A 66,563-nucleotide genomic window follows, 5' to 3' on the forward strand; every position below is an offset into this window, starting at 1 on the left:
TTTTTTAACCTTCAAAACCTCGTGTGGTTGGCTGCCTTTGACTATATATAAAAATTTCGAAATTTTCGCAGCAGAATGGCCGAATGGTAAAAGACCTCGCGTGGTGATCAGGCGAACCGAGCTGGTAAGAAGTCTCATTTCAACAAGCCTCATTTCATTATTCAGAGTTGAAGGAAGATTGTTCTTGGGTCCTCCGTGCCACAAGAGGGAGTAACTTGCTCATCGCCAGAGTCCACCTACGAGCACAGACCACGTTTTGCTCTTCTTCCTGTTATTCGCAAGGTGCTGAAGTCAAACTTTGGGCCAGCCTGAAAAGTAGGAGACATTTACACTCGTTCAATGCACCATCATGACTACTTTTTTTTTCTCCCCCAGGCAGCAGTAAACATGATCGGCTTCCTGCTCTCAAAAGACCCAACACAGAGTCTATCTGCCTGGTTAGTTTCATGCCCAACACATCTTTGTCTGCACAAGAAATTGACTTGCGTGTAACTCACGGATGTCTCAACTTCATTTTTAAACACATCACCACAATCTAAAAAAAAAAAAAAAAAATTCTACAAAATTATTCTGTTTTTTTCTAAACTTTTTTTCTGAATTTTTTTCAAAATTTTTTTTCCAATTTTTTTTTCCAGGCAGAAAAAAAAAATCCAGGAAAGTGGGTGTGGCCTGGCTGGAATGATGGCTGATGATTCGCTGATAGCTGTGAAAGTGGGTGGTGCATGACCATAACATGCTGTGATTGGTGGAAAGAGGGATGGTCATGCAAATTAGGCACTCTCTGATTGGTGGGCTCTTGAGGCATGATTATGCAAATTTTGAGCAATCTGATTGGTCAGAACTTGGAAAGTGGGCATTGTTATGCAAATTAAGATTAGGGTTATGCAAATGAGGGCCCTCACCGCGATTGGTGGATGTCAAATTGGGTGTGGTTTGGGGCGGGCATTGCAGCACTTTTTCAAAGTCCCCCTTGAGTCACATCAGACAGTCTTTTCACTGTTCCCGTCGGTTTCACATGACCCAAAAGCTCGGTTCCTGGAGTTTCAAGTCATGTGGAGACCAACGGGAACAGTGAAAAGAATGTCTGATGTGACTGAAGCGCAAGTCTGAGCTCAAGACATCAGTCTTTGAAAAGGCTTCGAGTGAGTTGAGGATGGATTTAGTCTTTGCATTTATGAAAGGCAAAGACTCAGATTCAAGTTGAACAATTTATTGGACAGAAAAGCGAACATGACAATGTGAAAGCATTTGACCAGTCAATCTTTGTGTGGGCCAGTTCAAGTTGCACGCACACAAACACTGACGACAGGCCTGAGATGGGAGCATGTGCTTGACCAGCTCATGCGTGATGTCACTCACATCTCATGACACAGCAAGGGGGACATGAGCACGTCCGACTTCTCTCACTGAGACAAAAATTAACTGCCATGTACTCCACAACAACATGATCACACTCTTCTGGTCAAGTTTTTAAATTACATTTAAGTGGGCCAAGATAGTCATATGTATGTACACCTGTGTGTATATATATATACACATATACATAATGATGCTCAGGTTGTCGATGTGGAGGTGACACTGTTGTGCAGTACACGAAGCAGAAGTTTAAGTTGAGTGAGAGACAGACAGTCGGGCACACTCACTTCCACCTTGTGGTGCAACGTGACATCAGACATCAGCTCTTCAAGCACACCACACAGCTCAGTACTGACGCGTGTCCAAAGGCAGGTTGGCGTCCCTTCCGCATGTCCTCCGAGTCTGGCGGCTGCGCCTTCCGCCCAGTCATCTGACTAATCTGGTCAGGCAGAAAAACAAAACAAAAGTGGAAAGTCACACACTGTAGTCCATAAAAAGGTGTTTTTTTTTCTTTTTAATTTGAGTCATTATTCGTAAAGTGGCAGACTTTTACTTTCAACCCGTCCATTTCCCAACGTGCCCGCACTCGCAATGCATCTGTTTGAGCGATCCACTCGCGGCTCCTTCCCCACACCTAAAGTACAATGAGCAACCTCCTTTCGAAAAACAAATGACCAAAGTCACGGGTGCATTTGTGGGAATACTTTTGAGACAAATCTGCCCCCCTTGATGTGAAGCCATCACACTTCCACTGCTGATAGCAGCTTTGGTGTGGAAAACATACAGAATAGTATTCAAGTCAAACGCTGTTCGCGGTTGCTTTTTGATTGACAGCTGAGGTTTACTTGGGGCGTGCTCGCTCACTGCCCCCTTTGCTGACGTTGTTTTTTACGTTGAGTCACAACAACAAAATTAAAGGAGCAATGTGTCGTAATAACTCTCCCCATTGTCTACATCTATACGCTGAGAGATGAACTGAGGAGTCAGTTTAAAATGTTAAAATTACTCACTGAGAACAGGGCTTGTGGACAGCGGAAAAACTTGCTCATTGAACCGGTTGTGGTACCGTTCTTGTGATTGTACTTATTCTTCTTGGTGAATTGGATGTCTTTAGTTCATATCGCCCCCTACTGTCCGGGAAACCACAAAGGCGTTTGGCAAGCAATCTGAATCTAATTGACAGTATTAGCCAAGCGTGCAAAAACACAAAACACTAAATTAGGGCATATCTTGAAGAACCACAGATTTCAAGGGCAGCTGATCCACTGAGCTGGTGGAAATACCGAGCTTCCGTCTACACCTGTTTGATCAAAGTAATGGAGAGTAGATTGTGCATTGTAGCAACATCTGTCCCGTCAGAGAGGGTGTTCTCAAAGACTGGACAAATTAAAGTATTCCAAGTTGAAGTATTTAGTTTTGTTGACTGCAAATTTAAAATAAAGCAAGGAGTAGCTTATGTTTGTTAAAATAAAGCAAGGAGTAGCTTATGTTTGTTTTGTTCACTGCTGCTGTTGCAGTTAATACTCACTATTTTTGGTATGATGCAGTATGTTTGATTGTTGTTGGTTGAAGTTTAATTTTGTTGCTTGTTTATTGTTTGGAGCCTTTTTAATGTTCAATAAAATAAGTAAAAAGCCATTTCTTTGCTTGATAATTGTTGCTATTTGCAGTCAGTAGAGTGCAACATTTAGTTCGCCAAGTCATTTTTCAAAATGTATGCTAAATTTGTCATAAATATTTAAAAGAAAAGCTCAAGTTAAAAGAGCCGTTTGAGAGCCAAAAAGAGCCGGCTCTTTCCACTGAGCCGATCCAAATGAACCGGATCACCGAAAAGAGCCGAAAATCCCGTCACTAATAGGAATCACGCAATATTAACTTGTTTCCTTTTTGTTCCGCCCGTGGTTGAAAACTGGCCAATAAGACCATGTCAGGCTTCACAGTCACATGTCTATGAAATTTCTCATTGGAAAACATTTGAACGGTGGCTCACGTTACTAATGTCAATATACATTTGCTTGATATATTATAACAGCATCTCTTCTGATATCTGTGAACTGTTGACAACTGCACCATGGTTTTCTTGCAAATGAAAATAAATAAATCAATAAATAATGTTTGAGGACGACAAATGAAACAGCAACAGTTCTTCGCAACATATGATTTATTTTCAACAATAGCAAAGTCATCTCACAGAGACTACTTTGAATTACACAGAATACAAATAAATATAGATGTATATATATATTGGGCCATAGTATAATTTAGGACTTAACAATTGTGACAAAGTTTACACTGAATAGTGCAAAAACCACAGAAACGCTGCCCTCTGTAGGATGTTTACATGGAGTACGCTTACGGACGGTGGTTGTGTGCGTGTGCTACCCCCTGGTGGAAGACTGACAGTACTGCGCGTGTCTTATGCAGCAAACTGAAACTTCAGATGCAGTTTTAAGCTCCTTGTTGGGGAAGGAAAGTTTCCACAACAGAGTGTGAGCTGTGCTGCGGATGTATGCATCATCAGACAGATGGGAGAGGCTCTTACGGAGAAATTATCAAGTCAAGCAAGAAAAACAAGTCAAATTAAACAAAGTGGTGATCTCTCTGAAAGGGACCGCAAGAGACGCACCCAAGCCAAGACATACAGCCCAATGACAAGCGCTAGACTTTGAAATGACAAAGGAATATCTACCAGGTGGGTCGTGCCCACCGGCCCTGAGTGAATAGACTTTGAAATAAACAAATTCAGGTCTTAGCACCGTCAGACAAACACCCGAAATGACAACTTTCTGCCATTTCTACTCAATCCAAACACAGCGTCTTGGATTGTGACAGGCACAACATATTTGGTAAAGTGCACTCGCTCCTTTCACTCATCTTCAATACCACGTCACACATTTTTTTTCGCACAAAAAGTTAGGTTTAAAAAAAAACAACACACAGGAATAAAAGACGTTTCGCGAAGCATAATCTAAATTTGTTGCATTTTGAAATGTTGTGGAGCCATTTTCTTTCTTGTTATTGAAACTTGGACCTTAACGAGTACGGTTTTGAGTTGCCCTACACTGAGGGGAGGGACAACTTGTAGTCAGTCGATTCTCCTTAATGCAGACATATACAGTATATGACCATTAGCAATACATCATTGGTGCAAAAAAAAAAAAAGACTATGAACACAGAAATGCTACTTGGTCCCAACAACACAATGAGGCACGTTGTCCTACTTTGCTGTCAACTATGGATGCATTGATCATGGAGGTCAATCTCTGAGTATTGATCATTAAACCTGTTAAATCACATCAAAGAGGAAGAGATCAAGAAAGAGGATGAGAGGAGACCATTGTGGGCTGATCATCATTATCATAATCATCATCATCATCATTTCAGCCCACAGCAGGTCAGAAAGAAAAGACATTCAAAAGAGAGGTACCCAAGTTTCCAAAAAGACAGACGCGTTCCTACTGCTGCAAAGACGGAAGGAAGGGTGAGAGTGAACGTCATGCAGAAAGACGTGCACATCTTTGGCTAGCGGCAGCGCGACGTCTGCGGTGCCGAGGTGTGCCGGTGAGCACTACAGCTGGCTAATGCTGATGGGTATAGATAGCCCTGTTAAGACTGCATGCTGAAGGAGTGGAAGAAGATGTGGAACAGTGGCTCCCGCGTCCTCCAAGCTTGGCTTTGGTCCACACAGCAAGACACGCTGCAACCAGGCAGGATGTACATGCGTTTTGGCTCGGCTCTGTGTGAGTAAGTGGTGGTGTTTCTCTCTCTTTTTTTTTTTTTAAACTACTGTAAGCTTATAGCCCTTCAAGTTAAAAAGTTGTCTCTGAAATTGCACAGATTGGCCACTTTTCTCTTGGCGTCACGCTACAGTGTCTTGGGCGCACCGTCCGAGCATGTGAAAAGTCTTCCGGTGCAAGCGATCCTCCAAGTCACCAATCAGCCGTTGCAGCTCTCCTTCTCTTGCTGAATGTTATGTGTCTTGGCGGTACCTGAAAAAGAAGGAATGGCGTGAGTGAAGCACAGCGAAAGGTCAGCGAACAAGCAACACTCCAAAAGTGTGGGGCACACAAATAAAAGTCAAAAAACATAAAGGATATAGCATAAAGTTGAGTGGATTTAGTCTCTATGCGAGTACCGCCCATGCCGTAATCTACATTTTCATCATTATTGTTCTAACTACAGCTAGCTCCTTTTTTTTTTTTTTAAATAATTGAGTGCTACGGTGAACAAATGAAAGCCATGAGGTTGTTCTGCAAGGTGACTTGCCTTCTAGGCAGGAAATCACCCAGTCCATGCCGTCAAAATCACTATTCATCACAAGGCTCGAACTATTTTTTTTCCCCCTTTGGGGAACAGTTTTGCATTTTACACAAGGCTGACGACTGTATGGAGATGAAAGGAAGGTCAACCAGCTTGCCAAAAAAAGTTGGCGTTTGGTCTTCGATATTTGACTGTAGTCCTTAATTGTGTTGTGCACGGCCTTTTTGCTCAGAGAGACAATCTCTGAGCGTTTACAATTTCATCTTATTTTGACTAGCCTGGGCCAAACTCTTCACTACATTTGGTTTGTGCCTGGCTTGGACAACAACTTACCCGCTCTGTAGGGTGAACTCAGGCAAAGCACCAAGTGACGTCAGCTGTTCTTCCAGAGCCACGATTCGTAACCCAATGTAGCCCGAAGACAGCAGCAGCACCACCACCCTGAGGAGCAGAGACAAGCTGAAACAAACACTCACACTCGACGATGTGGGCCATAATAATTTCTTCAAGTGTTGTGTGGAAAACATAACTTTTGAATAACCGTTTGCTATGAGTTTACAAGATCATACAAACATCCGACCTTGAACGAACAAAGTTCCTCAAATGAAAACATTTTGCATGAGGGGTGTGGTGCAATTGTATCTTATCGCAAGAAGACAGTGTCAATGTGAGGAGTGAAGACAAAGCGACTTACAGTATCAAGTAGATGAAGAGCAGCGTGTTGAGGGTGCTGGCCTCTCTCTGAACCAGCAGAGACTTGGCCTTCTCCATCACATTCCAAACCCACCAGCCACCTGCAGCTGGGAGAGGAAGCAGACATGCAAGGACAGCGTTATTCTCAAAGTCATGTTGGCAGGCTGCATTTAAATTTGGCTTTCATGCATCATTTATTTGAGAGCATTCAAACCGACGCATGATCCCACGGGCACCAGGAACATGCGCAATTTTGTGTCTTTTACTATTTGAATGGAACATGAACCTTCTCAAATATTTTCAATGAATTGGCAGTTAACCAGGCATATTGTGGGACTGTTTTTGATACCTGAAACTGACTGATCGTCCTCTGAAGATGAGCTCTCACTCTGCAGCTCATGCAGGCTCTTGAAAGTGGATCCTGTTCCATTAGGTAGTGCAGCCTCTGCAGACAAAGGAGACATCAATGATTACGTTTACAATACACGCCCAAAGCAATCCGGTTTCGGATTGTTGGTTGTCCCAAATTTTTCACACTTCTGTCTAGCATCTTCTGCTAAACTTTCAGGTGTCAAACGCCGGTCCTCGATCCTGCATTATTTAGATGTGTTTCTCCTCTGACACTTGATTCAAATATCGGGATCGTTATCAGGCTACTGCAGAGCTTGCCAAAGAAATGATTTTTTTTTTTTAAATCAGGTTCAGCATAGTGACCCTCGAGGACCAGAGATTGACACCTGTGCGCGCAACTACTGTCTGTGTGCCTTGGCTAGACTAGGCCGCAATGATGCTCCGTTCAGTTAGCTCAACAAAGAAGAGTCGCTACAATTTTTTTTTTTTTTTAATTTGCTCATTTCACTATCAAAAGGTGTTCACATAATTATTCTTCCCTCATCAAAAGTCAACAGTAGTGTGATAAGTGTGGAGTGAGTAGATCCTAATGAATAAATTTGATTTAGCGCTTGGAAACTTAATTTTTATTGTCACGGTGAAGGAACAAAATAAAGACACACTACCGTCAATCCATTTTTATCCAAATGAGAATAGAAAAACTAACGCACAGTGTTGGCCTCTCACCTTTGTGCGTGTTGTGCAGAGGTTTGTCCTGTAACGACTGCGACTCAGAACCATCGAACAGGTCAAAGCTGCCATCTAGACTCGACTGGCTGGAGTTCTGTTATGATGGGACACGGAGAGACAATAATGAGTTCATTCAGTTGCTGACATGGAGACTGTGGTCGCAACGGAGGAGGAAATGTGAAGTGACTGAATTAAAATCATCTCCAGTAATTTCAAAAGTAGTAGAAAACAAAATCGACAGTACAACAAAACCTCCTTACCACAAGTTTGCTCTTGTCAAAGCTTTGCTCAGCAGAGGAGATGACCGGACTACTGTTGGTGCTGCGGTCCTGCAAACAAAAATGCACACTTATTTTTTTTATACTGGTACAGTTTTCTGAAACATTTATTTTGTGCATGCAAAATTTTGCTGCTGTAGACTGCAAATTTCCCCAATGTGGGACAAATAAAGGTTATCTTATCTCATCTTATAATGCTGGTGCTGAACATACTTGTCAGTCTGACAATTTTAATGGAAAAAGTCAATCACCAGTGTTACAGATGAGACTTTTGCAAATGTTTAGTATGTAGAATTTTGATGACATTTGAGTTCTTTGTATATTGACAGTACTTCTATCACTTGCATTCCAACATATCTGCAGTCGGAGTAACTCGTGATTAAGAGCGTAGTGGCGTCCGGGACCTCTCACCTCAAGCTGAGGACAGACGGAGCGCAGCAGCTGATAACACGCATCTCGGTTCCGCAGCGAGACAAACAGGAACTGAATATCAACGGGGAACAGGACAGACAGAACATTAGCTACTCATTCGGCTGACAAACACGATGACAAGCTCTCATGGCCTGCACAAAAGAACAAACCTTTTCTCCCTCGGTGGTTCGAATTGACAAGGCATTTGGTACCAGCAAAGCAGTGTTCTGCTTTTTGACAATGTGGATAGAGGAGACGGGGATCACGACCTGGAAGCAAGAGGAAGCAAAATTTGATTTCATGGAAACTGGGACAGGAGGGGGGAAAAAAAAATTAAATGGTGGGATATAATAAGGGGAAAAAAAATGTCCCAAGGTTTCGGACAGCTAGCGTAGTTTAAATCCTGCAACAGACTGTCCGCCTACCTTAGTGTCCTTGAGCAGAACAGAGGAGTGGAAACAGGCATTACTGTTAGTGATGTACAGTCGACCGTGGTAGGGCACTTCCTTTTGTAGGGCACAGATGTATGCTGGGAAAAGAAGGGGGTAAATTTCATCAACTTTGATATTGGGTTAAGTCACTCAAGAAGCTGTCGTTGGTCATGTTTACCTACCATGTATCAAATCTTCGCTTTCTGGAATGTCTGGAAACAACTTGTGGAATGTTGCGTTGTGCTTTATGAAACTCTACAAGGTAGAAGAAACAGTTTGCAGTCAGATCATTTATTTATTTATTTATTTTTTGGTGGGGGGGGGGCAACTACACTTTCTTTTGGCGATGTTTAGCCATGAAGATACCTATTTCCCTCTCACAGCTCTGAAATCATTAGAAAGAGACAATGTTTACTACTCACTTGAAGTTTAATGAGGTCTAGAGACTACAGTGTACATTTTTTTTTTTTTTTAAAGCGTGGCGGTTAGTGTATAACAGGACCTAACACGAATGAATTATGCAAGAAATGTTTTCCGGTTCATTTAAGGTAGCTGATCACGGAGTGGACTGTAGGCCTCAGCTTGCTGATTTTGTGCTGCATTCCAAGTGCGACTGTTGTATTTGCACATGCTTCCCAACGAGAGAAAAGCACAGCTCCTCTCCAAATGACAAGGTCATACTTCAAAAGGTAAGGTGGACTTACGCTTTGTGCGCTGCTGGCCCGATTCCTTTCGAAGCTTCTGCAGTCAACGTCGAAGGTCTGCGACCTAAGTATACATGACATACTTAGTTGTGTATAAACCAAACATTGCCAGATTCGAATCCAGTTGAGTTTTTCTGTCAATGTTGTTTCATCATGAAATCGCACGACTCGGACATGTTTACTCAATTGAGGCTTTCATGTAGCTTTCAAGATGCGGTCATTTCAACTGAAGATGAACTGAATTACACAGATTACAATATTTGGCACTGTTGGAGTGCCATGGTGTTCACATGACTGCATAGACAACCTCATTGTGCGTCCCCGACATCATGAGGGCATTTCACACACATTAAAATCACGTGAGCCCGAACAGCGCAATCATGTGTGTTACGACTTGGCTCAACAGCTTCAAGTCTTGTGATACAGATTCAAGTTATTGTGACGCCACCTCACGCCAAGCACGTCACCGTGTACATGTGATTGAACCCATTCTACTTTTTCCAAAAAATAAAAACTGATTGGCTATCGCTCCAATGGAAATCCTTTGATAGGGGATCTTACCTGATTGACAACTGTCTGGTGAGGGTTTTGTGTTGCTCCTCGATCTGCAGCTGAGCGGCCTCCAGACTCAACGTCTTCCTGGCCTCCACTTTTTTGACCCCATCTTTACTTAAAGTGCTTCTGCTCTTCTTCACTTTGGTTGGCACTCCACCACCACTGCTCTCTACTGGGTAGCTGCTGGACATCGGAAAAAGAAAAAAAAATTGTCCCATGAGAATCCGGTTTATGTGCATGCATAGGATGGCACCAACACATAATTTTGCATGAGAAATAAGTCACTTTGTAACAGCAACCATTGGATATACAATCTCGAGCGGTCTGAAGTATTATTGCACAACAGTTGTTGTTACTTTCCTCTTCCGAGACGTCATTTTTGTTACAACATCAAGTTAGCGGGCTGTTTATTGAGAAAGGCGAAGCGTAAAAGGCTGGCAATATTTAATCTGCGGAAAATGACTGCGGAAATGTGGATTATTACAGCACAGTTGTTCACAGCTCCAGTAAGGACTTGGAAACAACAGGTGAGAACACCTTGAGGTCAGGAGCTCATAAATCCCACTGAGGCTCTCAAAATCCTGCAATTAATTGTAATTTATGAACCTGTTATTCTCTAGACTGAGAGTCTATCCTTAAAACAGAAAACTATCACTGTTTACAATTCAATTTGACACAAACGTCCTGATTTGAATAGCCTTGAGGGGGAGGGAAAAAAAAAAAAAAAAAAAGCAACTGTGATAACTGACTGACACAGTCTAAGGCTAAAAATATGGTCCCGATTACAACTGACAAAGATGGCACACAATCTAAAGGAAAAGAGGGAAAAAATCAAATCAAATGATTCACCTTACCTGGAAAATTTAAACCTCTTTGATGAACGGAAACTCATATACCTACTAACTGTTGGCATTTCCTTTTCTAAGAAAAAAACAAAAACCTAAAAATCGGTATTAAAATATTTCTGGCTTCATGCCGTTACTACAAAATAGAAAAACAAGATTTACAATCCATCTACTGATCGTCCAATCGGGTGAAAACCAGTCTTCATGGTGCTATGTTTTGTATGAATGCCCTGAAAGAGGAAGCCACTACCGTATGTGCTTGTGGTGGTGGTGTGACACTTCGTAAGAGGGTGACGTCAAACCTGGCTACGCCCCCTGAAGCCAAACGAGCATGAAGGAAAGCAGCAAAGCACACATACCAGAGCACAAACAAAGTGCACTTATACAGATGCACACAGAGGCAGTGCTATGCTCAGAAAATACTTTGAAATATTCCACTGACAGATCCTGCTCAAAAAATAAAAAGGGAGACAATTCTTCTGCTTCTTAAAAGCAAAAGCAGATACAAAATAAGCTGCTGAAAACTGGCCAGTCAGGCCTTATCTAGGAGTGGTGTTACATGATCATATTACAAAAGGTTTGGCGACATCCTTTTGAGCGAGCCGAGAAAAAGGTGTCAGCACACAATTTAATTATGATGCGATTAAAACAAAAAAGAAATCAGCATTCTTCATCACAGGGGAGCCCAATTGGCACCTTCCACTTGTATGTGTTTTCCACTTCATTCCCTTAGACAACTGCAACAAAGTGCAGGCGGTAAAAGAAAGACGTGCAATGCAGCCTCAGGCGGAGGGAGGCACACCATGTCATTATGCATGCCTGGATTAACTATGCAAGTAAAAACAGGGAGTGGTGAGCTAATTCGAGTACGAACTTGTAGGCATGTCTACTAGAGATGTTGCAGCAGCTCTTGAGCCTCCAATGTTGTGATGAGCAGTCAAATGTTATCCACACATTTGTTTCTTTCTACTCTATTTCTCCTTGACATGAGGTTAAACTGACATGGCCGATAGAGGCAGTAATCAAAGGCTATCATCACGGGTTTGTAAAAAGGGGAGGCTGTTAACTGGAACCCTCCAAAAGGGAGTTTCTTGAAAAACCCACAACACCATGACACACACTGCCTCCTCCTCCTTCCCTCCGCACTCTGAATTAAAAAGAATCAATTGCAGAGTGTGGCAGAGTCTTTGGTTTGCAGTTTACAGGTTTTTCTGGGTTACATTAAGACTGTCTCAAAATATGCAAGGGTGGAAGGTTCCCCCGTTGACTGCACAAAGGGACAGGAAGCCAACAAGAGTCCATTTCCATGGCAAGAAACTAATAAACTTTGGGTTTAGACTGACCGGAAAAAAATGCACACCTTTGACCCATTTTCCACACTGAGCACCGTGTCTGACCGCACTACAAAAATGATACAGCTTGACACATCCTAGAGTTTTACTTAGTCTCTGACAAAGTAACATCAAATGAAGACGGTTTGTCAAACCCAGATAAGAGGCAGCATAAGATTTTTATACTCAGGCGTGCTCAAGTTTTATTTGAGGAGAACTACATTTTACTCATTACAATGGATCTGTTGAGCTCACTGGAATACTGCTACAACATAAAAGGGACATCTTTTTGAAGCTTGAACAACCACAGCCCGAGCCTGACTTACTGATTAAAGACAAGTCGTCAGCCGTAATTTCAAATAGATTACTGAGCCACCACATCAACATCCACACAAATATGAATTAGTGAATAGAGCGACTTGGAGATTTTCTCGTCTCACCTTGCCAGAACCACAGCTGAACGGTTCTCCGCGACGCACCTCTGTTGGTTTATCGCTTCCCCTCTATCCATGCTGCTGTCGTTCGCAAACTGTAACGTTTTAAACCTACACTAGGGAGACCTTTTGCACTTGGACACACTGACTGACTAAGGCAATGGGAGTAAAGGTCTATTTTTATAGCAACACTTGAATGCACCCAAGAACAAAGACAAGAGGCTGAAATGCAAAGTGGAGCATGAACATGTCTAAGACAAAAAAAAAAAAAAAAAAAAAAACAGTTGGGATCCAGACCTAAATTCCTCAATAACCATTGTCTTTTCTAGTGGTCGGAGCCCATGTTATTATGGAAATGATTGTAGCAGTAGGCAGTAAATGATGGGGGGTAAGAAGCCTATTGGTGGGTCATTTACTTTTTAAATGAGTCCTCCATTCAACCAACTTAACAAGCAAAAATTTGATTCAAATGCACTTAGCGCAATAGGCATGCTAATAGAGCCAAGCTCAGTCTTAATACAGGACAGAATGCAGACCATATCATGTGTGTTTGAGATGGGGTGGTGACTTTGAGAATAAAGTTAAAAAAAAAAAAAAAAGTGGAGCGTACCAATCACAAGGAACATTGCTTTACTGACAAAGACATTGATCACCACAGAAAATGAGTTTTCAGTTTTTTCACTTCACACAACCAGGTTCAAATTGATTGGTCAAAAAATAATAATAATAAATCTATTTTTTTATACCGCATATCCTCAACATCACAGATGACTTTTGGCCAAAGGGCATGGTATACCCAGTTTGCCAGTCAAGTGCAGTGGCAAAAAAAGAAAACCAACTGACTACAAAGCAGAGCAAAGCAAATTGTGATTTACATTTCCAGAAGCTACTCAAATCAGCTTTCATTTTTGTTGGCTTTGTGTCGAAATTATTATTCAGGTGCCAGGGCAAAAGCTAAAAAAAGCACTTTACAGGCATGAACAGGCAGCAGCTTGCAGTCAAACGGTAAGATGCATTTCATTAATCACACATGAAGGGATTTAAGAATGAAGCCAACAGCTGCAATTTTGTTTCTCAGAAGATTGATTCCAGTCAGAAAAACAAAATACAATCATAATTGCCTTCATTTGCCAACATGACCAAAAAGCCTTTGACAAAACATTTTGTCTTCTCCGTAGAGCTCGTCCACAAAAAGTACTTGCTATCAAGCCCATCCCATTGTGTGAGACTGCCATCTTCTGGAGAGAAATGGAGTGTTGTCTTCCTTCAAACTTACAAAGTTAAAAAAAAAAAAAAAAAAAAAGGTACCATTGCAGCTGATGCCCAGAACTAAGTAATGAAATATGTTAGGATATCAGACATGGAACATGTCTGCCATCAAATTCAAGCTAAGTGTTGTTGCATATGTTGTAGCTTTTAATGCCAACATTTAAAATGTGACTAGTTTCTTTTTAAACTGCTGCACATTTTGTTCCGTTGCACTTTGAACCTTGGTTAAGTGGCTGTAATGTATAAATGTGGCATTTAAGGTATACTTGGATGGTAAATTACACAGAGTTTTTCAAACTTGTCAACACCCAAATAAAACCGCAAAAGAGAAAAGTAGAGCAACGGCCGTAAAGCACACACTTTTGGTTTTAACTCTGTGATTACTCTGCTTCCATTTATAACAAAACTATGAAAATTAAAGACAGCTCGAAAATATGACTCTGGGTTGCAGTGACGGACGGGATCAATGCTGAATTTATAGGCGTCCGGCGCAAGTGCACAATTTGGGCATTTGTACATTCATATCATTTGAAGTGTTGCGTCAATGTAAACGTGGCAATATTTTACGTCCTTTGAAATGTATAAATAAATACAATATGAAATGCATTTGGGGTGAAATCAGAAATGGGTACTTGTGCTTACAGTGTAGCCAGCCAAAGGATTTGAGCTTCAACAGAACAGACAGGAAGGGCAAGGAAGTGAACTACTTGTTCGGGGGAAAATAAAATGTAGTTAATGGCAGGCCTGCCAGGCCTACGTCTGTAGAAAGCAGAGTGTGTATAAGTGTGTGTGTGTGTGTGTGTGTGTGTGTGTGTGTGTGTGTCTGTGTGCATGCATTACTGAATGTGTGTTGGTGAGAAAGTCATGTGGCCCTGTGCATAGAGCGGCTCACATGTACGTGGACAGGCAATGCAGACAGAGGTGATTTTAAAGGTTATGCTGATGAAAGGGGAAAAAAAAAATATATATATATATATATATATATATATATATATATATACACGATTAACACCCACCTACTGCATCATGGTGCTGGTCTACTTTTCTTTTAAATGCTGCGGGTCTAGAAACACAAAACCTGTCTACAAGTGGATGTACAGTACACCCAATACGTACGGTACATGAAACTGTAGATTTGCATACAAATAATGGATAAAAAGTCCTGTTTTAACTAGGTTGTTCAGTTCTTTTTTCCTTTCCAACCAGGATGCATTTGCATTTTTTCATGGACAAGTTACAAATGGAATTCAAGAATGTGAGAAACTAAATATGATGTCATTCTGCAAGACATTGTAGTGTACTGACAGACCATCTTGACTTAACTTTGCATGAGCAAAGGAGTGGTCATCAGCACTGCCTTGACAAGAGGCAACACATGACTTCAGCTATGACCAGCTGCGTTGTGGGTAACCTTCTCAACATTCTTGCTTATATGATATAAACTTCTTCACATCCAACCTGTTTATGTTAGTTTTTGTGCAGTTGTTTTTGGAAGCCACGATGACATTGAATTGCCCATTTTATTATTACAAGCCAGTCAAACTGTCTCACTTGGCATGTTATTGTTGAGGATCACCGTCCAATTGCACTTATTTAAACATTATGTGAGTGCATGACTGAATTAGGTGGTCTACAAATGTTGCAGTCTTTCTGGTCTGCATAGTTTAAGAGGGACAACTTGTGCATCTGGCAAACTGACCCACATGGTGAAATGGATGAAGTCAGTTTGCTCAGCATGAGAGATGGCAGAGCGCAGCCATTGGTCAGAATGGGCGTCACTTACTGAAACAGTACACTGACGTAGCAGTCCACATTCATTTAGGGTCACACACATCAATACATTTCCTTTAAACCTGACGAAAGTGTCATTTGACAATTGCATGTATTTTACTATCGTCATATAGTCGTTCAGTTGTTAAAACTGCAGTTTTGCCAGGGCTAATGACGAACGAAAGGTTGTGCACACACAAACTATGCAGGAATAATCTCGTACAGGGTTGCATGGGAAATAAGCGACTGTGACACAAGTCGAAAAGATTTAAAAGGTCGCAGCATCTTCAGACACACGAGTGGCTAACTCGTTAGCACAACAGCCGCATTCGTATCTAGAACTCATGCACGTTTCAAATCTATGACAATTCAAACAATCAATTCCTATGCTGTTCCGTGGTAGGACGAGTCTTACTAGGAAACAAGAACGTTTGCTAGCATCAATGAAACGACAATGGTTAGCATCCGCTCAATGGGTGATGCTCAGCAGCAGCTAGCATTCATTCTGCTTACCTTTCTTTCATGAAGTATTTGATTCTGACAATGGCCTTCTCGTCGATCCTCCGGAGGAAGGTTTTCAACTGCTCTCTCTTGTTTTCAAGCATTCTACACCCTCTGTCAGTGGTGGTCAGTCAGTTCGTGTTGAGACGAAGTGCCACGCCACACCAAGCTGCACAGTTCCTGTTTGGATTCCGCCTTTACCCACTTCGTTTCAACCACGGCTGATTAGGATAATGCCCTTATATCGTACCAAACCTGTGGACCAATGAGCAACGAGGAAAGGCTGCTCAACGCGGTCATGTCAGACAGTTTGTCCAATCAAAAGGAGGTAGCGGGGCTGGACATACCGCCCATAACCTAATATGGGGAATGGGCGTCCGTATTCGTCGACATCTGGAACTCGCTGTATTATTTTGGAAAAGTCCTGGACCCCTTGAATTAATCATTTACTCCAGGCGTTAACCTATCACGTGTGTACACCAACGCGTTAAGCGCCTATTCGATATAAAAGTAGTTTTAACTGAATTTGGTCAAAGAATATTCTACAAAATAGTTAAGCCTGATCCAAGTGGCCACAAGGCAATGGCAAAAATGTTTTATGTGCAAAGGTGACAGATATAGTGCCGGACATGCCAATAACTCAACTATTTATCCAAAAAGTGTATTTATCCCAAATGCATAATGAACAAAAACCTATTCATTGGCAATATTGTTTTTTTTGTACCACACATTATAACTTGAGAAATTATTAATAGTGAAATCAATAATATTGGCTACAAAGTTTAGGCGTTTGCCGCAACAGGAGGTGCATGTGTATCCAATAATTCTGATCACAAAATTAGAACTTTTGAAATTAAATGAATAATTTCATAATTCATGTGTAGTGCAGCTTGCAGTGGACTGCTGCCGTGCTCCTTCAACCTGGATCATGTTCTCTTTTTTTGTCCACTTGGGAGGCTGAGTTTTCATTTGCTTTCTGTACCGTTACTCTTTTTTGAAAACAAGTGTTTTTCTAGATCACAAAAGGATCCATAGCTGCAACTGAACTAGAATCCATCTAGCCTTAAAGGTATACTGTGAAGTCATTTTTAGAAAATCCCAAATGAAATATTTTCATGTCACAAGTAAAATACTGAAACAAAATCCAGCATTAAAAAAATGTCATCGTTTTCCCGAAGTGATATCAAGTCAAGTCAACTTTATTGTCAAATGTGCTCAATGTGCAACTTACAGCACAGATGAAATTGCTTTCCTCTCAACCACAGGAGAGAGAGGAGCCGCCGCTTCACCAGTGGATCAAAGATGTCATGCTGAAAATGTGCACACGTCTTCTACAAGCTACGTTTGAAAGCAAACAAGAAGCTGTAGCGTCCATTGACGAAAAGAGATTGGCTCACATCTCCTGTCCCATGTAAATCCGCTTCAATTCTAAGCAGCGACTCCCAGCTCCACATACACATCTGCGCTCTGCGCTGGCTCTCCTTTCTTCTCATAGTCGGCTCCACAAGCCATCCATCCATCCAGTCGCAGACTGTCCAACAGCACCGACATTTCCGCTGACCAAAACGGGGCTGTGAAAAATGCTGCCCATTACAGGCACAAAAAACACAAGCGCCCCGGAGCTCTCCAGTACCGGCAGTCAGTGGGCGCCGAAATTCCTCCCAATCAAAATCGGTGCTGGTACACGCGTGATGCCGAAAAGGCGCAACCACCAAGCGGAGCGTCAAACCCTTAAGTGCCTCATCACTTTCAGACAACAATAGCGGGGCTCACGATGTGAAGCGTACAAAGCCAGTCAGAAATCAATTCAGAAAGTGACGTTTCAAACTCATCTGAGGGGATCCAGGTGTTTGAAAAGTTGGAGGAAAAGAAGGTTGTTGGCAAGATGTATGTTGGAACATGCATGAACGAGTCAGATGTTTAGGATGCAGAAAATGTTGTGCCTGTGAACGGCCAGACATGGAGGGGAGACGAGAGCCATCGGTATTGGAAGAACGGTAAAACCTATAGGCTGTCGAGCATTAGCCGAGCATTATTGTTTGCAACTCGATGCTGTGCCGTCCAGTAAATTGCACACTATGGGATCACCTCCTTGGTGCATGTATTCCCGCTAGCGCAAGTCATAGTGGGTTGGTGTCTTACATTGTCATTGCTAAAGTAGTTCTGTTGCGTTGTTGGGCACTCTGCACTTTATATCAGCAGTATGTATTGTTAGTTTTAAACCATTACAGAGGATTAAATCCATGCACTCATTTAGTTTGATGTTTTCATACAGGATTACATCCATGTACACATATAATACTTTGATTCAAATGTTTTCACAAACAATAGCCAGAGTTATTCATTGATTAGCACACTTACCTTTTTTGCAAATCCGGTTGCAAAAACAGAGATCTTGTAAGTGCTTGTAACAAAGAATGCTGGTCAACACTGGGGTGACACTGGGCTTTGCGAGAACGAATTTGTGGTCCATTTACGTGCCATTTATTTACCATTTTTTTCTCTTGGCCACGCAAACAACTGTTTGCCTGAATGTGAACAGTGCATGTCCACACAGCACTGAGGCATTTTGCCGAATGACTCGATAGCAATGGTGGAGAGCAGTTAACGGGACAATTGACAATGCATTACAATGAGTGACTGGCAACTTGGCATTCTGTAAATTATGTCACTTGCAGGAGATCGCCGAACAAAAGCATTTTTATTGTTGAGCGTGTTGCTATTGGTCTAACTATGAACCTAGGTGCGCTGTGTTTAAAAAAAAAAAAAAAAATTAAAGTATGCCTGATATAGTTTTAACCCTAAGTATTACTCAAAAGATAGTTGGCCAAGTTTACTTCACACCTGACCTTTAAGGTAACGCACGAGTAAATGAAAGACTCCACAGGCGCAGCACGAACATGTAAGCGGGGAATGAATTGGACCAGAATGGCTACTTGTGAACTTTTAAACGACTGTGGTCTGGTGACGGGTATGGCAAGGTGCATTACTGGTTGCCAGCCAATTGCAGGACACATACTGTATAGACAAGTAAACATTCTCAGCTAAGGACAATTAATAGTCTTTAGGTAGCTTTTGTGTATGTTTTTGAACTATGGGAGGAAGCCATAGTACTACCCACACAAACACAGGGAGATTATGCAAATTCCACATGAGAATTTTTCATGTTGAAGCTAATTCTTACCAGTGTTTAATCATAAACTATTGCTCAACTGGTAAATGCAAGGGTATAAATCTACCTTTATAGAATACAAATTCATGAGAGCAATATAGTAATACATCTCCATTCTAACTTTTTGATTTTTTGTTGTTTTTTTTTTTTTTTGTGACTGGTTCAATCTTGCATGGAGACAACTTGATTTGTTCGTGTCCCAATGCATTGACAACTTTTAAATCAAAACAGATTTTCCTATTCAAATCAATTTTCATGATGACCCGAATGTATTGTGTTGCAAAAATGCTGATAATAAACAATGTAATGTAGAAGCTGATGCACTGTTTTATTGTTATCTGATCTGTTTCGGGGTTGAACTTTAGTAAACCTTTGGCTGAGTTCACTGATAGAGTAAATCCTTGAGCAAGATTTTATATTTCTGGCTGACCTTAACACTAGAACACCTGAGATACCTTTCACACCAAAATTACCAAGGACATTTCGTTGCTAGTACATTAGTGGCCCATTGACACACAAAGCTTAACATTTATGTAAGTTACACTGCATGACAAAGCAGCGATAACTGCACTCCATCTACAATGTTGGTGGCACAGAGAAAATACCTAACACATCTAAAGCCAATTTAGAAATAAGGCTCATATTTTAGAGTGAATATGTTCTTGGAAACTATCAAATTGTATTGTATTACACAGTTTTCCGTTTTTGTGATAGATATAAGGGCAGCCCGGTGGTTAGCGCATCGGCCTCACAGTGCAGAGGTGCAGGGTTCGATTCCAGCTCCGGCCTTTCTATGTGGAGTTTGCATGTTCTCCCCGTGCCTGCGTGGGTTTTCTCCGGGGTCTCCGGTTTCCTCCCACATTCCAAAAACATGTGTGGCAGATTAATGGAACACTATAAGTTGTCCTGAGATATGAGTCTGAGCACAGATGGTTGTTCGTCTCTGTGAACCCTGCAATTGGCTGGCAACCAGTTCAGGGGGTCCCCCGCCTACTGCTCGAAGACAGCTGGGGTAGGCTCCAGCAGCCCCTGTGATTCGCGTGAAGATGAGCGAATGCGAAAATGGATGGATGGATGGATGGATGGATGGATGGATGGATGATAAATATAACTAAATGTCTAATTTCATCCATCCATCCATTTTCAACACCACATATCCTGAACAGGGTCGCAGGGAGATGCTGCAGCCTATCCCTGCTGAATTCGGGCAGAAGGCAGACTACCCCCTGAACTGGTCGCCAGTCAGTTGCAGGGTAGAGACAGACAACTATCCACCCCCCATCAATGCCGTCACTGAGTGGGAAGCGATCCCACGCTGCCCGCACACAAATCAGGCGGGTGCACCACTACACCATCAGTGACTTGGGTTATGTCAATGTAATAAAACGTATGCCACAGTGAAATGCAGGAATAGACAACAAAAAGTTATTTTGTTGACATGTTTATTGTGCCATATAAACATTTATAAATTCTGAAACTTTATGCTTTTCCCATGATGAGTCGCCACAGGGAAACACTTGTATGATTTTGTTTTGGACTGGTCGTGGCTGGATGCTCGGGTACTTGTTTGGAATAAAACCTGTGCCATCAACATAGAAGGCAACAGCATGCACTACTACACGACCAGTGTATAAATTTATATAAATACATATATTTCTCACGCAATGGTCATATCATGCCAAAACCAAGGGATATTTTGGTGTAAACCTTTTCATTCCCGACCATGATTTTCTTTTTACTGTGCACACCTGTAACTTAAGTAAGTACAGCACATCCAAATGAGGAAACAATACGTCACAGGGAAGTGAAAGTGATGCAATTCGTGAGTGTCAAAACAGATGTGGAAAGAGCACAATTGACTGTGTTCAGTGACGCATTAATCAATATTTGAGAAACAACATGATGAAAGTAAATTAACATAATATTGCTCCAGCATATTTCTTTTCTTTATTATTATTATTATTATTGTTTTTTTTTGTTTCTTTGTTTTTTTTTTTTTTTTTAAATAAAGACCACTTACTGTGATTCAATTGATTTATGTGTAATCCTTAAACCATATGTATGTTATTTGCCCAAATTTTGGGTGGAAATTCCTGGGTTTGTATTCTGCGTCTCTTGCACGTACAGTGGAACCTCGAGTGACACACTTAATTGGTTCCGTGACCCCGTTTGTCACCCGAAATGTTCAGAAATCAAGATAAATTAATGGCAAAGCAGTTGAACGTTCCAGTCCCAAAATAAGTTAGACTTACCTTTTTTTAACCAGTGCGGTTACAAATTAATACAAGATAGAAATAAGTAAAAAACACTCTATTGTCAAGAAATGGAACACTTTAAAAATATGAAAACTATTTTATTTCCTATTAACTTAAAGGGGAGGGGCTACAGCTCCTCCGTTGAAAACGTCTTCCTCCATAATATGGGTAAATTCTAATTCAAGTATTTTTTTTCTGTTTGTTTTGTTTTTTTAATTATGTCTCTTTCTTTTCGAATTCATTGGTTGATTTTTGCATACCCATAAACTTGCAAAAAGAAGGATGTCATATTGTCATTTCAAAGATGACTCGATCACCATTGAGCTCATTCTCATTTGGCAGTCTAATAGAGTAAATACATCAACATCAAGAGTAAATAAATCAACAAAGATACAATACTGGCGCCTCGCGTGATGCACAAAGCCTGGTTACATAACGCAAGAAGAAACACAGCACAGATTCCGCTCATTTTTGACAAGCGCTTTCCAACACTCCCTTTAGCAGTTTCTCTTTTCTGAGGTGTCACTTTGCTGACTTTGTTGAGCAAAAGTTCAACATGTCTGCATTTATTCATGACAGTGCAGCTGTTTCTGGTATTTGAGATTGAGTATTGTACTTCATGGAACCTCCGGCTCATGACACCATGATTACACCGAACCGTTTGTTGTCTTAATTAAAGAGACTCTGCGTTTCAGCAAATGACATATAAACTGTAAATTGTGTGTGTGTGTGTGTGTGTGTGTGTGTGTGTGTGTTTTTTAAATGAATTTGAAATGATTTTTGGACTTTTCTCACCATGTCAATCAAAAACACAACTATTGACAGTGTACCTGGTGTGATGCACCAGGGCCAAGATGGCGTTAGGGGGTCTTGACGTAGGAGGGGAAAAAAAACAAAAAACAACTGTCCAGAATTCCCACAGAACCCTGATTTTGTAACTAAAATAGCTCTAGATGGGTCAATGAAGCTGAGTGGATAGTATGGGAGGAATCCAATCACCTGTCATTCACGATGCATCTCGATGATGTGCCATGGAGCACACAAAAAAAGAATGGGCATAATTTTGCAAGATGAGGTCAACATAAAATGACTCAAATATGCTTTTTTTTTTTTTTTTTTTTTTTTATCAAAGCTGGGCAAACGCGAGTGTCTCGTCAGAGTCGAGCGCTAGCTTGTCAGCTAGTTCCATCAGTGAAGCGGCATTGACTAAAACGCTGCGTCCTGCTTTTCCAGCCAGTCAAAACAGACTTGCCCACCACCGAAGCCTCAGAGAACAAATTCAGTCACTTAATGTGAACCTGTTGCAGTGACTATTGTGCCTACACATTGTACATTCTACAATTCTACTCTGCCTCCTGATGCCAGTGCAAAAAGCTAATTACAACTGGCTCCTGTAGGACCAACGGTCCCCAGAAACAAAAAACAAGGAAAAAGATTTGTAAATGGCAGATGACTCTGCTGAGTGCAAGGCCCGTTAAATGAGCTTCTTATGTGTCAGTACAACGTTTTGTATTTAAATCTATGCAAAGTACCTGGAACCTAATTTTCACAGTAGTCGACTGGTTAGCACGTCCGCCTCACAGTGCGGAGGTGCAGGATTTGATTCCGGCTGCGGCCTTCCTGTGTGAAGTTTGCATGTTCTTCCTGTGCCTACGTGGGTTTTCCCCAGGTACTCCAGTTCCCTCCTACATTCCAAAAACATGTGTGACAGGTTAATGGAACACTCAAAATTGTCCCTAGGTGTGATTATGAGGGTGAGTGGTTGTTCGTCTACATGTGCCCTGTGATTGGCTGACAAATAGTTCAAGGTGTACCCCGCCTACTGCCCGAAGACAGTAGGGATGGATTCCAGTAGGCCCAGGACCCTTGTGAGGTTAAGTGCATTCGAAAATAGATGGGATGGATGGAACATTTCTTGTGATATTGTTAATGTTAAGGGTACAAATTAAAATATTAAAAGTTGCAAAAATACATGGTGACAATAGGAGCTCTCTACTGCGACTGTGCTTTTGTGTGTCCAAGCATGTGCGCGTGCATGTGAGGGTGCATGTGCTTGTGTTTTGCTTGTTATCTGACCACAAAAAATGCACCGGGGCCTATCACCACGTTAGTTCTGCATGTCTGTGCCCAATGAAACATTCAAAAAGTTCAGGGAAAATAGCCGTGCAAATAACGGGAAATGTGCCACAAGACATGTTCTGCAAATATTGACACTTAGTCATAAAACTGGAATGATGACTGTGGATTGAGTCAACATTTAAAATGAAAAACAAAACAAGTGACACTGGCGCTCAAACTCAAAGAATGAAAATGACTAAAATACTGTATAATTGAAGTAATATTATTATTAAACAACTTTTATTACGGTATTTCATTGCTATGAAAATAAGAGGATGTGAATGGTATTGATAAAGGAAGAATCCAATAAACAGAGAAGGTACACTTTTGTTTACACTGGCACCTAGGACACTCTGAATGTATGTTACACACTCACACCTGGGCAGCAGAATCATTCAATTTCTCGGTAATCATGAATCAAGGTCATATTGAAGTGACAAGTAGACCACTATAGTGATAATGATGGTTAATTTCAAACAGTGACTTAACGGGCCACCTAATCAGGCTCAACAAATTGAAACAATTGAAAATGCAAGCTACTATCATTTTTCTGATTAAAGAATACATATATAGTTTTTGAGTGAAAAATGGGCCATCCAGGTAGGACAGTCCCTTGATGAAAAGAAAATGAAAGGGTCACAAGGGTCCCGGGCGTACTGGAATCCCGGGCCTGTGTGGGTTTTCTCCGAGTCCTCCGGTTTCCTCCAACAATCCAAAAACATGCATAGCAGGCTGATTGAGCACTCCAAATTGTCCCTAGGTGTGAGTGTGAGCGCGAATGGTTGTTTGTCTCTGTGTGCCCTGCGATTGCCTGGCAACTGGTTCAGGGTGTCCCCCGCCTACTGCCCGAAGACGGCTGGGATGGGCTCCAGCACCCCCCACCCCCGTAACACTTGTGACGATAAAGCGGATCGGAAAACGGATGGATGGATGAAATTATCTAGTAGCAGTATATCAGTTAATGCCTGATAAAGTTGTTGAATAGACGGTCCTGAAAACCTGGACTCACCCCCACTCACCGATTTTTAATATGCTTATATTTATATTTTATATTTATATTTATTTATATACTTTTTGTCTTCTACTTTCTCCCTTTCATAATTTTGCTACTGTAAATTGGGAATTTCTCCATTGTGAGACAAATAAAGGTTTTCTTATCTTATCTTATCTTAAAGGGTTGTCACAACAACATTCAATAATGTGGAATATGTGTACAATTTTGTGATAGTTATAATCTACACTGGATATTGCAGCGGTACGTACTGATTGCTATTCTAGTTGTATTTTTTTTGTTCATCTCTGATATCCAGCGTTATTGAGTCTGGTCAGTGTCTGTACATTGTGTCGATGTTGACAGACCAATCTGGTCATGAATTCCACATCCTTCATTAGCTGCTGTTTTTTAGTGATGTAACTGCATTCAAAAAGGGATGACAGATTGTTTCCTGTATAGCCAGTTACATATTTTGGAAAACAAACACTTCATTATTGCTGAAGACAAATCATGGTTTTCTTTGACATGAGAAATTTAGACTCCATGTTATCAAGTAAGTCTCTGCATGAGCAAAAGTGTTATTTGCTTTGCTTCCATGACAGTCTTATCTGTTGGACAAAGGAAGGTTTGAAAGAGCTCATTATTGCTTTCAGGGCTTAAACATGCATAAAGATGCTGACCTTGGGAGTCATGGCATCACCTTAGCCTGGTAAAAACAGGCCATGGCGCACATACTGCACTTTTTGTACAGGACAGCAACCGACTGTGGCTGTCAGGAGTTTTGAGAAAATGTCTTCATTTTCCCAAACGGCCGGTGTATTTCCGGGCCTGACATCTTGACATTAGCGTTATTTTGAGTAACGATGAGATTCTCTACACGGCCCTGGGATTCTAACGGCCTTGTTTGTCCATTCACTTGCAACTACAAATAAACTGACATTTTCCATTTAAGTGAACAGTGTTGCTTTTCCTGTGACATTCTCATGGTATGACACCATAAAATCAATTTGAAGCAGTCTTTGTCTACTAGCATCTCAGTTGCAATCACGCTGGAATGACATCTTCTCAGCTGCCTGCTTGAAATGTGATTTGCGCACTTATTTGAAGTATGTTTCATAATCACATTTTTTCCCCCCACATCTCATCCCATCATCCCTGGGCAATCCCCCTGGGGCTGAGAAAGGACACCATTTTTCTATGTCCTGACAGAAAAGAAAAATGTCAAGGGAATGTCCATGGCATCCAGAGCAGCGAGGGCACTGCTTGCTCGATGGAGAAGTCTGACATGATCATCCTCCGTGAACCAAGTCTGATAAGTTATGAGCAATTGGATAAACTCAACACAACATTTACTTTACTCTTGACATCCAATACTGGTGGAGTTCTTTGCTCTACACAAAGTGCCGTTCTATTTTGATTTTCATGTCAGCTTATTGATCGACAACCTATGTTACATCTCGCAGCTATTTATGGCATATTATGGCATATTTCGTCATATTTTGCTTGTCCATGTACGCATTACTGAGCACACAACTGTCAGTGATGACAAATATCACATCGAATACCATGCTAATATGGTGTGCCTCGCTGTACAGTCAGCGCCAGTTTGAATTATTTAATATAAATTGATTGATGCGCATTGTCTGCTGGCTTTGTTGCCATGGCAACCTGCTTCGATCACAAAGGGAATATTGTACATACAGGGCTCTTCAACTTGTAAGTTCCAACTGGTTTCGTGATGAAAGAAAAGCGCTGTTTTATCCAGTGATATTTTCAAGAGAGACCTCAAGCATTTGAGCTGTTGCCAAAAATAATACAGGTTGGCAAAACCGCAAGCAATTTTGAAGCCTGTTTTGTTTTCTAAAGTACAAGCATTTAGCACACTTATTGGAAAAAAAAAGTCTGCCACATCATTTTTTCAACATTACAATTAACTGCTGCTGTACTGTCTGTGTTTTTATGTTTAAAACTGATTCACCTTCAAGTATAGCACAAATAATGCAGACAGAGCTAATAACGATGAAGGCATTCCGATTCTGATTACAGAAATACTATAAATTGTTTGCCAAAAGCAAATGCAACTAAATGCCAGTTTCTATACCTTGCTGTGTCTACACATTAGTTGGAACCCTAACATCTGAAGAGATTTCTTACAGGGATCAACAATTGTGCTCATACAGTGAAAATAATCATTCAGTTATGAGGTTGATTTTGATGAGTTTGATCGGTGCACAGGCAAACAGATTCTGAGCTCGGATATTTCATAAATACATGAACAGCAAGCATTAAACCCTTCATCATTGTAGAAATTAATTCATTGAAATTATTATTATTATTATTATCATCTATAACTGCTTCAGACAACAAAGTGTGTGCAGGAAAGTGGTGAAGATTGCACGACTGTCTGTGTCCTATGTGTTGTGTTGTGTTATTTTTGTTATTTTGACTTCAAGATGGCGCCGCGAGAGTGGCTGCCTCCCCAGCAGCTCCTATATTTTGTTGTTCTACTTCTTCCTTTCATAACTTTGCTGCTGTGATTTGGGAATTTCTCCATTGCGAGACTAATAAAGGTTTTCTTAATTATTATTGTTATATCAGCCATCACAGCTATGAGGTGGGGCAAGGATATGAATGATCGAGGTGTAGGGTAGTTTTTAAGATAAGATAAGATAAGATAATCCTTTATTTGTCCCACACTGGGGAAATTTACAGCCTTCAGCAGCAAGATTGTAGGTAGAAAGAAGAGAAAAAAAAAAAAAAAAAAAAAAAAAAAAAAAAATTCCAACTTCATTGAACAAATATTTGTGATCTCCTCCGAAGCCGAATCCACCGGACTGCGAGTACATGACTAGTGTGCCTCATTTAAAGGAAATGAGAGGAGCCGCTTTAATTGGACATGGCTGAAGGGTTCACTCCCACAGTGGCGCAGATCTCTGTATTTTAGATACGCAGGCTTGCGCTTGTCTTCGTACGCTGCCTGCCCCATTCGATTAAAACCGGTCATGAAAATAGAGGCCAAATAATAATATATAGCAATAATAATTTTTATTATTGTGGTTGTAGTTTGTAGTGGTGCACTGTATATTTATTGTATGCACCGCCAGGGTGAATTGAGCATCTGTTGAAGTGCTTGTCTGCACAGGCAAAAAGGTCATTGCATCACCAAAGATTCACCCCAGCACGTCAGTCAGTAAGGCCTGCAGAGAAGGCAGGCACCTATACTCCCTAACCAAAGATATCAGTTTACCGCTTGTTCTGGGACAAGTGCTTCTAGATTGGTCTTCATTTTTCTCACTAGTTGCGTCTTTCATACCCAAAAGACATTCAATTTGCAGTCCTTGCAGGCAGTCTCACGTGGCATTTTTTTAACTTTTAAAATCTAAATGGATTCTATTCTCTGTGTAAGCCATCAAAGGCTCAAGTGTAATACATACAGTCGTCCTCTCAAGGGGTGTTTGGTTTCTGTATGGAAGCTAGTGTTACCGTGCTTTTTTCATGATTAATTAATTCATCAGTGCAGTTCTCCCCAAAGCTGAGGGTGGTTGGATGGTTGGATAGCTAAAAGGGGGGAAGTCAGTGTTTGTCTCTTTATGCAAGAGCCTTTGCACCAGCAGGGTTCACAGAGGAGGAAGGCACGTGAACAGATGCAGAGCAGGGACGCTATGAGCCCGCAGGACTCCAAGGCCGCTGGGGCAGAGGCCATGGAGGGACACAAGGCCCAAAGCCACAATCAGGGGCGTATGGAGCCCACAGCGCCTCCGCTTCCTCCTCCTTCACCACCACCAACGGGGCCGCCGGAATACCCGCGGCCGAGGCTTATTTTCCACACGCAGCTGGCTCACGGAAGCCCCACAGGCCGAATTCATGGATTCACCAATGTCAAGGAGCTGTATGCCAAAATTGCTGACGTTTTCAGCATCTCTCCCTCCGAGGTACAAAAACGGTTTCATTAACTTTACTGTGCTATTTCATTCTATTTGATTTAGCCTTTTGGGGTATTTATTTATTTTTGGGTCCGGGGGTTGGGGGGGTTCTCTTAAAACACTTGCGAAGTGACTCAGTGTTGATCAGTATGGATCATGACAGCACAATGTACTCATTGGCCACATCATCTGGTTCAACTGCTCAATTCGGTGACATTCAACAGAAGCGATAAGGTGAAATAAACAAAAACAAAAATCAGGCGTTGCTCAAATAGTTGGATCATCTTGCTTAGTTAGATGAGAGTGGCATAATACTCAGATATACTGGAAATATTTTGCTGTCGTGATTGGCCAGACACATTCATCCTTCTCGAACATGGGTGTGGGTATAATTGTTGAGGTTTCTGATTTTTGTACAAACCGCTTTTGTACATGAGTAATAACACACACACACACACACACACACACACACACACACACACACACACACACACACACACACAAACTAAGCTATACACGTACATGTTTTTTGGAACTTATTCTTCGTTTGCCCAAAAACATTCAATTCCCATAGTAGTCCACTCAACCAAATGTACGCAAGACAAGCCCAGCTGCACTGGATGCCGGATGGTTCGTGGAAACCAGAACATTGTTTTGTGTTAGATGGAAGTCCTGGATACACTCACTCACACAGGCTTTTATTCCTCTCTCTCTGACTATCTCATCCATTCACAAATCTAACAGTAGCCATGTTAGATTTGTGATTGGCAGCCAGTGAGAGAAGAGGAAGGGTAAGATGGCGATGCCTGCGTCTCACGATAGTTTCGCCTATTATTTAAGGTAAAGCATTGTTTGAGGATGTTTTTAAGCATCGGGATTGTTATTTAAGTGTGTCGGAATCATACTTTTGATTTGTACTTTATTTCATGGTTTAAATTAAGAATATAGTATATCATCCCTTTAGGGGAGCATTCATTTGGAATGTGGAAATGTGCCTGTTGTGCTCCTGCTCAATTCCTATACCCCCTTGACTTTGGGGTCCAATGTACTGTTTGCCTTCTCACCAACCATTCATGGAGTTATTTGTCAACAGAAGTTAGAAACAGATGACGCAGTGAGCAGAGACAAAAACCGCACGGCAAAGTGTGTATATCAATTCATTCAGACAAGCTTTGTTTAAAAATTGTTTAAAATGCAAATACATAACTGTACAGTAACCGCATGTCAATCGGTCTATGTAGATATTCATTCAAGAGTTAGACTTCACAATTCACTGAGCATGTGAGCAGTAAAACACCAAGAGTGCTGTCGTGATATTAGGGCTGATAGGCTTTTGCTATCTGCATTTCTACTTGAAGGACATGTGGGACTGGAGATTAGAGCAAGTATATTCCACAACAGCTAACCTTCACGTTCTTATCAGGAACACACTCGCCATAATTATGATGACGTGACTGGCTAGAGTTACACAAGATGCAAAACCATCCGGTTTAATGCCACGACTACACATGCCTTTAAGAATAAAACACCGACATTTATGAAGTGAGATAAGGCTCTGTTCATGAATACAGTGAACATTTATTTTATCAAGCAGTATTTTACTTGTTAATCTGCATGCCATGAGACATCCCTATTATTTTCAGGGACTCATAGATACCACAAATTAATAAACAAATTGCTTTTGTGCATGAATAGGAAAACCTATAACATGTTCATGTAAAAACCTTTAGGAAGCAGTCAGATGTGCAATAAGCATACTCAAGATAATAAGCTCCACAACCTTGCTCTCATGTGAACTGAACAGCAACATGACAAAAAAGACCTTGAACTATAGCCAGGCATCAGTATCGCATGTGAACAGTATCTAAGCGGAACCACACCAGGTCAGATAATGAATGTTATCTTCTCTTCCTCCTGTGTCTTATAAAATAAAGTTTTTCACCGCAGAATTATAATTTTTTTTTTTTGCTTTTAATTGATGTTATTTGACTTTGGGAAACTGTATTTTGTTTCTTCATGGATGCGACAAAAAAAGTTTTGAACAATGAAGGTTAGAGGTAGAGTAATACATATTTAAATCAAAACTTCAGCACATTCAACTAAATATATAATACAGTATATGAATGAAGCAATTCATAAACGATTATTGTTATAGAGTTATAAATACAGTACAGGATGTAGAAAAAATGGATTCGTCCTGAGTGCCTACTCTTGGCAATTTGTTTGAAAATGTTCCCCCCTGCTGTTCAAAATCCATAAAGCACAGCTGGAGAGTTTCTGTTAAATTACAGTATACCACGCTGCTGCTGCAGGCCATCTATTAACAGTAGAGTACAGTTCTGTTATTCACTTTAATTCACTTAATTAGAACATGTACAGTACATTGATTAAAATTGACATGCTAGTTTATTATTTTCGGGGAGAAGAAACTACATCATTTTGTCAACCGATGACAAATTATGAATTTTTACACACTTGAGTAAAATAATATTTTTGCTGAAATTATATATTGTATATGTAGATATGAATTTATTAATGTATATTTATATATCATTTATTTTTAATGATTTCAAAAGTGAAACTCTCACTGATGAACTACACACAGTAATATTTATTAGTTTTAGGTTTTTTTTTTGAAGGTCATGCGGCTACATTCACCTTTTCAGGAAGTTTGAATATTACAAAAGAAACCATAAAAAAATAATATACACATTGCATAGGAATTGGTGTTCAGTGAGTCTGTGTTTCGCTTTCGTATTGAACTTTTGAAATCAAGGAAAGTGATGATCATTTATTGAGATGAGCCTGTCTTTTCCGGGTTGCAGATCCTGTTCTGCACCCTCAATTCCTATAAGGTAGACATGCAGAAGTTACTCGGAGGGCAGATTGGACTGGAGGACTTCATATTTGCTCACGTCAGAGGAGAGACTAAGGAGGTGGAGGTGACCAAGACAGAGGATGCGCTGGGCCTCACCATCACAGACAATGGTGCTGGATATGCATTTATTAAGGTGAATAAGGACAGCGCGCTGCAAAGAACCTTTTTCATTTCAGCACAATGGCAAACCCTTTTTCTTCTCCATATGAAACAAGCTATCTCCTTGAAATGGATATGTTTTCAAAGTCATTGGTCTTCAAAACAATGCTAAAAGTGGAATATTCCTCTCCTCAGAGAATAAAAGAAGGCAGCACAATAGATCGACTGAAGACGGTGTGTGTCGGTGACCACATCGAGGCCATCAATGACCAGAGCATTGTTGGATGTCGACATTACGAAGTGGCCAAGATGCTGAAAGAGCAACCAAGAGGCATTCCCTTCACGCTACGCCTGGTGGGACCCAAGAGGGCCTTTGGTGAGATCCGCTTTTGACACTGTTACTGTATGCGCATTGATGTTGAACACATCGAAGGGCAGAGCACATTTGAGAAACAATTACAGTTACAATTACAACACAAGAATAAAGTCAACCAAAAAAGTAATTGAATTGATTATTCAGTTACAAATAATATATTTATTTTCTAAAGAATAACATGCCATGTATCAAATTAAAGCTTGGACATTTGCCGAGCTAAATGATGAGGCCACGAAGATGTATGGTTTCTGTTTCTTGACTGGAAGTCTCACAAAAAAAAAAAAAAAACATTTCATTGTGTTACTCTTGGTACTGCACAACACCCCTACTTATTTATTTTGAATAACATTAGCTTGAGAGTCAGAAATGTTTCATCAATATCGACAATGATTTATAGCACCGTTGAAGAATTAGAAGTATAAGCAAATTTGCAGCAAAGAAACATATTTTTCAACCAACGACATCATCAGTCAAAAAGCAGGTGGAAAAGAGTGCCTTATTATTATTATCATTATTGTTATTAGTTCTCTGCGCTATGAATCAGGCATGAAAAAAAAACTGTAGTTTATGGAGAAATAAAATGATTATCCCTTGTAGCCAGAGTCACCCTTGAAAAGAGCCTTTTTGGGAAGATGGCGTGTATAAGCCCGCAGGAAGTTACGTCAGTCTTTTCATCAGCATAATTGGAAACAAAAAAAGTAAATAGTTATCTTCTGAAAGAATGCAAAGCAGGGGGTGTGGCCATACCGCAGTCATACTTTGATGACTGGTTGACCCTGAACATCTCAACTGGTGTTGTTTAACGAGACAGAAGGTGCAAACACATCTTTGGCTTGTTGATTGATTGTATCAGCACATCTAATTTTATAGTGTCAACTATGACAGCTGTGCCTTTTTTTAAGGGTTGGATGAATACACAGGTGTGGAAAGGCTGACCTTGGGGCCTCATATGCTGCATGGACCCAAAGAGCAATTGTGTGGATATTTGAGACTGAGTTACTTGTGAGGATCGACTTTGATTGTAAAACTTCGCTTGGCAACATCATCCTGGATAATGTAAACAACATAAAATTAACCTGTGATTTATTTACAAAATTCCTTGCCATCTAGGCGTCTGTTTCCCTTTCCCCGTCCCATAAATGTTTTCATCAAATGGCCCAAGAGCCTGATTTATTGTACTTCGTCACAACACATTGGAAAGGAAATTCTGGAAAGGAAATTAAGGAGTACCAGTAAGTTGTTGTGAGTGAATAAAGCTGAAGTGGCTGGAGCCTTTCTGTTGTAGACCTTTTGTGTCAGATGGGAAACGAAATGGAGAGTCAATTAACTGACTTCCTCAGAACAGTTAAAGTGATGTGACTGCGAGAACAATGTAACTGATGAAGGGCCACTTCGGTCGCGATGACATCACGCATAGAGACTTAATAGTGTTTCTGTTTTTGTCCTTATCACCAAGTCACAGACAAACATTATTGAACTGTATATTTTAATTCATTTATGATTTGGTCAACGGCTGGACTAAACTACTGCACAATGAAATTACTGGAAGTTTGAGGCGCACACTTTTCTCTATTTCCATAAACCCATGGTTACAAAAGAAAAACAGATTTATGAATAATAATAATAATAATAATAATAATAATAATGCCATGAAAATTAGTCACCCTCCTGGACAGGGGGAAAACTGTTGACAAATTGAAGAGATGGATAGTATTAATGTTAACAAAAGACCCCAGAAAAATCTCCAAAGCTATTAAACTCCAAGGTACATCAGTGTCAGATTGCGCCATCTGTCGTTGTTGGAGCCAAAGTGGACTTTGTGGGAGACGACCATGGAGGACACCACTGATGAAAATAAATCAGTTTTAAAAAATGCATGTAGACAAGCCACCAAGCTGAAAAGAGAATGACCTATGGACAGATGAGACACAATTGGAACTTTTTAGCAAGGCACAGCAGCTTTAATTTCACAGATGCAAAAGTGAAGGCAACAAAGATAAAGAACATTGTTGCTGCTATGAAACATAGACGAGGCTATGTTCTGGGGCTGCTTAGCTGCACCTGTCACAGGCTGGTTTGAATATGTGCACGATATCATGAAATCTCAAGAATATCAAAGTATTTCAGAGAGAAATTTGCTGCCAAGCGTAGTGTCAGAAAGCATGGTCTCTGATGCGGGTCACTGGACTTGCAAAGGGATAATGACCCAAAGCACACAGCTAAAAATGAGAATGACTAAGAGAAAAACATTGGATTTCTGTGGTGGCCTTCCATGAGCCCTGATTTAAATCCAAAAATCATTTGGTTGCAGTAATTGCCTTAAAAAGGTCATGAAACAAAATGTTAAGTTTAGGGTACCACCATTTTTTGTCCTGGCCTGTTTTTTGAGCTTGGTTTTGAAAATGATTCTGTTCGACCACAACTCCAAAGCAATATCTGATTTTCAGTGGTTAATTTTCCTGATTGTATTTCTTCTTCTACTTATTATTATTATTATTATTATTATTATTCTCCATTTATGTGTTTTATCCACGTGTGTAGAAGTGGAGCGCCCTAATCACGACCCATCCTTCAGGACATACGATAGCAAATATTGTGAATCAGGCATCTGTGAACTCTGACCGCATAATGTCCTTGTTGAATGAATGGGAAATATTCCCAATGATGATACCCACATGTCTGAAAAGAGGTGGAAGTGAGTTGGAAAAGGGTTTTTCCTTTTACTGTATCTGTAAAGTGCACGCAGATGTCACGGTTGCAAGGCCGGAAAATATGTATACAGCTTGATGCAAAACCCCCTCGATCATCATATCTAAACTAATAATGACCTACTGGCAGAGAATGGTATGTACAACTCCATATTAATTGATGTAGCTTATAATGGTAATGTTGACACTGGCATCATCGTTGACACTGTTTTGTGGATTACATTACTGGCAAACACAGATCAACAACAATTCTACAGAAGTATCACATACCGTACATGGATAACAGGATTTTTCCAAATAACGCAATGCAGAATTTCTACTCTCAGGGGAGTTTGGACTATTTATCTATGGGCAAAAATAACACTGACATCCTCACAGTCAGTTGAATATGCCCAATACGTTTTTGGATGGGAAATACAGTCACTGCAGTTCGTTAGAAGTGATGCATACTCTCCTAGGAGGGAACATTTTCTAGATTTTTAGCTCCATACACATAACAGTGGTCCAAAACATCTAATCATAATAAACATTGTTAATGTGTGTGTGTGTGTGTGTGTGTGTGTGTGTGTGTGTGTGTGTGTGTGTGTGTGTGTGTGTGTGTTTAGACATGATCGGAATGAGGACCAAAGCACCGAAGTCTAATGAAGGCAAAATCGTCAATGGAAGGGAAACCCTGCGCCTCCGTTCCAGAGGTTCCTCTTCTGTTCAGGAAGTGGTGAGTTTGCAGGATAATGGATAAGTATTGAGCGACACATACAAACGCACACTTCCTGGAAATGCATCACTTGAAATGCGATTGTTAAACACCAGGACATTTTCCTCCCAGCAGAATGAGATTGAAGAACAGGCCACCATGAAAGTGGATGACCTGCTCGAAAGCTACATGGGCATTCGAGATTTAGAGCTCGGTAAGACCACCATTCTAGGATAAAGTATATGGATAGTTGCTATATTTGCACCAAATATATGAGTGTATATACGTGTGTGTGTGGGTGTGTCTATATATACACCCACACACACACACACACACACACACACACACATATATATATATAGCTGTACACCATGACAATGTTTAGGGCACATATATTGTCTCATGCAATCCAAAACGCCGATCTATCAAAGTACAATTCGGGTGTATTAGCTCTATCTAGTGGTGAAGTGAAGTTGATACACTTTCATCAACAATTGTTCTTAACGTGACCTAAAATTGTCATAACAAACAAGAATGAGACAACATTTAAGAATATTCCAAATAAACGGGGCATAATTATGACCTTTTTCACCTTTGCACTTTTTGTTTTTGGCCAAAGCAGAGTTTTTGAACAAACTGATCTTAAAAGTATATCTGCCATAATATCTTCCAACCTTTTGCTTACATGAATCAAACCAAATCTAAATGTGTGTATCCCTCCATTTGTGCAGCAACCACCATTGTGGAAGCAGGCAAAGACAAGAAGAACCCTGATGACTTTGCAGAGTCTCTGGACTCAGTTCTGGGAGATTTCGCTTTTCCTGATGTGTTTTTGTTTGACGTATGGGGAGCAATTGGAGACGTCAAGAATGGGAAAATCTAGATTTGTTTGGAGACCATTGAGCGGTGCTCCCTGGCACATCTAATTATGAGAAGGCATTGTAGCCTTCTCATATCTGACATGAATTTTTAATTCATTCATACATGTTTAATGCTTGCATGCATTTAACATTTATGCAAGAATAACTTTCTTCTACAATTATGGCAGGGACTGAAATGAGTGTATGCTTTATGTCTTGGTCTCCAGTAACATTATTGTTCACCTCAGAATGAGAATCTGACTACCATGTACATTTTCAGGTCAAATAAATAATGTACAGAAAATGTATGAGATTTACTCTACAGTACACTGAAACTTAATGCTAAACTGAATATAAAAAATAGGCATTACTTAATTATCTCATTTACAACAATAACAATTCAACAATAGTTCAGATTGGGGTTCGTTAAAAAAAAAAAAAAAAAATCAGTTCCGGATTAACAGATATTTTTCAAACTACCGGTAATTAACATCGCCGTATCTGTTAAAAAAACAAAAATGTTTTCCTCTTGGTCTGTGAAGATAATGACTTAAAAGCATCAGTCAGGAAATAACTGCAACAGGAAAAAACAATCTATCTTTGATCAAAATCAGGAAGTCATATACTGTATGCTACAGTGAACTTCTGTTTCATGTTCAGTCCGAGCCTCCCGAAGAATTAAGAAACCAACAAGGTTTTGGTTTTTTTTTTTCAAACATTGCTTTTAATGGTGTTTCTTCTCGATTGAGAGACACCAGGGTGCAACAAACAAGCTTCTGCGATAGTCACCAATGCGGAAAGACATCCTCTGTCATGCAACATTCATGTTTACTTGCTGATTTACTGTTGCATGTCAATTTTTGTCTGCTCGTGATGCTTTGAATATGTTTTACAGTATTAGATGAATGATCTCCATTTGAGCAGCTGACAATACATGGCTCATTCCACATATTAAATGAAGATTAAAACACATACATATAGTGGTCAGAGGATGCTATTGAGTTTCTCCACCAGACTGATCCATTTTGCTCAAGCGTGCCCAATTTTGTGAAATGTACTGAATGAGCAAGACGGGCGGGGCAATACATTGATCTTTTATTTTGCATAGAGTTTAAAAGGCAGCAATTCCACTCACAATTTCTCAAAACATACAAAGTACAAACATCTTGGAAAGTAGAAATAAAAGACAGAATACCACAGTTCCCAGTGGCACATTTAAGACCATAAGCAGGACTTTGGACAAAACTAGCATGCGTAGTTTCATGGTGCTTAAATGTCTTATAATCTGCTCCTGGAAAATATGTCGGAAAATATTTGCATTTATATCTTCCACTGGGTCATATTGTCATATGTTAGTTGTTATCTGAGTGTTCATGCAAATATAGTAGCCTAAGTATCCCACATTTAATAAAGATGTACCACATTTTTTTCCACAGGCATGTACAGCATTACTATTTATTCATTAAATACTCATTTCAAAGTGCTCTCTTCAGTAGCACAATTTGGAATTTTCTTTCCAACCAATGCATATACAGTACTGTTTAACTGACAGTCGTGCATTCATGCATTTGAAAACAGAAACTTGATCATCCCCAAATGTATAAAATGTGAACGTGTGCCTTTGCAAAGCATAAAGTCCCACTTGTCCAAAGTTCAAAGGGTGTATGTGTTGCAGCTAACCACAGCAGAATATTGGTTCATGTTTTTGATCAAGAGGTTGCCTGACAATTCCGCATTGTGGGGAACTGACTTACAATACTTATCACACTGGGCTACATGTGGAGCATTTTCTTTAGTGGTGTCCGTCTGCTTTTATTCTAACTGGGTTCTTACCGACTCTTCTTGCTTTTTTTCGCCTCTGCGAGGCCGCTGAGGCCTGTGCCCCGAGTTGCAAATGATGTGATTGGAAAAATCAGCTTTGCTTTATAAGCATTGCTTTATATTTAATTGCAATATATTATAGTATTCTGTATTTACATTGCGTTGCCAGTGATTGTTTTGTTATGTTTCTAATGACTATTTTTGTCCACGTAAAAAGAAATGTATACATACTTTACTCTTATTGAAATGTCTGTGAATACCGTAACTGTGTAATGTGCAGACACCCTCTGCAGAACTGATACTGGGTTGGGAAAGCCTTGTGGAATAATGGGGAATGGAAGTTATACTTGTTATTCTCGTAAAAATGGAGAAGAAATGGTTCAATGTCATTCAGGTGCAACATTTTGAAAGAGAAGAAACTTGCAAAGAACAGCTTCATTCTATTGACTATATAATATGTTGCCTTTTTGGGGAGTGAGGGATCCAACTCAATGTTGTTCATATCCTCTCAAGTTACATTTACAATATTAGCAGAGTGTGCCTCTTATTAGCCTCTTGCTAATTACATACTGCAAATCAATAATTAATTCTAACCTTGAACTGATTTCAAGATCTGAGGCATTAATTGAAGAGAGCCATCATAGGCGATTTTTCATCCAGGAAGGCCAGAAGGCTCTTCTGATCTAATTTGACAGTCTAATAGTGAATATGAAAGACCAGCAAACACACTGCGAGACAAAGGAAAAGTTATTACAATAGAGTACCCCTAAGTTTTATTTTCATTTATAAATTGCAAAATGTGTTTTTCTCTGTTTCACTAAATCTAGATTCCTTGCTGTTGCAGTATTCTTCCTGATTATAATCCATGACATTTTAAATAATATATATTGTCCACTCCAGTTTTTTACATCATAGTGTGTGTGTGTGTGTGTGTGTGTGTGTGTGTGTGTGTGTGTGTGTGTGTGTCGGTGGTGGTGCAGCAGTCAAAAGGGGGATATTGAGGAGGGTGTCATTCAAAATAGGACCAGCACTGACTTCAAAACAGATCATTACTATGGACAGGCTTCTTCTGGTCTCTAAACCAGAACTCAACCATCGAAGAGGAAGAAGAAGTGCTACAGTGTATGGGGTGTTTCATTCAATTTTTCATTCTGTCCCATTTCATCTGAGCTAAGGTGCCTTCCAAGCGAAGAAGAACGTGTTAATCTGTTAATGGTGCTCCTGAATGATTGGTTTAAGGTGGACCATTGAGACCACTGGGACCAGTCCATGCGGGGGTAGACTCTCTGTAAAACCGCCCTGCGAAACAGGATATACACCCATGGGTCTAGGATCTGGTTCCAGGAGGCAAAGCGCAGCCACAGCAAAAGATATATGACCTGGAGAGGATGTCCACTCAGCACAGTTTGTGCAATAAAGACCTGGCGGAGGAGGGAGGAAACAAATGAAATGAGCATAATTGAAATCCCTTAAATGAGGTGGAAATTCAACAAAGGAAGTCACACTTGCATTAATGACACAAAATGAACAAGATCCGAGTAGGATGGGAAATGAGAGCTTGCAATGAAATTAGTGGAATTAATTAGATCTGCATTCAATGAACCTGGGCTGACAATTACAGTAAGTCACGTTAACCTTTCCACTGCAGCTTTTTTTTTTTTTTTGCACAGTCAGTTGCAGTAGCCAATCCATACCAAGTGACCATGAGGCTAATTTAACAATTATATAGACTGCAGTATGTACTTAAGAAACTTGTAATATAAAATGTCAATATATTCCTATAAACACTTCATATCATATTGCGTGTCAAGAAATTTTCCATGCACAAACAGTATGCACATGCACATGCACTCCACTCCAAAACTAAAAAGAAAATAAAAAAATATCCTCCAGAACACCCAAAAGGCCCCCCCCCCCCCATTCTGTGTATTTGAAAACAAATACTCTGTATTGTATTGTGCCCTGATTTGGGATTGGAGCATTTTGGTTTTATGTTTTTTTTTTTTTGGGGGGGCGGTGTCTGTGGTGGGAACTAAAATGATATCAGGTGGTGGGAACTAAAATGATATCAGTTGCATTTTGTAAACCAAATTTGCGTTAGAGGAGTCATCAAACTTTGAACAAGTCAGATGAGCGACCTGAGATCTGGGAATAAGATCTTGGTCTGTGGCAAATCCGACTTTATATGTTACATTTAAAATAAAATAGGCATTGAATTGTAAAATATAACAGATGACACATTCATGGACATTCTGTTAGCAACTTATAGTGGTCCGTTAGATGATCTGAAATCCCTACAACTCGGATGGTACAGTTTACATGCTCGCTAAATGTTAAAAGACAGCCTGATGTAACATGCCAAGAACAAATGACAGGATCCAGAAAGAAAGTACAGCTGCGGCATCACAAAGAAGAGACAACGGCTAACCCAGTAGTACGCAGATAGAATGGGTTGGAGGAGAACAGATGTGGAAATGAATGACCTCATTCAAGACGAAGTTCGGCTTGTTGGAGCGCACAGACCGATGTTAAAAGTGGTGACTGACGATTACGGTGTCAGAACCTTTTACCATTCACATTTCACTCGCCTTATTCGGGAAACGTGACACATGATGTATATCCACGGGTCAAATATCTGATTGCAGGTGGCCAAGCGTATGTACAACAAAACACTTTCGTCTTTTACGGCTTCCGCAGTCGAAGAGTTCACCAGAATATAAATCTGTGCAAGGTATCACACAACCAAGGTTAGACCAGGCAACAAATATTACATTTAACGGGCCTGTAATCATCACACCCATATTGTTTGCTGTGGGTAATTTCCACAAAATGTGGAAATGTAAATCTTTATATGCAGAATGTGATTTGGGCAATTCTGCCGAGTAGTATAAAAAAATATGACATGGTTTCGTGAAACCATTTTTTCAGTCTTGGAAAAAAAAAATATCATAATCATTATGAAAATGCAAAGGCATGTTTTAACATAAACATTCTTAACTGTTATCTGGATGTAAAAATGAATTATTGGCAAACATAGCTTGGATGTCGAGTGATGGATGTGTTTGGGCAGGTGAAGGAGATGAAGGCTTTCTATCCTTCTTAACTGTCACTTAAAATGGAGAACTGCTGTTACACGGCTCTTCCAGTAAAATGTCAAATAAAAATAGATACCAATCTCTAACTTTGATGACAACTGACTGATGCAAAGAGCCGAGGCAGAATGCTGCTCGCGCTTGCAAGGTACTGTAAGTCTCGTCACCGAAAGGTGTAATGTGTGAATCATTTGCTATTACTATTGTCAACTCATTGTTGGACATATTTTAGAAAATCCATTCACTGTTATTCATATAGCATCTCATTACAGCAGAAGTTTAAGTTCATACATGTTACATATGTAGCAGGTCTAGAACCAGGCTCTTCACAATTCAAGATGCTGAATGAACCCCACCAGTAAGCACAATGTGACATAGGCAATGGAAGGTTAATCTAAGGAAGAAACCTCAAACAAACCCGACTCTCAGTGTGGCGGCCATCTGAATTGGGTTGAAAATGAGTGATAGAAGAGAGGGACGAACAACATGATCACATATATCAACCCTGATTAACTTTATTAAAGATGAATCATTGTCGTTAAATAGTGAGCATGTATCTGCTTTCTGGACCAGTTCTGGAAGATGGTTCCATGGAAGAAGAGGCTAATACCTAATAGTTCTATTTTTACAGGTTCTAGGAACCACAAGTTAATGTCAACTTGGATGCGTAGTGCTCTGGTAGGTTGATAAGGTACGACAAGATGTTTAAGGTACGATGGTGCCTGACTATTTAGTGCAGTGGTGGGAAACTCCGGTCCTGGAGGCCCACTATGCTGCATGTTTTAAATGTTGCCCTCCTCTAACAAACCTGATTCAAATCATCAGGGTCGTTATCAGGGTTCTGCAGAGCTTGCTGATGAGCTGATCATTTGAATCAGTTATGTTGGAGGAGGGAAACATCTCAAACATGCAGGATAGCGCCCCTTGAGGATGGGAGTTGCCCAACCCTGATTTTGTGCTTTAATCAAGTCTGTTTATAGGAAGCCAGTGCAGTAAAGATAACACTGGAATAATGATCAATCTATCTCAATTCTAGTCAGTATTTTGGACCAGTTGTAGTCTTTATTGGATAAGAGAGTTACAATAATTCGGACAGAGGTCACATAAGCATATCCTACTTTTGCCAGCATAAGCTAGCAGCAAGAGAATATGTTTTATTCCCCCATGTTAACCAAATGAAAACAAATGGTATCAGCGGCTTGGACAGCCGTATGTATCACTTTGCTACATTGTAGTTTGTTGTCTAAGTCTATTTTGAGGGTCTACTGCAATTGCAAAAGGTTGAAAACAGACAGTGATGCGTCACAGAATGTATCCTTAACAGCACCTTCTATGGACCTCTGGTAAATATATGCCAAGCATTTGCTTTCAGCTTGCATAGTTTGCTGATTTCAGTTATCAGCATGGAGATCGCCCTGATGTACATTTTACAATAGTTTTCCTTTTGAGGATGCTGTTTTTGCCTGTGCTGGACAGAAATTGTCAACTGGAGCGTTAAAGTCCCGCAGATTATCTGCAGGCTTTGAGTTCAACTCATGAGGACGTTGCATTGCTGAGGAGCTATGAAGCATGTAGAAAGGAAACACAGTAAAATATCCTTGGATGGGATGATGCCTCATTATGACAGTCCAGATAAAAAAAAATACCCAAACATAAACAAAGAAAAAAAAAAGATTATAATGCCAGAAGAGGGTGCTGGATGCTTTGGATGCCTTTCTGATGTGACAGTGCTGCAACACGGCAGTTACAATGCTGAGTCATTATAACTTTATCAGTGAATCTTTGTACAGTCTTGAGATGATCCAGAGTGGAAACCCTTCTTGAAATACACCATGGATGTTTCCTTATCTGTTTTCTTTGCAGTCTCGTGTCCTTATACAGGCAAACGTCAAAGCTTTCATGATGCTAAACTGCAGGGACAGTTCTGAGCTTGTCATGAATCCATAAGATTCTGTTTTTTAGTTTTTGTTCTCCCTGAATAATTACCTTGACAAGTATGCCTTCTGTGTCCACATTCTCATAATTAGTGGAGAAAACGTTACTGAGGTGTAAAGCATTGCAATATTCCAATTAATATATCCGTCCGGACAAATAGACTTACCAGCATCGGGCACCAGCAGATGGAAGCGATGGCCATGATCAGGATGAGCTGCACCATCATTTCCACTTCCTGATCACGGGGACGTTGCATCTTATCCTGCCCACAGCACACCTTGATCAGCGTCACGACACTCACGGTGTTCAACACAAAGGACACAGCGATGCATGTCAAACCGAGCATGGAGAAGAGCAGAGAAAAGGTCAGGTCGCTGCCCTCTGAGCTAATGTTGAAAAAACACCAGGAGCCAGGCATCTGCATGTGGTAGCTCCCGACTCCTGTCAGAGGCAACAACGCTATGCAGCCGGCAGTGAACCACACCAGCAACAACATGAAGACCGTTCGCCTCTTGGGCAGGGTGGTGCTGCGTGTAAATGGACGGGTGATCCCAATGAAGCGCTCCAACGCCATTGCGGCACCAAGCAGCAACGGGCACAGTCCGTAGAAGACCATGGACATGCCCATGAAGTTGCAGAAATGGCAGTGTGGGTCTAAATTGCGCCAGTTGAAGTGTGTCACGTGAAAGGAGACCACAATGCTGCCCGTGACCAGCAGACCCATGAAGTCAGTGACCACTAGGCCGCCCAGGAAAATGAGGAAGGATGAACGTGAGCTGCTGTGAGTCCGCTGGAATGACTTGATAAGAACCACAAAGGCGATGAGATTGGAGGTGATACCCAGCACGCTGAAGATGGAAGAGAAGTAGGCTGAGGCGATGGTGGGCACAAATGTGAACGGAGGATTGTTAATGGTGTAGCAGATTGGGGTGTCGTTGGAGGGTGGTTGGGCAGAAGTGTTCATGGTGTCCAGATGAGGTGGGTCGAATGTTGAAGAACAATATCACAACGAAGAATATGGCTCTTCAACCTGAAAGAGAAAAACAAAATTCATCATCCATTCCATGTATGCATATACAGTAATAGTTGCCCGTGACCATTGTGAGGGGAAGTGGATCAGAAAAGGATGGATGGATGGATGGATGGATGGTTATAATAGTTCATTTGATCAATCACACTTACACCTACACTCCATTTTACTCAGAGTGCAATTTGTTAAAATTATTATTTTTACCATCATGGATTTGTTGCATCGATCTTTCATTATTCATGTTTCATACATTAATCTGTGTACAGTCAGCAGTGCAAGTAACATCAATTATTGCCACTGAATTAATGCAATAAATAATTTAGGCATTGCAGAATATTAATAATCTTTTCTCCCAATTGTCAAATGTGATGTACCGTCCTAAATGGAAGTGAACAGTGTCAAACGTGCATTTCAATGTTCATAACTAGAAAATGATGTGTTCAAATTGTTTTTAATAATTTTAGTGGACAACAAGCTTATTCATTTTGCAAGTAACTATGATGCATGGCATTTAGCGATACACAATTCTCTTCATTACAAATCATCGGACCGTCATGACTTTGGAGATGTTATCCTTAAATAAAATTGCTACTTCTGAGATTACAGTATACTCAGAATTCTCTCTCTCTCTCTCTCTCTCTCTCTCGCTCTCTCTCTCTCGCTCTCTCTCTCTCGCTCTCTCTCTCTCGCTCTCTCTCTCTCGCTCTCTCTCTCACTCTCTCTCTTTATTTTATATATATATATATATGTGTGTGTGTGTGTGTGTGCGCATGTGTGCGTGCGTCATTGTAGTGCTATCATAGTGTAGTTAACACAAACACACCAAACAAAAGTTTAATTGCTTAAATCATCAGCCGGACACTCAACTGACACAAAGGAACCTGTCTTGGACTGATCGCGAGAAGGTAAGCCTGCTTGCAGGAAAAGGTCCTGTTATTTACATTGTAATTATTCAGTCAGCAACCTTGCACTTGGTACGATTAAAACAAAGGTGATCATTTTGGACTTCAGGAGGCATCTAGATGAACCAAAGGTGCAAAAAAGTTAGGAGGTACCATAATGCCTATTCCACCTGAGGGTGCTCAGGAGGCACAAGTATGGAAGAAATGCTACTGACTTCTCAACACTCCTTTCAGAAGGTCAAAATCTACTGCCATAGCATAGCAGGAAACATCATCATGGACAGCTCACATCCTGGTTCCCACCTGTTTGACTTGTTGCCCTCTCACTGTTGAGCTGGGGCAGAGCAAACCAGTTAACATCCATATCCTCACTCAATGCTAACATGCACCAAACATCACAACTCATCCTGAGCTTTTCTGTGTAATGTGTACTAACCCAATTCTCATTTGTAAAAAGAATATTGTTAAGACACTGAAAAAAGACATTGAAACATAACTTGATCTACAAAAACATCCGCTCGAGTTGAACAAAGCAACTTTTTAAAATCAACTTCTGAGCAAATAATCATTAAATTTGAAATTTATGGCTGCAACATGTTCCAAAAAAGACTGAGGAAGTTCATGAGGAATGCTCATCAAACACTTGTGTGGAACATCCCACGGGGGAACAGGCTAACTGGGAACAGGTGGGTCCCATGATGAAAAGGAGCTTCTCTGAATTGCACATCATTCACAAGCAAAGTTGGGGCGATGTTTACCTTTTTGTGAACAACTGTGTGTGAAAATAGTCAAAACACTTGAAGGAAATTGTTGCTCTATGTATAATTGCAAGCAATTTCGGGATTTCAACATTTATGGCCCATATCATCAAAAAGGTTCAGAGGATTTGGAGAAATCACTGCATGTAAGCGGCAAGGCTCCTTGTGTTTGATCCCTCAGGCAGCACTGCATCAAAAACTGGCATCAATGTGTCAAAGATATCATCACATGGGCTCAGGAATGTTTCAGAAAACCATTGTCACTGAGTACAGTTTGGTGCTAAATCCCGAAGTGCAACTTAAATCTCAACTATGCAAAGTTAAAGCCATTTATCAACAACACCCAGAAACACTGCTGGCTTTTCTTTGCCCGAGCTCATTTCAGATGGACAGACGAAAAGTGGAAAAGTGTTTTGTTGTCTGAGGATTCCACATTCCAAATTGATTTTGGAAATTGTGGGCATTGTGTCTTCAGAGAGGAAAATAACCATCTGGACTGTTATGGGAGCTAAGTTCAAAAGCTAACATGTGTGGTGGCTGTGTTAGTGCCAATGGAATTGATCACTGACACATCTGTGAGGGCACCAATAATGCTGAAAGGTTCATACAAGTTTTGAAGAAACACATGCTGCCATCCAAGGAAGATTTTTTTCAAATAGACAATAGATTTTTTTTTCAGCAAGACAATGCCAAACCACATCCTGCATGTGTTACAAATACTCAACTGGCCTGCCTGCAGTCCAGACCTGTCTCCCATTGAAAACATGTGGCTCATTATGAAGCCCAAAACTGATGAGCAAGTGTAGTTGAACACCAAGCAAGCATGGGAAAGAATTCCACTCGCAAAACTTCAACAATTAGTTTCCTAAGTTCCGAAACATGTATTGAATGTTGTAAAAAGAAAAGTTGATGTAACACAGTGGTAAACATGACCCTGTCCAAGATTTTTGGAATGTGTTGTAGCCATAACATTTGAAGTGAATAAATATTTGTGAAAAAAAATACCGTAATAATAGCAATTCAAATATTGTATTCTGTTTTGATTTATGTGCAACACAACGCCCCAACTTCATTGGTTTTGCGTTTTGTATTAACACGTTTAAGACACAATTATTGCAGCTACAGTGCTGCACAGATTCACTTGTGGGTTGGTCAACTCATGCCTAGAATGTAAAGTAATTAATTGAAAAATCAGCACACAAGTATATTCCTCCATGTTCCACTCTGTGAAAGCAAGCTTTGGGTGTGCTTTGAAGTGATTTACATGGCGTTTTTGTGCTATTTTATTCGTTTTGTTTTGTTTTTTTCCAGGAAAACCTTTTTGTTCTTTATTTAAATATCACCTCCACGGGTTTTCAAAAGTAACAGTACAAAGTGTCAACCGTTTACACGAATAAATAGTTTTCAATAAATGTAACTAAAAAAGACTTCTGAGACAAGTTTGAAGGTCAACTTGAACAAAAGAGTTACATTACCTAAAAGTTTGAGTTCTTTTGTAACTCTGAGAGAGTTTATTCCTGAGACTCAAATTTGTGGTCTATCCAAGCAATTAACTTCACTCCATTGGACAATTCTAACACGAGACAGATTGCTCTTGGCACCAAGTGAAAACCTTTTCAGTATGCCATTAGACAAAAGTGCCTATTAGTTTAGAATCAATATGTGTACTGGATCTGTCATTCAGTATAGCTTTAAGGAGACACGCAAATTGTTTCCCATTGACAACCGCAGGAACCTAAATGTGTACGTTGCCTGCAAAATGCTGAGATTGCGCTAATTTTAAGATCTGCCAGTGTCCCTGTTTATTATCAAACAAATATTAGTGGGCCTCTATGAAGAGAGTTTGTCTCTGCTCACACTCAGTACAATTATATACGTACCCCAACAGTGGGTATCAAACTTTTTACACCTCAAAAAAATACTTGAGTTTCCAAGTATAACATTAAAATGAAAATGCAGAAGCACAGTGTTAAGCAAAATTGAGGTTGAGGTTCTATTCTCCAACAATCTGTTTACAATTATTTTGAGTTATTTTAACATTTGTACTGAAATATAAGAAAATAAAACAGGAGTGTTGATACCATTTGAATACAATCAGTGTTATATTAGGTGTTCTGTATTTTATTATATAGTGTAGTGGTTCTCAATGTGTGGTACGAGTACCACTCACGGTAAATGGGTTCTCTCTAGTGGCACATGAAATTATGTTTTCTTTTTTTTGGGTTGTTTTTAATCCAGTACAGTAAAAGTACAAAGTACAGCTCAGTTGTATTTAACTTGAAAACAATCCATTAAATTTTTTTAGAGTTGTTTATATTTTATTTTTACCTGACAGACTGTTCCATTGGAAATCAATTCGTCCTGCATATATCTAGTCAGCTGAAAAACGACAGTATTTGAGTAGACTTCCTGAGCACGATTCAGTCTCTCTGGGAGACTTACTCTAACTATGGTCCAAAACAATTTAATTCACTGGAGAACAAGGCAAGCGAGGGGCATGCAGCCTGTGAAGATGTTTCCCTTTTGAAATCAATAACATAATACAGGTTTCTTCTCTTTGATTCAATCTATCAGAGTACATTGTCGTGTAATTTCCATATAATTTGTCTTTCAGTAAATACAAAATGAGAAGCAGACTACTGTACTTGACCAAAATGTCTTGGCGAACAATTAAGATTATGAGGAGTATACACATAATGGGTCGGTCCAATCCCAAAATGATCACCAGTGAAAACATCTCTTCAGAGGTCTGACTTATTTGTTTTCCAAAATATATATTTTTTCCCATAAAAAGAGTTTCCAACAGTCATTAAAGTGTAAAGTTAACTGCTGTAGAGTAACATTTTGATGATTCTTGGGTATGCCTTACACGCACATCTCTTTCATTAATACGATGCCTATATCCTGTTATTCTTATTTCCGTTACTTAAGCAATACATTACTGTACTGAGCAGGCTGGACAGAGACATTTTTACCACTTTGCTTTTTTTTAATTTATTTTTTTATTATCATTATTTTTTTTTTGTTAGTACAGTGTGGCTGTGTTTATTAACCAGGGGCTACCAATTTGGAAAGTTATGTTAATTAATACTACTGGTACTGATTGGAAGAAATACAGCAGAATTCTCTCTTCAAGTGGGCAGTTTTTGCTTCGACCCAACTCCTGCCCTCAGATGTAACCAATAACAAAAGTATGACATTCCCAGGCAACATCACGAATGCTGTTCTTGTACCATAAAACTGTTGTGCGTTTTGTATGTTTTGTGAGGTGGTCGACTAATGAATTTTTCTCTTACCATTAGAGGGGCTTAGAAGTTGACTTTGAGTTCTCCATCCAGACCATCAATCTGGTTCTCATTGCTCATTGAGCTAACGCAGTAGCCACGGGAGACAGGGAACAACTTTCAATGTGTGCACCTTGTCAAAGAAAAGATAAAAATAATGATAATAAAAATACAAAAACAAACAAAAAATAAAAAATAAAAACGTTAGTGTCACAACACGCTTAACAGTTACCCTTCAACATCTCCTTTCCGTTGCGGCTGCTCAGCTCCCAGCAGCTCAGATAATCATCTCCCCCTTGAGTCATGCTTCCTTTTGTTCCTTGCAAAAGGGGAAGGGCTTTGGGAACAGACACAAACTATGCAAGGGAAGATTTAGCTACACAGAAATGTTCAAAGCATAAATAAGACATTTATAAATGTTCCACGGGGAGAAAAGGAATTTGTCTCGTTTTTACTGGTGAGCATACGTCATCCTCTTACTGGAATGCCCATAAAAGGATACCACTGTGATCATACAAACAATAAAAACAGCTTGTGTATGCAATAAAACACAAATATATTTAAGTAATCATCCAATGTATATTAAATTGGGGACATAATAGAAAACACAGCCAATGTTTCCATTATTTAAGTCTTATTATGTAACAGTTTAAAACAGAGTGCAGATGTGGAGCAGTACCTCCAGTGTTGTGAGACAGCTTTAACATGATCAGACTCTGAAAATTAAAAGCATTAAATATGAAAATTACACAATCTAATATTATGAAAGGTAATTTGGACAAATATGTTATTTCAGACGAGTATCAATTCGGTATCCCTTCACTCAATCAATACACATGAAGGTTGGTGACCCCTGCTTTAGATAGACTGGAGATCAACATCAGCAACATTTATTTTCCATCGGCCCACTCCAAGTATATTTGTTGTCTAGGTCCCGATTAAATACACATTTAGTGAGTCTAGCATCTGACATATGAACATATTATTTGATATGTGAACAAATAAGTTGAATTACTCTGACATGAGAAAGCCTTCAAGAGGTGTGTGTGTGTGTGTGTGTGTGTGTGTGTGTGTGTGTGTGTGTGTGTGTGTGTGTGTGTGCGTGCATGTGTGCATGTGTGTGTGTGCGAACGTAATATACATAATGATTATTGTTGTAATTAGCAGCAAAATAAGTGGTGAAGGGTTAGTGAGGTATTGGGTGACCACGGTCATGTCTGCAGCGGTGAGGAGGAGGTGCTGGTCTTGGAGAAGGACTCTGAAAAGTTGTCGTGAAAGCGGGCGGGAGGGCCAAGACCAGCTTGGAAGTGCACCGTCCGTTCTGGAAAATTAACACTTTTTCCCGAAATTCCAGATGGCGACCATGGCCCCTGTTTGACGATGTGCGACATTTAGACTTATTTCGAAGCTTGAAATCATTGTTGTAAATGAAAAACAAAGTGTTTGGCACACTGTAATTTAAGTGTTCGTCAAAATAAAAAAGTTCTAATGAACACGATCCAAGAACACAATTGGTAAGTCATTACTTGAAAACTCTGACAAAGATAGCATTGTATAAATCGGACATTACGTAAATCACAAAATTAAATTACGCCATTATACATAATTCTTTTCCTCGGCTATTCCCTATACTTCAGCACTAATGGGATATTTAGACAGCGTAATTAAGATTGAATTAAACATGCTCAATTAAATGAAATTTCAAATGATTTAATCAATTTTAGCCATTAAATTTTAGCAGGAGAACCAGGAAACCATCCTGACATTGTCTAGGCCGCTTTTGTAATTTAAAAACATCATCAAATCCCAGCTCAACTTATCACTTCAACATTATTATCTTCTCTTTGTGGATAGAATTGGAATGTTTCTTCTATTTTTACAACTCGAAGCTGCTCCCATTAACATTCCATTTTAATTTGCACAAGTCACACTGGTCCCAGCATTGATGCTTTGACCTTGTCTCAAATTGTCCTGGGCGTCCAATTATTGGAATTGTTTGCATCTGTCCACTCACCACATCCGGGTATACATTTTATCTGCCCTTCATCCACTGAACACCTTAAAAGGATTGAGTGATTTCCACTGCATTACATGCAATCAGGCTGGCTTTTAACTGCCGCACAAAACGCACGTCATTTCCTCCTGCTCTCACTTTACTTTGGATAAAGCTTTCATGTGCATCTGCGGCAGACAAATGCTTTTTTTGTATTCGTGTGTGTGTGTGTGAAATATAGTAATGCCCCCAACATTGGTAATATTAAGTATGGTAATAATAATAATAATAATAATAATAATAATTTGGAAGGAATGTTTCTCATAATTGACAACAATGGAGCTAATTCTACATGGGTGACAAGGAATCTAATCCATATCTCAACTTTTACTAGTAGATTAAAAAGGCCCAGACGAAAGGAAGCTGTTTCAAATCTTTCAGGGTAGCAACAAATGAACTCAGATTTTTACAGGAGTTTCCACACTGATACATAAAATGATTCACTGTATGTTGACTGATGACAACATCCCTATACTGTATATAATACAAATAAAAGTACTTTGAAAGGTTGCAGCATCTTTCAATTTTGCATTGTTGGTGACTGAACATTGTACTGAACTAAACTGAAATGCAACTCATAACTGTTGGCATCTGCATCACTTTTTTTTTAATACTTGAATAAAAAGTTGGCAAAAGTATGAAGGATTAATGGGCCATTTAATTATTTATTTATGTAGTTAGTCATTTAAACTTTATGCTTGTTCTTATCTCTGAAGTGCAGGTCATAATTTCTCTGACTGTGCACTGTCCCCTGTTGGTGTGAAAGGGTAGCTACCCATGATCCAAAACGGGGGTGCCCTTCTAACACTGTAGTATACATTGAATGTACTATTATGCTCATTTTGAATAATCTTCTTCATCTTCTTTTTTTGATGAAATTTATTTCTGCCCCCTCCCCCTCACAAATCTTGAAAGATACTTTCATTCTATTTCCAATTGTAAATCAGAAATACAGTACTTCCTCAGATACAGGCATGGGCTGTATCTGAAACACACATGTAAAAATAACTCCATATGTGACTATACGATCAAATTGAATGAAAAAGAAATTCGTCAGTTTCATCTCACATTCCTTTTATTTAGCTCCCATGTGTCCATCAACAAACAACAGCCTCAAGCACTGCTGTTTTGTTTATACTCTAATGAGCTGTAAAAGTTCTGCAGAAATAAACAGAGAACACCCAAAGCTGAGAAAACTAAACTTTAAGTGAACTCAGCCTGTGACAAAAGTCTCCATGGATACAATGCAGATCCATTTCTTTTTCCTTGCTTCTTTCATATGGTTTAGCCCAGGGATGGGCAACTGGCGGCCCGTGACCACTGGCGGCCCCTTGATTAATTTCCCATGCGCCAAAATTTTATTGTATTTAGTTTATTTATTCATTTATTTTTACAAATGCCAACTTCCATTAAAAAAAAAAAAAAAAAAAAAAAACTATGATAAACATTCAATGTATGTTTGCAAATAAAAACGGGGGACTGGGCAATGGGGAAAAAACATCTGGAAAAAATACATATACACATTTTTTTTTTTAACTTAAAAATGAGAAAATCTGTGAAATGCAAATGTGCAGGTGTCAAACTGGGAATATACAACGACTGGACTTTTAAGTTGTAATATCACCATTCACCACTAGATGGTAGACATGTCTTAATTGAACTTTCACAGGGTAGTTTACTGCCCTATAGTTCAATTTGAGTAGGCCTTGTAATTTTTTTTTTTTGGCGGATTTGGAATGATATACAGAAGAAACGAAGGGCTGCACAATACTGTATCGAAAAAAAATGCGGTATGCATGTTGAATATAGCAATATCGATAATTTTGTGGCATATAACATGCACCTGGGGAAATGGCATTTTTATGAACTACTGAAGGAAATTATTTTTTTTCATGCGGCAAAATAAGCAAGTGAATTGTATTCTTGGCTCATTCATTGTAATTCCCCTAGATACTGTTGTTGGTTGTTCGTCTGTGTGTGTGCCCTGAGATTTGACCATTATCACAAAACAACGATTTTTTTTTTTTGTTATATTGTGCAGCCCTAAAGGAGAGTACCCCAACAATATTAACATTCCGAATGAGTAGATTTTTGTGAAACCATGAAATGGAATTCACGCTACCTGCTCTGAGGTCAGACAAATAAACCACTACATCATCAATGACCTGAGGTTTAGAAATGAGAAGCTGGTAAATTATAAAAGTAGACAAAGGAAATGTACTTCTTGAACTGTTTCAGTCAAATATGAATATTTTATCATTTGCACTTGAGGACTACTTCATCATATAAAAAGAAACATTTGTTGTTTTGTTTCATAAGTAGCTACTGGGGTCAACTCCTGGTGTCTCATTATCTGCGGCTGGCATGGCACTAAAATACTGTGCATATAACTCACCACTGCTTTCTTACACTGACCTGCGACCTAATAAAAGTAACTGCAGTATTTATTGTTGCCTTCATTATCTACTGAAAAGAAAATACATGGGGTACGTCTGCCCACATTCCACCTTGTGTTGCAAATTATGAGGCATATGCTGTTTTTGATCATTTTCCAAAGTAGCCAATGCGATTTGCAAAATAATAAATGGATACATAATTTTTTTGTGTGTGATCTGATTATGTCAGAATTAGTTCTCGAAAAGAATAATTGTTATTTTCTGCCCCTTGTCATGGTCATGCAAGTGTGAGCTGGGTTCGGACACGCTGCAGTAGAGGTGGGCAGGGTGAGATGATTTGAAGAACAAACTAATTGGGAAGCATGTCGCAGACAATTTTATAACGACCCATGGAAACTTTCTCCAATTTTTGTTTGTGTTTTTTGGAGCCTCTGATTGCTTGGGTTAACTGAGGAATGTTTAGCTCTTGCGAGCGTTGCTCAAGTGTCACATTTTTCTTCTGTGTTTGTATGAAATAGTGAGGGTTATGGAGGTTATCGCCCATGAAGAAGCTGTCTTTGAATTTGCCTGTCCACGCTTTGATGGCTTTGTGAGGAATTAGCTGTTCCAACGCTCAATGGCCTTGATTCTCTGGACACGGTGCCAAATCAGTATAGCATGTAGTTTAATTATTTTGCACAACAACATCCATCCATTATCTGTACGGCTTGCCCTCATTTTAGGATGACGGGTAAGTTGGAGCCTCCTGCAGCTGACTTTAGGTGACAGGTCACAAATAGACAGTCACATTCACACCTTTTACTTCATGTGAACTCAGCTTGATTACTGTTCGGATAAATTGATGAATGAATGATGACCACGTCCCATCCTAATCTATCCGCCTCATTTTAATGCCCACGCAGTTATGGCCATCATCATATGATTTTGCCTTTCTTATTTTATAAAAGGCACACGCAGAGAGCACTCTTCATTAGAGGACGACTGATAGTGGATGCAAAGCTTTTATTTTATACGACTTGCAATTATTCAAGTTTAGACGTAATTGCTTGGCAATGTATGCATGATACAGCCTCAGCGAAATTGAGAGGTTGGTGCCAGAGTTTCTTTCCTCGGCTCATCATGGCACTCACAAACTCATTTTGTTTTTTCCAGCCTAAACTCAATTTCTCAGCATCTAACACTTGCGCTACAAACACCAACTCTGCCGGAATGTGATTTAATTGTGTCCAAATGGACATGTTTACAGGGAAGCTGTAATGGTTCTGTTGCTCCCGGTTTCATGTGTCCTTAATTATTATTGAATTATTCACTTGAGAGTGTTATGGCGCAGACAGCTCTGTCAGGTTTTATTCCCCGCCATCATTCTTGTGCTTTCCCATTACGAAGCTATTATCCCTCAATTTGCTAAGTATTTTAGCTGACATTTGAGACCAAAGTGCTAATGAGCTGTAAGAGGAACAGTTTTCTCAAGACATAAGCCTAAATGTAAAGACTAATCTATTTGAATGCAACTTTTAACTGGTTTTTTTTTTCAGGAGACTGCAGGGCAGGGTAGTTTCAAACAACCTTTATCTGCTCTCTGAGTTTTTAAAGAAACGTTCCTTGCTCTAATATGCAGACACAAAAAGAGCAGAAACATATTTTTTTTAATTGTGATTAATTGTCATTTGTGTTACTTCTATAAAAAAAATATGTATCTAATGCATGTATTAATGCATCGGCATTTCCGAAGATTTTATATACATATATATATATATATATATATATATATATATATATATATATATATATATATATATAGGTTACAGCTCTCGCAGTGGGTCTTGGAAGATTGTGTTCCTATTTATATGGAAAAACTTTGAGACAAACGCTCGAGTAAGATAGATCTGTGTGGCATAGCGAAGCATCTGATGTACTGCAAACAGAGTTCAAACAATGCAGCCAGAGGACAAGAAGCCAAAGGCCTATTTGATGGCCCACAAGGGGGAAAAGGAGCACTCCTTCCCTTTTTTTATTTTAATGACAGCAATCTGTCAGTGACAGCCCTCTCGTTGGACACAGAAAGGCTGTAAGGACTTGGGGAACATAAGACAGATGATAGGAAATAACAGCATGGGGACATAAACACAGAAGCCATGGCGCAGTACATTTTTAGAACGACCACCGTTTACTACTGGCAGATGTTTCACACGGACCGTCCCCAGGCCATTCGGAGAATTTAATCATTAAAGACACTTTCATGCTTAAAGCTCTTATTTGACAACAATTACAAAATTGCATTCAAATATTTGTTTTACTGTGCATAATGACTGATATGCATTGGTGAGTCCACCGCCGTGTAAGTTGAAGCGTTACTAAGCATGCCTCGGAACAGTGTGAATAATATTAACAAGCGCCTCTGGAGAAAATATTACAATTCAATACATCATTTGTGTTAAATTGAATGGAAATTGCTCATCAGTAGTTCTAAACGTGATGACATTTATGACCCCCTGATTCCTGCAGATGGCAGCAAAGTCTTTCCTGAGTACCAAAATGAGGTCTCAAGTCTTGCATGTGGGGAGTACGTTGACTCAGGACACATTTGGACCGGGACACAAGTCGAAGTGTCTTTCTTCACATTTTAATGAGGACTATGTTTTAATGACTCCTATTTGCTGTGGCTCGTGCTTCAGTCATGCTAGTGGCAGGTAGATGGAGTGAACGCGTAGTAGTTTCTCCATGCCAACACGTGCAATATGATCACCGACTGCTGTGTGGACATTAGTTTGTGCTTCAGTGCTCCTCGGCTTCTCATTCCAGCTTTTGATAGCTTCTTAGTGAATCAGTAGGCATGAGGCATGATGCCCGTGTGACACTTTTACTGTTCTGTCTGGAGTTGAAATGTCGGTACATGTCTTATTATAAAATGTGCTCATAAAGGCCTAATGGTGCATCATGAATATTTCAGAGACTTGAATACCATACGGAAACGAGCTGTGCGAGGGGAGCGACTTTAACAAGCCCCTTGCGTGACAGATAACCTCCGCGGCCGACCTTTTTCCTTCTTCTTTTGACTCTTTTTTTAAAAAAATGTGACTTGATTGGATTGATTCGTCATTTGCGACAAAAAGAACTTGGCCACGGGGCTGTGGATAATCCAATTTATCGCTTTGCCATTTATTACACATTTCTGTGGCTTTTGGGTCCACTGTCACATTGATTCGATGATTGCTTGCTTAGCTGGATCCTAATGAGCTACAGTCTGAATCACTGCATAATCGTCGCCCTAATTCACTCCCTCGTCAACCCGAACGCTCGGCCTGCTGGCTCGCCACGATAAAAAAAAAAGAATGGAGTGAAACGCGGCACAGTGAGTAGACAATTAGGATCATCAGCCTTGAGATAGGGCGGCACTCGATTCGTATTAGCCTTCCTGGAATGGCATCTCGCCTGTGATGTAGAGAAATCTTGCTGCAGATCGCACAAGTCTTTACAGTTTCCACACACAAAAAAAAGCAACGTGGATTTGCCATCCATTTCTTTTCCCTTTGTGACAGTACAACTTCCAAGTAAACAGATAGGAGAAGAGCCTCTCTCCGGAGGATGGATGAGAGAGCAAATATGAGGAGGTGAAGGTACAACCTTATCAGCCGTTGTGCATGGCATTTATCCAGCTTGAAGAAGGGCTTAAGGAGACACCGGCATGTTTGTCAAGAGGCTGGTCGGTAAATATAGGAGGCAGCTAATCAGGCAATCTAATAACATAAAAATTGCACCATCTGTTTGCTTCATCGGTTGTGCTGCCTGTTCGTTCCTGCAGTGGATTTTTCCAATAGAAGCTGCAGTGTAATTATGACTGATGCACCAAGTCAGTGCTGCTTGCCCTTGAGGCATCACAGTAAAAATATTTCATCGGATATTTGCGTATTTAAAACACTCCACGCAAGGGAGGTCATGATCAAGAAGCCAGATATCAAAACCGACAAGGTAAGAGGATGAAAGTTGGAGAGGCTACAATACGAGTTAGACAAATTAAGTTGCCTAAGTGATCTGAAAGACCGAGACTGTCAGTTAAATGCTCACAGAAATCACGTAAGAATGCGCTAGAGACTTCTGTGAGCCAGATGTGTTCGCGTTGCCGTCATATCTGTTGACGCATCGACAAATAAAACATTACACAAAAATAGATGTCATTAGAGGACACCACAGAGGGAGTCACTCGTGTCCAAAAAACCCAAACATTGTCACGGGCGTGAAGTTTGCAACAGAGATCCCAGATATTCTACAACACTAATCTGTGTAAAGATGAAACCAAGATTGACTTGTTTGGAAGGATCACACAAATCTTTGCACAACTAAGAAAACAAAAAAATCAAAATACTAATACTAAAAATAATAAGACAATTCACAAAGTAGTTCATTAAAATTAAGTAAAAGGTGTTCGACTATTTTTGTGGCTGTAATCGATCAGATGACCAATTTCAATTGCAACTGTATAATGGTTTGTCTAACTCCAACTGATGGTCATAGACAGCCACATCGTACCGCACTAGGTGTCCACAGACTGTTTCATCCCCGTTTTGCATATTTTCGGGGAATCTATCCACCATTCATTTGGAAATTCGCTGTTTTTGTGCTCAGGGCAAATTCGACTCTTATATAGAAGTATTGGTTTCATGCTATCTTGCGGCCTCTTGATGCCAAGGAACTATGTTGAAGCGAGGAGAGGAGCTTCAGCCCATCAACACTTTATAATAGAGAGATTGTGTTTTTCTGCCATTTTGTGGTATGGATAGGCAATTATATGTGTGTGTGTGTGTGTGTGTGTGTGTGTGTGTGTGTATGATGTCATTTCATTTTCGACACTGCTAATCTCTGTCTCTCTCTCTCTCGTAACAGCATATGGCATAAATGAAATGAAATGTATTATTATGGTATCACTATTTTAAAACTGCTTTAACAAAGCTTTCTGTTAAATATAGAAAAGCAAATAGCTGACGAGTTTTTCAGGCTGTTGGGGTGGCCCTCTGCCCTGTATCCCACTTGAAAAAAGCTGCCCCTGCACTAAGCTGCAACCAAATCATATTTCCACACGGTTTCAAGCAGTGTCAAGGATGAATAATGTGATATTTCACAAATCGGACCTTGACACGGATGACAGATTGCAAAGCAAACCATTTTTTTTTTTTTTTGGCTCCTGAAAAAGAATTATCTTTAGTCACCATTCTAAACACAAAAATCATGTTACTATTTTAGTTGTGAATAGTTTCTTTGCATACCTAGCAAAGCTCGCTATATATTCTTATTAATTTTAGTTATTGTAGGTATCAGGTGAGTTACACCATTGGGAGATGTGGGTGTCGTAACACCACGCATTTTCAAACCCTCACATTTCAAGCCGCCTCCACACCTCCTCCCATTATTATTATTATTTCTTTTGTAAATAGGTTGTGAGTCAACTCCAGTGTTATTTTGAGTTGACTGTATGTTGCAGGCTGCTAAAAAATGGACAGTGACTCAATAAGAAGAATTATTGACAAATGTCATAGTATAATCAAGCAAACATTGTATTGCACAAAATTCTGTGATTAAGGGCAAATAACTCAAAATATAAATTGGGCACCAGGTTTGGCATGATACAGAATTATGTTCAAACCAGTCTTCCTGCAATTCATTGCACTACGATGAAAGTGTTTTTGAGGTCTGCTGCAACAAAGTGAAGCAAAAAGGAGAAGTTTGGAAACAATGTTGCTATGATAATATGATGGTTTTCCATAATTTCCAATGTACTGTAGTTAGGGGGTTTGGGACTAGCATATTATTTTGTCCAACATCTCATTTTCTATCACACATGTCTGCATTAGAGTCAAGGATGAGCTGGAATATTTCCCAGCTGACGGATTTAGACAATGCATTTGTGTTAAAAAGAATATGCCACAGAATTCTGAGAATGCACACAAGTGTTATTTTTAAACAGTAGCCTACTGTAGAGGCCAATATATTTTTAAACAGTCCCTAGAATGTGGACACACGGGTTGCAGTTCAAACTTTTAAAGTATTTAAATGGTGAAGCTTTTTTTTTTTTTGCTGTAGACTCAAAACGTGCGTAGATAGCAAAAGATGAATTTAAGACAAGCATTGGACATTTCAGCTTTTATTTCCAGGTACATCTGCATAAATAATAAATCCCAGGAAATAAATGCAAAAATATTATTTAGTTTTTTTTATTTGTTCAACTTGAGCTTTTCTCAAGTTAATTTCTTCTATGCCAATCTCAAATGTTTTCAGTCTCGGAAAAATGAAAAGGAATTCACCTCTCTGTCCCAATACTTTTGAAGAGGTGTGCAGCGGAATCCTATTATTTTATTTAGTTGGCCCCTTTTCAAAGTTTATCGTCTGTTTCCATATAATGTTGTCAAGTCTGAGTAAATCGAGTCGTCACGTTATAATATAAAATGCCGGGCAAACTGTATTTTTCAGACAACATTTCTTTAATACAAAGTCAACATATCTACACACACAGTGGCTTCAAACCAATCATGTTTCAGTTAGATCTAACAATTTGAAAGTGACAGCAGTTGGCCCTCACACAAATGAAAACTAGTTTGAAGTTCATCATTCTGTCAGTATGCTTGATTCTTTTGTTAGTGTCTTTATTTTCAGTTCATTCCACCGCCAGATATTCTCCAATGATTGTAGCAGGTGTTGAAACAAAGTCCGAAAAGTTCTATTGCACAAGCTTCCAAAGACCTCCACAGTTAAGAGCTTCGGCATGGGCGCTCCGATCAGTTCCACAGCGAGGACTTTTGTTCTTGATGAAACATGTCAAAGTTTCAGCTGAGAATGTGACTTTGCAGCACGTTTTTGGTTGTCTCGGTTTTGCCCTCGTTTGTTTCACTCCGCTTCTGATTTCTTTCTGCATCCCATTAAACAAAAATCAACAATGCTGCACATAGAATGTCTAAAAAAAAAAAAAAAAAACACTTGTCACATTGCAACAAAACTAGATGTGGTTTATTTGTCATGGCAACTGAACAATAACTGAGATTCAGAGGGAAAATTGCTGGGTTGACGAGCACATTTGCTTTCTTTTGCACAACCGAACTGAAGTGTGTGATCAGTTGCGGCCAATTTTGACTGCAAAGGGAAAATAGAATGAAGAAGAAGAAAAAAAAAAGAAACAAATGGAACCTGTTAAAGGTCAGGGAGCGGGAGTGGAGAAAGTTGTTTCTCGGAGAGGAAAATGAAACAAAGATCAAGTTGGTGACAAGCAACTCCTTGTATAGTTCCATTGTATTGTTTAAGCTCTTGAGGGTCCAATGATTTACAAATACATATAATCTATATATTTGTTTATTTACATGTAGATTGTTTTGTATATGTAACAAAAAAAATAATTACCACAATAATATGTCGGAAAGTAAATAAAAAAACAATACAAAAACCAAGGGTTTCAGCTTGTACACGATCATACCAAGTACTGAATGTCAAATTTGGCTGATTCAGATAACAACAAAAATGGAATGGGATTTTCGATTTGTTAGATATCATGTGGGCAGGTTTCTCCTCAGCTGCAAAAAAAAAAGTAAGAAAGTAATAACAAATATTAATCGCTACAAAATAAAATCAAATGTGCAATTCTATTTAAAATGCAATGCATATCCTCACCGGAACCAGGATGAGGATCCAAACGGGGCAAATAAAGGTTTGTTGCCATTGCGGGACACGCAAGATTCTTCGGTTTAAAAAATATAAATGCTTAAATGGAAAATTAAAAGGGAAGTCGCCTTATTTTCAAGCACTGGGCTGGTTGGGCAAGACAACAAAAAAACATGAGTGATGGATATATTTCTATAGTCTGCATTTAAATATATATGAATGTGTGCGTGTGCCGTATATATGCGCACGTACACACGGACATGTTATACTGAAGATTTCTAAAGTGAAAAAATAGAATGTCTTTCAACAGAATATGAACAAATAAGCACTTCTCTTTTGCTATTTTTTTATCATTTTTTTTTAGAAAATGCAATACAACATCTCTGTTAAAAAAAAAAGAAAAGAAGAAAGTTAGCTATGTAATGCAAAATAAATCATCGTAATACAACACTGATGTTTGTTTTTTTTTTTTTTTATAATGTTACAATAACAATAAGGCTTTTTTGGAAATACAAAAAGATTACACACAGTTCAGTCCATCGCTCCGGTTGCTTGACGCGCATCTTTTGGGAACCTTTCACAGAATCCAAAGAGGCGCATACCAAAGCATTGATACCTCAAAAAAAAAAAAAAAAAACAAGCCCGCTGAGCTGATCATAAGGAGTCACATTTAAATGAGTGCGTCAAATCCAACCTGCAGTTTTTTTGTTTTTTTTTTGGCGGGGACTTTGTTCAAGTTGTTTTTCTTCAGGATGTGCAAGTTACTTGTACCGAAGATGTTCCTCGTAGTTTTGAGAGCTAACAAGCTCTACTTTCGTCACCCAAAGAGTACTAAGGGTTCAAGGGAAACAGCTTTTTAATGCAACAAATGAGTATACAGTGGATCATAAAGGAAATGTTTCAAACACCGGGTTTTGTAATTGAAATAGCCCCATTTTTTCATTTTTTGTGTGTGTGTGTGTGTGTGTGTCTTTTGAAATGAAAGATACTTCAAGAGTCACACGTACATGAGATAAGCAGCATGTTCGGTTGGATTAAAAAGAAAACTTGAATAAAAAAAAAAAGAAGAAGAAATTGAAATATCTGTCACTGTACACAAAGGAAGGCTTCGTGGGCCCATCTTTGTCGGGCTTCTCCATTTGTTGCAAAGCTTCTCATCAGATGTATGTCTTGTCAGATTGACACCCCAAAGCTGGCAAAAAACAAAAAACAAAAACAAAAAAAAAACAAAAAAAACATGGGTCAGTGTGTGTGTAGCCACTGCTTCTTTTTACAGGCACAGCTTCCCACAGTTCTCGATTGACTTTCAGGAGAGGGTCCAGTTGGTGAGAAATCCCATTTTAAGATATGTGATGTTGCTTTTGTCCTGACGACTTCCCTTCTGATCACGTGACGTCATTTGTCCTGTCACACTTTCTCCGAACAAACGTTGCTCATCAAGAGCGTGTCTGTTTCTTTGCCCGCCCGAGACGCTGTCATCTTGCTTGCGGTTGACCGGCGTTTGGGAGAGCGAACCGCCCCTTTCGCAACCACAATTTGGTCATTTCTCTAAATATAACTCGCAAAATATGTTGGAAAGGGCGGGGCGGGGGGAGCGGAAAGACTCTGAACTTCCTTTACATCCAGGAATATCAAAAATCACGAGAGAAAGTCACTCCGTCTTGGCAACAGCCATCTCATGGGTACTTGACTTGTACTTCGTCTGTTGTGTGACATTTCGGTGAAAGTTTACAATGTCTACATGGAAACACTTGAGGTAAGGTAAGAAGTCGGACACTTGGATCGCCCCCACAGCTTGAGCCAATGCTTCTTTTCTTGACTGCGGGGTCTGAGCTATCTTGGCCCGATTGAAATTAATCTGGTCGGAGTGATGTCGAAAAATCTGGTATCTTGCTTTGATGCGTCTGAATGAAGAATGGTGGTGCCGTTGTTGTTGTTGTTGTGACACCACTGTTTCACAACTCAAGTTTCTATGGCTCAGGAGACTGTTGACGGGGTGACAGGACTCATGGGGGGGAAAAGAGATGGCTTTTACGTTGCATAGTGATCAAAGCTTCCTAAGTACTCCAGAGCGGCGTGATAGCAGAACTGGTACTCATCCTGTAGATTGTAGAAGAAGAACATAACACAGAGGGAGAAAAAAAAAAAGATATCAGAAATATAATCTCTACAGTAGTTTGAGCAACGCTTTGATCGCCGTGCCACTAAAAACAGCCGCTTTTTAAGACAGATTATATCCGGAAAAGACATTTAATGCGAGTCCGCAGCTAATGTGCGGTAAAAGTAGAAACTTTGTGGAGGTCATTTAATAGCTACTTGCACTCAACTTTAATTAAATTTAGCTGCCCTCAAACAAAGTTGAGGACATTCATGCACATTCTGTTCAGAGGCAGGTGGTCAGCAGATCCCAGGTGGGCCGGCGCTCTGTTAACCTGCCGCAACGCAGGCGGCGTTTGAAGCCAGGAAGCGCTGTCTAAAGATAGGTACCCACTGTCAGGGCAGCGAGGCATCAAGGACCGCTTGAAACCAACCGCACTTCCTGTTTAATGAGATGCCGTCAAACTGCCTCTGGAACACGCGCTTTTATCCCCCACTGGTCGAGAGGGCTGCCATGTCCACGTTGTTTAATTAGACTCCCCACAGAGGGCATAACCTTTTATATTGCATATTTCAATTCGAGTCGTTAATAATGTGTTTAATTCCAACCGTCTGTTGAATATCCAATAACTTTGCTGACTATAAACTGAAAGAAAGACGAGGCCAAAATGAGACGGCAATAAATAAATATCAAAGATAATTAAGTATGTAGAAGCAGCGCACGCAACTTGAAACATTCAACAAGACGGGAGATGTGTGTGTAAGGCATGGTACACGAAGACCATAGATTGCTAAAATAGATCATTTTGAGTTGCCATGGTAATGGAAGAAAAGAACGAGCCAGTCAACACAACGGGTACGGTGAATCTCAAACCTTCATCTTCACCAAGTCATAAGAGACTTGCGAGAACAAAACAAAATGATTGAATTCCAAGAATAAAGAACACACTAAACCACTGTGATGCCATTGGTGAGATGTTAATTGTGTGTATGGTCATAGATGTAGCTGATAATTGAATTAGGAGTGGGGGATGTAATTACAGATAAAAGGCAGGCCTTCATATTATCTTTGTGCAAATTGAAAGCTTTTCAGCAACAAATTTCTTCTATTTTGTTTGAGGTCACATTCTGATCAATTTACTTTGGACCATTTTTCTTGAAGTTCCAAGCCACAACCATATTGTAGGTTTGTCTTCATAGTTGGTAATGACTTGATTTATATGTGTGTGTGTGTGTGTGTGTGTGTGTGTGTGGGACATCTGACCTCAGTCTGGACCATTGCTGGCCTCTGTGTCCGGAGCATCTTCACCGTCTGGAAGATATCAACAACGCCTTCATAACGCATTCGCTCCAGGACGATGCTGAGGGTGATGAAGACGCCAGTCCTGCCCACACCAGCGCTGTCGGAGAGAACAGCTCACCGAATTAATCAAGCATGGAAATAACACGTAGGCCTATGTACAGGTATACGCACACGGGCAAGTTGCAACATTAGGAGCTCTTGCAAATGAAATACAATCATCTTTGACCCCCTTCTGAAATGTACGTTGTGCAATGTCAACTTCTTGGCTGACAAAGGGCAACTAATTGAAAACCTTGATTACCATCAATCCGGTGGCAAGGTCACAGTAAAGATGACAAGGGTGCAACCAATCGAATTGTGAGATAAATAACCAAAACATCTTGACATCTTTCTGGCTGCAGCTGCTATCCAGAAAGACAGTCTTGAGTCTTAAACCGGAATCCGTAAATACTTCAAAGCCGCCTCTCTAAGCTGCTTTGCTGCGAAATGACTTCCACTCCGCCAATGGAACAATAATTGATATGACAACAATTTTATTTGGGCTTCCTCCAAATGCTAAAGCTATTTTGTTGACTGTGTCTGCGTGCGTCTGCGTGAGGAAGAAAACTCACTTTTGGACCCAAGTGTTTTGAGACCATTTAAAAAAAAAAAACCTTTATGGTATCAAACACAGCCGTTCTGAGCTGACCCATCTCTCCAGCCACCCACGAACATCCTCGACTTTCATTCCTGCTGTATCGCTTAGGCCACCCAAAGCCGCTTCCAGGGAGTCGATCAGAGCTTTGTCACATGGACTCAAACTCCCCTTCCTAGTGCTCCTCTCTCCCCAATAGCATCCACTCCCCAAATAAGAAAGGGTGGACGAGCCGTGGCCGACTGAGAGGATTTGGAGTCTCCCATTCACAGAACGTAATCAGGCAATTAATGACAAAACGCACAAAAGTCTATTAGACAGTGGCTGAGGAAAAGAGTGGAGGCGGAGGGGGGAGGGGGGGGGTAGAAGCGGAGGGCTTGGTGGGAACGGAATAAAGGATGGCTGGAAGAGTGAATGGATCGAAATGAAATGAGGGAGTAGAGCAGAGGATTAGGAACTAGAAATTGGGATGACAGATGAGGAAGGCGCCGACTAAGGGAAAAGGACAATGCCTTCAACCAAGAGATGACAAAGCAAGGCGGGTGCAAAGAATCCAATCTTGGTATCAAACGCTGAATGACACGTACTCTAAAAAGATAAGTTGGATATAAATAGAAAAATAAAAAAGCAAGCGGATGAAAAATAACTCCCTCACTAAAATACTTCTGAAACATGAATTAATTGAGATTGCATGTTAACGTTTTGGTTGTATGGCAGTTCAAGGAAGATGTCTCTTGTACCAAAGACTTTCAAAGAACTTGAAGGGAGTTGTTCGGAAGTCATTTTTCAACCACCCTGTATATTATTTTACCATTGGAATGACCTTGTGCAGAGTGCAGGCCACCTCTTCGTACTGTTAAAAAAAGTGACACATCTATTTTTCAGCATTGAATGAGTTTTCTTTCCTTGGCCCAACTCTTCCTATAAACTCAAAGTCGTGTTGTGTAATTCTGCGAATGAAACCAATGAACACATAAACTTCAAAGCAAGAAGGAGTGCTGAAGGGATTACATTAGTTCCGTAAAAATAAATGCATTTAGTCTCATGTTATTTCGATATCATTTACAAAACTGTGGGCCTTTTAAAATGGTTGTGGATTTTCCTTGGAATTAAATTGACAAGATCTCCACTGACAACGCTTACAAATCTCAGCAGTCCATTTGACGGCTGGTGACATCATCTTCCTAACATGGGGAAAGGTGATGCTACGTTTAATGCTCCACAGCATATTTCTCCAAACTATTTTTTTTTCCATAAGAAAAATGATCAGGAGATGGGGGTTTTCCATTTTTTAGTTACAAAAGCTAGAAGACGTATCCTTCTCAAAGACCATCACTAAATATGAATAATCTGAATTCTGGATTATGACCACAAGCAAATACCAGTCCAGCATCGAGCGTTAATGATGTAGGTTACCTTGGAATCTACACCCCGGGTATTAGAATCCATCATGGATCATAAAAACAAAAAGAATGGCTGTTTTATTTCATGTTCCTCCCCTTTGCAAATGCCAGGCTGCATCTCAGCCTAATCAATTATGAAAGAAATGGGCCTGTGGAGGTCCACAGGATTACCATGGCAAAGAGAGTGAGTATAATACTTGGTGATACTGTGAGGACTAC

The 66,563-nt window shown here is 39.9% G+C and overlaps 4 protein-coding genes and 1 long non-coding RNA gene across 27 annotated transcripts in view; 1 reads left to right on the forward strand and 4 right to left on the reverse strand.

The window, feature by feature from the left end:
- Positions 1–3,499: 3,499 nt before the first annotated feature.
- On the reverse strand, positions 3,500–16,137 carry LOC109519107 (GRAM domain-containing protein 3). Of its 5 annotated transcripts, none has more exons than XM_019875442.1 (13): positions 15,931–16,137; positions 9,775–9,948; positions 9,214–9,277; positions 8,692–8,764; positions 8,504–8,607; positions 8,249–8,347; positions 8,079–8,150; positions 7,650–7,718; positions 7,387–7,483; positions 6,659–6,754; positions 6,311–6,416; positions 5,950–6,057; positions 3,500–5,345 (listed from the first exon to the last, which is right to left on the reverse strand). In XM_019875442.1, the coding sequence occupies exons 1-13, from the start codon at positions 16,020–16,022 to the stop codon at positions 5,327–5,329; spliced, it is 1,173 nt and encodes a 390-aa protein (XP_019731001.1). In that variant the 5' UTR covers positions 16,023–16,137; the 3' UTR covers positions 3,500–5,326. The 5 variants fall into 5 exon arrangements, with proteins under 5 accessions (XP_019731001.1, XP_019731000.1, XP_019731002.1 ...); XM_019875441.1 differs by having other exon boundaries at positions 9,775–9,951; XM_019875443.1 differs by lacking the exon at positions 15,931–16,137 and adding an exon at positions 12,385–12,503 and having other exon boundaries at positions 9,775–9,951.
- An 11,884-nt stretch (positions 16,138–28,021) lies between these two features.
- Positions 28,022–36,301, forward strand: gipc3 (GIPC PDZ domain containing family, member 3). 2 transcript variants are annotated; one of them, XM_019875156.1, is made up of 6 exons: positions 28,022–28,389; positions 31,206–31,391; positions 31,553–31,733; positions 35,047–35,156; positions 35,271–35,349; positions 35,867–36,301. In XM_019875156.1, exons 1-6 carry the CDS (start codon positions 28,048–28,050, stop codon positions 36,016–36,018), a joined length of 1,050 nt encoding a protein of 349 aa, XP_019730715.1. In that variant the 5' UTR covers positions 28,022–28,047; the 3' UTR covers positions 36,019–36,301. The 2 variants fall into 2 exon arrangements, with proteins under 2 accessions (XP_019730715.1, XP_019730714.1); XM_019875155.1 differs by having other exon boundaries at positions 28,023–28,389; positions 35,268–35,349.
- A 774-nt stretch (positions 36,302–37,075) lies between these two features.
- tbxa2r (thromboxane A2 receptor) lies at positions 37,076–49,358 on the reverse strand. Of its 4 annotated transcripts, XM_019875436.1 has the most exons (6): positions 49,050–49,358; positions 48,830–48,950; positions 43,010–43,873; positions 40,405–40,538; positions 39,196–39,237; positions 39,005–39,115 (listed from the first exon to the last, which is right to left on the reverse strand). In XM_019875436.1, the coding sequence occupies exons 3-5, from the start codon at positions 43,805–43,807 to the stop codon at positions 39,213–39,215; spliced, it is 957 nt and encodes a 318-aa protein (XP_019730995.1). In that variant the 5' UTR covers positions 43,808–43,873; positions 48,830–48,950; positions 49,050–49,358; the 3' UTR covers positions 39,005–39,115; positions 39,196–39,212. The 4 variants fall into 4 exon arrangements, with proteins under 4 accessions (XP_019730996.1, XP_019730993.1, XP_019730995.1 ...); XM_019875437.1 differs by lacking the exon at positions 40,405–40,538 and having other exon boundaries at positions 37,076–39,115; positions 49,050–49,351; XM_019875435.1 differs by lacking the exon at positions 39,005–39,115 and having other exon boundaries at positions 39,119–39,237; positions 49,050–49,356.
- Positions 49,359–61,862: 12,504 nt separating this feature from the next.
- ptprsa (protein tyrosine phosphatase receptor type Sa) overlaps positions 61,863–66,563 on the reverse strand; it is a 237,882-nt gene continuing 233,181 nt past the window's right edge. For all 15 annotated transcript variants that reach the window (XM_019875182.1, XM_019875184.1, XM_019875183.1 and 12 more), the window contains 2 exons: positions 64,269–64,404; positions 61,863–63,007 (listed from right to left, as the gene is read on the reverse strand). In XM_019875182.1, the coding sequence (XP_019730741.1) occupies positions 62,939–63,007; positions 64,269–64,404 (205 nt within the window). In that variant the 3' untranslated portion in view covers positions 61,863–62,938. The remainder of the gene's footprint in view (positions 63,008–64,268; positions 64,405–66,563) is intronic.
- LOC109518986 (uncharacterized) overlaps positions 65,837–66,563 on the reverse strand; it is a 2,021-nt gene continuing 1,294 nt past the window's right edge. Inside the window, exon 2 of the long non-coding RNA XR_002168855.1 lies at positions 65,837–66,070. This is a non-coding gene — a long non-coding RNA (uncharacterized LOC109518986). The remainder of the gene's footprint in view (positions 66,071–66,563) is intronic.

This window comes from Hippocampus comes, unplaced genomic scaffold, assembly GCF_001891065.2.
Source record: "Hippocampus comes isolate QL1 unplaced genomic scaffold, H_comes_QL1_v1.1 scaffold132, whole genome shotgun sequence".
Classification (NCBI taxonomy): Eukaryota; Metazoa; Chordata; class Actinopteri; order Syngnathiformes; family Syngnathidae; genus Hippocampus; species Hippocampus comes.

What these genes read in the sequence shown, in the direction of transcription:
- LOC109519107 (XM_019875441.1), bottom strand. Translation starts at nt 16,022, where the DNA reads ATGCTTGAAAACAAGAGAGAGCAGTTGAAAACCTTCCTCCGGAGGATC. An exon ending in AAGCGAAGATTTGATACATG is followed by an intron (nt 8,608 to 8,691) that starts GTAGGTAAACAT and finishes TTCTTTTCCCAG; the next exon opens with CATACATCTGTGCCCTACAA. An exon ending in GAACCACCGAGGGAGAAAAG is followed by an intron (nt 8,151 to 8,248) that starts GTTTGTTCTTTT and finishes GTTGATATTCAG; the next exon opens with TTCCTGTTTGTCTCGCTGCG.
- tbxa2r (XM_019875434.1), bottom strand. Translation starts at nt 43,807, where the DNA reads ATGAACACTTCTGCCCAACCACCCTCCAACGACACCCCAATCTGCTAC. An exon ending in TCTGCTGGTGCCCGATGCTG is followed by an intron (nt 39,238 to 43,009) that starts GTAAGTCTATTT and finishes CTCCTCCGCCAG; the next exon opens with GTCTTTATTGCACAAACTGT.
- gipc3 (XM_019875155.1), top strand. Translation starts at nt 28,048, where the DNA reads ATGCAAGAGCCTTTGCACCAGCAGGGTTCACAGAGGAGGAAGGCACGT. An exon ending in CTGGATATGCATTTATTAAG is followed by an intron (nt 31,392 to 31,552) that starts GTGAATAAGGAC and finishes TCCTCTCCTCAG; the next exon opens with AGAATAAAAGAAGGCAGCAC. An exon ending in CATTCGAGATTTAGAGCTCG is followed by an intron (nt 35,350 to 35,866) that starts GTAAGACCACCA and finishes CCATTTGTGCAG; the next exon opens with CAACCACCATTGTGGAAGCA.